The sequence below is a fragment of the Mauremys mutica genome, chromosome 17, assembly GCF_020497125.1.
Source record: "Mauremys mutica isolate MM-2020 ecotype Southern chromosome 17, ASM2049712v1, whole genome shotgun sequence".
Taxonomy (NCBI): Eukaryota; Metazoa; Chordata; order Testudines; family Geoemydidae; genus Mauremys; species Mauremys mutica.
The window spans coordinates 24,180,803-24,251,614 of record NC_059088.1 but is presented as its reverse complement, the minus strand read 5'-3'; the positions used below and the strand labels follow the sequence as shown (position 1 = coordinate 24,251,614).

The 70,812-nt window shown below is 49.9% G+C and overlaps 1 protein-coding gene across 2 annotated transcripts; it reads right to left on the bottom strand.

Moving 5' to 3' along the window:
- Window positions 1-33,005: 33,005 nt before the first annotated feature.
- LOC123352029 (nuclear receptor subfamily 2 group F member 5-like) lies at window positions 33,006-67,145 on the bottom strand. Of its 2 annotated transcripts, none has more exons than XM_044991722.1 (3): window positions 66,704-67,145; window positions 41,286-41,810; window positions 33,006-34,355 (listed from the first exon to the last, which is right to left on the bottom strand). In XM_044991722.1, the coding sequence occupies exons 2-3, from the start codon at window positions 41,791-41,793 to the stop codon at window positions 34,081-34,083; spliced, it is 783 nt and encodes a 260-aa protein (XP_044847657.1). In that variant the 5' UTR covers window positions 41,794-41,810; window positions 66,704-67,145; the 3' UTR covers window positions 33,006-34,080. The 2 variants fall into 2 exon arrangements, with proteins under 2 accessions (XP_044847657.1, XP_044847656.1); XM_044991721.1 differs by lacking the exon at window positions 66,704-67,145 and adding an exon at window positions 64,073-64,519.
- Between the last annotated feature and the right edge of the window lie 3,667 nt (window positions 67,146-70,812).

The window sequence follows — 70,812 nt, the reverse complement described above, 5'->3', positions numbered from 1 at the left end:
TTCTGGCCTCCAGCCATTCTAGGCACTAAGGTCCCTTCTGAAGTTTCTTCCAAGGACCTAAGTTGCAGAATCAGGAAATAGACTAACGCCCAGCCAGGGTTTGATTATCTCAGACAGCGTGGTCTGGTAGGTAGTATGCGCTGCAGAGACTCAGGAGACCTGGGTTCTCTTCCCAGCCCCCTGGGACGAAGCAGGAATGTGCTGTGTTGTTTGTAGGAAACCGATGTGTGCCTCGATTTCCCGCTGTATTGTGGGGGGAAAAAAAAGCCAACCACAGCCACCAGTTTGTCTCCTGCCAAAGTACCCCAGGAGCCATGCAGCATGGGAGTGCCTGGGCAGAATGAAAAGGGTCATTAAAGTGGCTGAAACCAGCCCCAAATCAACAGAGCATCCAGCAAGGCAGAGAGACACCCAGCGACTGAAGCATCCACACGTGACAGTGGAAAACCCCAGGAAGACAGACGAGGGAGAGAGCCAGAGCAGGGATCCATCACAGCTTGGCTGGCTCATCACGGCACTGGCTTGTGGTTTAACTTCTGCCTCTGGGTGCTAAGCTAAGAAGGGTAAGTAACAAACAGCTCCTTGGTTTTGCAAAGGCTCCCGTGTCACCGTAAATATCCCTGAGCGCATGGGGCCCAGGGTGGGAGGCAGGGTGGGTTTGAGGCCAAGGTGTTTGGCTTGGGTGGCCGGAGATGAGGGTTTGATTCCCGGCCTTGCCCTAGACTCGGCATGTGACCATTCCCACGGGGGGAGTGGCTGGATGTGCGGCCTAGCTTAGGCGCACGACAGCTGGGTTCTACTCTCCACTCTGCTGCTGGGTGGGTGTGAGCAAGTCACTGCCCCTCGCTGCCTCGGTTTCCCCAAGTTACGGAGCCTGACCTCCTTTGTAAAGTGCGCTGAGATCTGCTGATGAAAAGAGCTAGTGATTGGCATCATAACACACCCATGTAGTCCTACACAGTTACATGTGTGTAGACACACAAGCGTGCACATGCGTGTGTAGACACACAAGCGTGCACATGCGTGTGTAGACACACAAGCGTGTGCACACAATCACAGCGAGGCCGTCAAACATGCTAATACACAGCTGTGCACCTCAGGACAGCCTGGCTCTGACGAAGAACCTCGGGGGTTCTGGATGACCCACATACAGGTTTTAACCAGGCTCGCTCAGTCACTGATGGCTGCCGTCCATCGGTCTGTGGGGGGAGAAGCAGGAGTGTCTCCCGGTGTCTCTGCCCCCTCGGCCTCTCTCTTGGATCCAGCACAAAGTGAAGGTCAAGGCGAGGTCATCGATCCATCGATCACCATGACTCTATGCCGGGGACTCTTAAGGGAATATGACAGCCCAGAGCTGGCTGTTAACACCTTCCCTGCCGAGGCCTGGCTGAGATGCAGCTGTTGCTCCTCATGGCGCCAGCCAGGGTTGAGGACTCCCTACCTCAGTGCTTCCCCTTGCTGTGCGGGTAAAGGCTCCTTGGTGGGTATCTGGGCTCCATGGTTATGGGGTGAGGGAGGGGCTGGGTGGGACCCGAATGGACGAGTGGGTGGGAACCACAGCCGCTGGTGGGACCGCACCCCACGGCTGCTCCAGGTGAGATGTGTCACTGAGGAGGAGGATGAAGGAGTCGGGTGCTGAAGGAAGACAAGAGACCATCATGGGAGTGGCCCGGCCCACCTGACCCTAACGACCAACCCATCTGGATGCTCCAGAAGAGGGGAACGTGCCCCACGCATCCTTCTTGAGAGAGGCCGGATACTCCGCTTGCCCCTCGAGAGACCCAGGTCTGGGCTCAGCCACAGGCTCTCCGAGTGACCTCGGGCAAATCACTCCCTCGCTCTGTGCCTCAGTTTCCCCAGGTGTAAAACAGAGCTGGTCACCCTTTGTGTATGCAGCCTGGAAACTCTTCAGGGAGGCGACTGTCTATTCCTCTGTGTCTGCACGGCACAATGAGCCCCGCCTGTAACAATGATGTATTTAAATTGCAGTCTCTTTGGGGCGGAGGGCTGCCTTTTTGTTCTGGGATTGAACAGCACCTAGTGCAGGCTGGTGTGTGACAGGGGCTCCAAGGTGCTACCATAATACAAATAATAAATGATCATGATCATTTCTTCCTGACCCTCCTCTCCCAGATCCCCCCAGCTCCCGCCCTGAAGCCTGAGGATGGGTCAACCTCACCTCGGTATTTGTTTGCCTGACCTCACAGGTTATGAAGGGCTCTAATAATTTCCAGCCCTGATGTAAAATCCAGCGGCGGTGCAGCATGTGTGTGTATGTTAGATATTCCTTCTACCTCCCCCTGCGCATTAAAGCCAGCCTTGTCCTGCCTCACTGCCTTGGGAGAGGAGAGGACCCATCTGTTTGTCTAGACGCTGACTCCCATTTGAAGATCTGGACCGATGCCCTTAGCACAGTGGGATCTGATGGGGGCATGGACTTAGCCCCCGGCAGTGGGAGCTGTTTGCTGGGGGCAGGGCAGATGAGGGTTACAACACCCGCCCCCCAGGCCAGCTGGAAGGAGCTGTGTCAGAAGGGGACGGTTTTCGGGCATGATGAAAGCTTCTGAGGGAGAAAACCAGGGACCCACTCTCCTCCCTGAGGCTTGACAAGGTCAAAGTGAGGGCGGAGCAAAGTTCATCCCCTTCCCCGGGCTCAGGGGAACGGGCCTGGTTTCGCCGCGGGCCTGTTGCTTTAAGGGGAGTTTGCAAAGGAAGCAGGTTTGAGTCCCTGCCTTGTTTCATTGCATCCAAAGTGACTCTTAGGGGATGGCAGATTTTCCAGACCAAGAAGCTGCAGCTGGGACTGAATTACTCAGGGCAAGGCAGAGAAGAGAGGAGAGGGGATGGGGGAGGGTGGGGGCGCTCCAGCCTCTCTGATACAGCCAGATCCTGGCCATCCTGACCCCTCCCCAGCGCTTGGGCTGTCCAAGCATTGGTGGATCCTCAGTTAGCCAGACAGCAGATTTGAGGCTGCACGGAGCCACCCACGGCATGCGGCGGGAATCAGCTCTCCCAAGCGGATCGGATCCTCCAGATCCTGCTGGGTTCCCCGCAGCAGCTGTCAGAGATCCAGCCGCCGGGGGCTGTTCGCGGAGCTGCCTTTAGTGACCCAGCTGGACACGTCCTAGAGGGGGCAGCCCCGGCCCTCCCCCCCGCCCCCCGGGTCGCCCAGCTACGGGTGATTTTGCTCAGGCCTGCGGGGGCCTTTTCAGACTCCGCGTAGCAAGGGAGGCTGCCCATTTCTGGGCTGAACATAACCCAGCCAGACGAGAGCAACCCTGCCGATAGCACCAGGTGGGGGTCGGGGATGGATCTTCGCAAGCGTGTAGGTGTGTTTGGGAGGCGGAGGAGTGGGCATGGTGGTCAAATTGTGAATGTGTGAGGGTGGGTGGGTGATTTTCAAGGAGGGGTCTGTGATGGGGCTCCCCTGTCTTCTACAGTCTGGTTGCATGTTCGTGAGCGTGGATGTGAACAGTGACCGCGTGTGCGAGCACTCGGAATCAGAGCAACGTCGGGCTGGATGGGACCTCGAGAGGTCCCATCCAACCACCCTGTGCTCACACAGGAGCAGGTAACCCTAGACCGTCCCCGACAGGCGTTTGTCCAGCCTGTTCTTAAAAACCTCCAGTGACGGGGATTCCACAACCTCCTTTGGACGCCTGCTCCAGAGCTGAACTCCCCTGAGAGTTAGAAAGTTTTTCCTAATATCTCCCCTAAATCTCCCTTGCTGCAGGTTGAGCCCATAACTTGTCCTGCCTTCAGCGGACAAGGAGAACCATTGATCCCCGTCGTCTTCATAACAGCCCTTAACACATTTGAAGACTGTCATCAGGTCCCCTCTCAGTCATCTTTTCTCAAGACTAAACATGTCCAGTTTTTTAAACTCCTCCTCATTGGTCAGGTTCTCTAAACCTTTGATCACTTCTGTTGATCTCCTCTGATTTGGCCTCATCTTTCCTAAAGTGCGGTGCCCAGAGCTGGACACAGGACTCCCTCTGAGACCTCACCAGTGCTTAGTCGAGCGGGACAGTGACCTCCCGGGTCTTACATACGACGCTCTTGTCAATACACCCCCGAATGCTATTCGCCAGTTTGGCAACGGCGTCACCTCATTGACTTTAGTGATTCACTAGAGTCCCCAGGTCCTTTTCGCCCAGCCAGTCATCCCCCCTTTTTGTAGCTGTGCATTTGATTTTTTCCTTCCGAAGTGCAGTAGTATTTTGCACTTAGGAAGGAAAGTCTTGGTTGTGAACACATAGGTGTGAGCGTGGGAGCGAGCACGAATCGGCGTGGGCGCACGAATTCGTAAGCGTGAACATGCAGGCATGAGCGTGTGTCTGTGATTGTGTCAGCGTGTGTGAGTGTGTTTGTGGGGGGGGTATACGTGTCCGTGCCCTGTGTGGTGGCGAGGAATGGGATTCCGACGGGATTCCAGTGGGCTCTGAGTCCTGGAATGCCATCAAGGCAGATGCAACATCCCCCTGCCGTGAGCTTTCACGGGGGGAGTGGAGGGTATGGCCTCGTGATACAGTGGCTCTGCAGCCTGATGGGATTGTGCTGGCTTTGCAGCGTGGCACGACAGCAGTGCAAAACGTCATAGTGCAAAGGCTGCTGACTTAGTGACACCTGCCACGTACAGGCCACTCCCAGGGAAACCCCTTGTGACGAGATCAGTGGTGGCAGCAGTGTGTGTGTGTGTGTGTGTGTGTGTGTGTGTGTACGCACGCACAGGGTTAGACCATGAGCTGCTGCTAACCCTCCAGCCAATCTTCAGCGCTCCTGCAAATTCTGATCCCCGCAGGGCAGTTTAGCAGCATATTAACAGTGTTACCCACAGCTTCCCCCGAGAGAGATGGCAGGGGCGGGTCAGCAGGGCCCCCCTGGAAACCCAAGCAGCTCAGCCATCCAGCCCCATAGCGATTCCACTTAGGGAACCTTTTAGGGATTCAATAGGATTTCCTTGTGGGAAGGCCTGGGGTGAGCCGGGAGCCCAGCTGGGAGCCCGCCACGGCAGGGGCCCGATGCTTCCCTATCCTGTTCTGTTCGGTCTGGGTCTTTAAGATTCTTTGAAACCATTTAAAGAGGCCCCTTAGGGATGGTGAAAGGAGCCTTCGTGTTGCTCACAATGCACAGTATGGAGCTGTACAGCCCTCAGAACAGGGGCAGGGAACGTGGAGTGCTTCCTAGAATACCCTGTGATTTTCACCTGATCCCAGGTACCAGCAGCCCATTTCAGGCCTGCTATTTAATGAACCACAGGAGCTAAAAGTTCCTGCTCAACACCAGCAGCAAGGCCAGCGTCCCACCTTTCCAGGCGGCATCTTCTAGCGCGGATGGTTCATGAGAAGTCAGATACCACGTTATACAGACTACGCTCCCACGCTGCATTTATACCACCACCTAGCGCTTACCTAGTGCTTTGCAAGAGTAGATCTCCACGCACTTTACCAAAGAGGTCTGTAATTATTATTTCCATTGTACATATGGGGAAACTGAGGCACGGGGTCAGGAAGTGACTTGCCCAAGGTCACCTGCCAGCAGAGAAGGGTGTAGGACCCAGGTCTCGTGGGTCCAGGTCTAGTGCTCTGTCCACTAGATCACACTGCTCTGAAGACAAACCAGTCATTCTACAAACTAGAAAAATATAGCTTTGCAGGAAATGTTCACAAGCAGGTGGCTGCACCTCAGTGCTGGGGGAATGATCTCTGTATAAAAAACATCTGCCACATCCCACCCCAGAGGTGGCTGCATTTTAGCCTCAGGGGCATAGGTGCTGGAACTAGGGGTGCTGCAACACCCCCTGGCTTGAAATGGTTTCCATTATATACAGGGTATACAGCTTGGTTCACTGGCTCTCAGCACCTCCACTATAAAAATTGTTCCAGCACCATTGCTCAGGGGAGCAATCCCTGTGTAAATATCTGCCACATTCCACCCCAGAGGTGATTGCATTTCAGCAAAACGTTGGCTGATCCTATATCCCAAGGGTCTCTTTGGGATACAAAGCCCTACAGAAATGGGAGAGGATTTCCAGAATCATGATATTTCTGACCCCTCTTCTGCTCAGTACAAACAAACAAACCCCTCAAACGATTCATCGGCACTCAAGTGCACCTACTTCTGGCCTGGAGCATGGCCTGCTCGTTAAACTCCATCCAACCTAGCTGAAGACTAATTGTCAAGCAGTCCACTCATCCCCTGGGATGCAAATGGAAAACTAGTTTGCAGAGATCTCTGGAGAATGGGGGGTGGGTGGGGGAGAATCAAATTCCTAATCAAGAAGGAAGTAAAGTCAACAAATCAGAGGAAGTGTTTCAAGGGGAACGGAGGTTCCTCTAGTGGGAACAGCCCAGCTGACTGCATCTAGGTGATAGGAAGCAGCTGTGGGGTGGCAAAACCGCAGGGATGCTCCTCTGACATGTGTCTTTGCTCTGGAATAGGACCAAGGAGGCATTTCACGAGGGACAAGGCCCAACATGGACAGTGGTTTTGGTGGGAGGGAATGATGGTCTTTCTGGCTGATGCACTGGAACGGGAGGTGGGATGCCTGGGTCTAGGCCGAGCTCCGGGTGGGAATAGGGTTAGACCAGTAGCCGGGAAGTCAGGAATCTTGGCTGCTAGAGGGAATGTGGGGCTAGTGGTTAGAGCAGGGAGGGCTGGGAGACGAGACACCTGGACGCTGCTCTGGACTTGGTGAGGGAGCGTGGTTTAGTGACTGGAGTTGGACTCAGGGGGTATGTTTACACTGCATGCTAAGCCCAGGCTCTGACTCAGGCTTGAGCCCAAACCCTGTCTCAGTCCACACACAAATCAGTCTGACTTGGGTCAGCAACCACTCAGGACTTGGGTCCTAGCACCCTACTGGGGGGTGGGTTAGAGCCCTAGTCCCACTGTGACTCGGATCCAAGCCTTGTCAGTTTGCAGTGTGGACACGGCTCAAGCCAGAGACCCGAGTCAGAAGGTCTGCGGAGTGTAGTATGGATGCTGGGAGACAAAGGTCCAGCAATTGTAACCCAGGTTTCCAATGCAGTGTAGACATCCCCATAGCGTCTAGGGAAAGCAGTCTACTGATCAAAGAAGGGGCTACGGAATCAGGACTTCTGGGTTCCAATCTCAGCCCTACCACAGATTTGTGTGACTTGGTTTTCCCATCCATAAAATGGGAACAGGAACATGGACCTATCCCACTGCGGGGTGGGGAGGGGGGTGATGAATCCATGCAATTACATGAGCTGGAATTGGACAGGACACCCAGCCCTGACAGGCAAAAAAAAATGCCATGGGATCTTTAGTGACCTGCCAGCGGCTTGTGTTTATGTCTCCGTCCGCAGTGCAGCCCCATAACTTCATTCTAGAGGGAAGAGCGCCCGCCCCCCCACTGAACCACCGTCACCACTCCCCACAGCCACCGAGGGGTTGCAAAACGCGGGTGGGTTGCAGCATATGGCTCCATCCTCTCCCGCTCTCTTTTTTTCATTCCCTCTCCCCACCACCACCCAACCAGCCAACCGTGCGTCACCGTGAGTGCGTCTTCGCTCTGCACCAGCCGTTCTCATGGAAATGATCGCAGGGCCACAACCTCGGGGCGAGGAATTGTGTGCCTGAAAGAGAAACGTAGCAGATGGACTTTGAAGGGGGAACGGTTCCATTTAGCCCTGCATATGTTCAGCAATTAGTCCCAATTGCAGGGGAAATTCAAAAAAACCCCACAAATTATGTTACAAAGAGGCGGCCACCTCTCTTTGCTTTTCTTTCTCTCCTTTCCACAAAGTTATTTCTGTCTTTCGAGCTTTGGATCTGTGCAAAAGTTTCCTCAGCTGCAGGGCTTTCTCTTTCGCCGTCACCAGGTGCTTTTACAACCGGGAAGGATTTAAGCCTTCTAGCTTCTGCGGCGAGGTGGTGGCTGGTGAGTAAATGTTGTTATCCCCATTTTACAGTTAGGCAAACTGAGGCACCGAGACTTGGCCAAGATCAGTGGCAAGGGCGAGGAAGAGAACCCAGGAGTCCTGAGGACTGGCACTTAGATGTTGTTAGAATTATTAGAATTCCTGAGTCCATGATTCCATCTCCTGTGCTAACCCATCAAATCACCACCCCCTCCCAGCTGCAGGAAAAAAACCTAGGGATCTCTGACTCCCACCCTATCCTCTGCTCTAGCCACTGGAGAAGACTTCAGTCCTAGAGTTGGAAATGGAACCCAGGAGTCCTGACTCGCAATTCCCCTGCTCTAACCAGTAGGAAACACTCCCCTCCCAGGGCTAGGCACAGAACCCAGGAAGCTTGGCTCTCAGTCCTCTATTCTAACCCACTAGATCCCCAAAGCTGGAAACAGAACCCGGGTGTCCTGACTCCCAATCCTTTCTTCTAACCACTACATAGTCCTTCTGCCGGGCCTGTTAGTCTTGGTTTTAACCAAGCTCAGTTTAACAGGTTGCTTTCCAGTTTGGTAGGTGGCACTTGGCAAACGCTCCTCCGGTCTTATGCACGAAACGGTTGGACAACAAAGTTAATGGAGAGGTGGGAGAGGTCACTGTCTCTCTGCACAGCGCCCCCCCCCACCTTAATGTAGGACATGACATGGTGTAATTTATAAACTGCATTATGGAGTCACTAATCTGCTAATGGAGAGGAGCCTGCCCCAGCTAATCCTTCGCTCACACATTAAGAGAGCTAATACCATAGCAGGTCATAAATATGGGACCCTCCCCTCCCATCGCTCTCTGCTTTCCTGGTTGCAAATTTTCCATCCAAACATCCATCCAAACATTCCCTCCCCCCACATTGGAAAACGCCATTTTGAGAAAACCCAACGTTTTGTGGGAAGGGGTGAAATTGTATCGATTTTGACAACAATTCCTGGAGGAAAACACGAGTTTTGAAAACATCCCATTTCAACGTTCTCGGAAGGGGGAGCGCGGATTTTTCATTTCCAAACGACTTTTCGTTTCGCAAGCGACTTCCTAGATACGAGGATCAACATCAAAAGGGAATATTGGGAATGGATCCAAAGAGCAATGTTTTGGTTGAACAATTTCAAATTTTTGGCTTGTCGCCTCAGCTTGGGACCAGAAAAACCCCTTCGAAATCTCAATATTTTTTGTGGGGGTGAAAAAGCCATTTTCCAGCCAGCTCTAAGCCAAACCTAAATAGGGCCCATTCCTGTGTTGCCTCTTTATGAAAATGCAGCCCAGAAGATTCAGTCCAGGGGGAGCAGTGGATTCTGAGCAGCAAACAGCCTCCAGTGTAAAATTAGAGCAGCCACGGGGCTGCTCTAACTTTCATCAGCCTCTCTTTGGCTACATAAGGGCCCAGAACAACCCCACACAGTGTGTGGCCCCTTGCACCCCGCAACTCCCCTTCCCACACTGGCATACCCCCCAATGCTAGGGCTATCAAGTGGGGTAGCATCACGCCAGTTATGTTAGCCCAACACTGCTCCTGCACCAGGGGAATTCTCCTGAGGCCCCTTGCAACTCATTTATAACCTTGCGATAGCACAGGAACAGGGGCCAGAAATGGCCCCATGATGGGATGCCCTTAAAGGGCCAGGATCTTTGACTAAATTTGGATCAGCACCTGAGGTTCAGCTGCCTCTCTGCCTCCCCCTCCCCGCCGTGTTCTTGGATCTACCAGAACGAGCTGAGAATCCTGCAGGGCAAGCCTTTCTTCTGAGATTTTCCCCTTCCGGGTCCCAGCAGCTGCAAGGAAGAAAAAATGAGGGTAGAGGGGAAAAAATGTCCCAAGTGACTTCAAACTTTTTCAAACGTCAGGAAAAGTTTTGGGGGCTGGGTGAAGATTTTCCAACTGGTTCTTTATGTGTTTGGCTGCTTTGACCTGGCCGAGTGTTATTTTCAGTGTTGTGGTTGCCTGAAGAGGGCTGAATTGAGATCAACGCCGGGCAGAGCGCTGCACAGACACCTCCGGTATGTCTACACTACAGCGGTGGGAGAAGCTTTTCCATCAGTGTCATGAATCCACCCCTGCATTGACACTGGGGATCAGGTCGAGCTAACTACATTGCACAGGGCAGGTATTAGCAAGAGCGTCGTAAGCAAGATACGAGCAGTAATTTTCTTCTGTTCTACTCAGCACTGATAAGGCTTCACCGGGAGGACTGTGTCTAGTTCTGGCCACCGCACTTCTGGAGAGATGCGGACAAATGGGAGAAAGTCCAGAGAAGAGCATCAAAAAGGATTAAAGGTCTAGAAAACACGAACCTATGAGGACAGATTAAAAAAGAATTGGACTTGTTTAGTGTGGAGCAGAGGAGACTGAGAGGGGGTGTGACAACAGTTGTCAAGTACGTAAAAGATTGTTATAAAGAGGAGAGTAATAAATTGTTCTTCTTAACCTCTGGGGACGGGACAAGAAGCAATGGGCTTAAATGGCAGCAAGGGAGATTTAGGTTGGACATTAGGAAAAACTTCCCAATTGTCAGGGTGGCCTCTGTCATTGGAGGCTTTTAGGAACAGGTTAGACAAACACCGGTCAGCAATGATCTAGATAATACTTAGTCCTGTCTCAGTGCAGGGGACCGGACTAGATGACCTCTCAAGGACTCTTCCAGCCCAGCATTTCAGCCCTGAGTGATGTAGCTAAGCCAGGCCCCACAGAGAGACAGTCCCAGCCCTAAAGAGCTTGCCATCTAAATAGACAAAGTGTGGGGAAGGGAAACTGAGTCACGGAGCGGCAAAGTAAGCTGCTTGACGTCACCCAGAAGATCAGCAGCAAGGGTAGACCCCCGATCTCCTGAAGCTTAGTGCAGTCCGCCACCCACTGGGCCGGGCTGCCTCTGCTAACAGCGCCGAGCAAAACCAATGAGAATAGTCAGAGGCAAAGCTGAACATGAGTGGAACAGACGCAGCGAGAGACACAAAGGATGGGAGAAAAGGCAGACCACCGCCCGCGTCTCAAAGGTGGGCACGGAGGCACAGGCATTTTAAGTATCAGGGGGTAGCCGTGTTAGATCTGTATCCACAAAAACAACGAGGAGTCCGGTGGCACCTTAAAGACTAATAGGTTTATTTGGGCGTGAGCCTTTGTGGGGAAACCCCCCCACTCCATGCATCTGAAGAAGCTCAGCTTTATTCTATATTAAAGCACACCCCAAAGCTGGGATTCCCTCATCCCATGGAACAAGGAAATGAACCAAACAGGCTCACCCGCTTCCACACACACACCCCGACAGCGATGGGCAGCTCGCCTCAAGGTCAGATCTGCCTCTGGAAGGAATCCATTTAGCCTGGGCGTCTCTAAGCACTCGCAGATATCCGCTGTCCCCACTTCCCTAGCAGGGCCGGCTGCTGCTTCCCAGCCCGGCTCTCTGCAGGGACAAGGCCACTCTTAAACCCGACCCCAATTAAAAGCTGGGGTGACGCAGGTTCCGACCTCCAGCCCTGGCCCATTTGGCTAATGGGAGACTCCAGCTCTTCCTTCCCGCCCGGCATTCAGGCAGGGTGGAGCTGACACGGCTGGTCTCCCCGAGCAGCGGATGATAAATTCTAGTGTAATCTATAAGCCGCCTGGCACGCAGTTGCCAGATTTTGTCTGGTTCTTTAATGTCAGGGCTGTAAATTAGCTGCCGGCAAAGAGGCGACCTTGGAGAATCCTCGGCGGGCCGGGTTTCAGTTTAGAAAGAGGAGTCGGCCGTCGTTCCCACTCCCGTGACAGCAAGAGAACGGCATGACTACTGAATACTGGCAGTGTCGCCTGGCGGGGAGCATGCTGGCCTGGCCACCAGGAGAGCTGGATTCCAATCCCAGCTCTGCTATTGGGGGTTGCTGAGCAAATCCACCTCCCCTTTCTGTGCCTCGGTTTCCCCAGCTGTAGCTCAGGGGGCGAGGGGGTGACGCTTGCCTGCTTGGATAATGTGCACTGGATAAGAAGAACTAAGCTGTGTTATTATTGGGCTGGGCAGTAGCTGCCTGGCTCAGGTTTTTCTCTCTGGGGCTATATCCCTCTATGATGCCTGGCAACAAAGATGGCTCATGCCGGACATTGTCACTGTGGACTGAGCAGCAGGACTCAGTTATCTCAGGTACTTGTCTGGGCCCCGGTTACCACAGTAGCTGAGCACCTCAATATCTTAAAGGCATTTTAGGGTGACCAGATGTCCTGATTTTATAGGGACAGTCCCGATTGTTGGGTCTTTGTCTTATATAGACTCCTATTACCCCCCACCCCCTGTCCTGATTTTTCACACTTGCTGTCTGGTCACCCTAATGCAGTTGTCCTCACAACCCCTCCCCCCGCCGGTGGGGCCGAGCAGGGTTATTATCCCCATTGTACAGATGGGGAAACTGAGGCACAGAGCGGCTAAGTGAGTTGACCAAGGTCTGACCCCAGGTCGGTACCTAACCAGTAGGCTATCCTTCCTCAAGGGAGCACCTGCATTCTGCTCCCAAGGAGCGTTCTCTAGTGGTTAGCTCAGTCAGCACTCCTGGGCTGTCTTTCGGTGCCTTGCTTTAGGAAGATTTTCCAAAGCCCCGAAAAAAACATAGAAGCGGGAGCCCCCCGGGTGGCCGGCGGGCCAGATTCTGCAAGCGCTTTTGGGGGATCTCCCCCTGGGGATGAACATGGCAGCTTCAGCCTCCCTGGGCCCCATCTGTAAAGTGGGGGAGTCAATAGCGACCCTCCCCTTGTGGCAGCGCGCTGGGATCAGTGCATCCAAGGTGCTAGAGGTCTTGCTGCTGGCACTGAAAGCAGGCAGGTGCTGCAGGCCTGCACTCTGAAGGCTCCGCCAGACTGTCCCTCTAGCGAGCCAAGCGTCAGAGGAACTGACAAGGATTCAGTGGCTGGCACTGTTAGTTACCACAGATTTAGCTGAGCTGGAATGCACCAGACTGCACCTCTGACTCCTCTGACCTCCGCCGGCAGGGGATTTCCTCACTCCCTGCGGCGGCAGGTAAACATGGCGGCTGGCGCAGGCTTCGGAGTGCAGCAGGGGAAGGATTGCCTGGCTCGGAGCATCGTCCAGACTAATGGGCGAACAGCATGGTCTCAGAGTAAAGTCAGCCAGGTGCATAGTTCTGCACAGAGCGGCAATGCAGGGCTCAGGACCAGCTGCAGTTATTGTGTGGTGGTTGGTATTTTGGAGGAACAGGGATGGTGAGCGGGGAGCCCTGTCTGGGAAGTTCAGATCCAGGTTCTGATCCAGATCAAGGCTTGGATCCAGATCAAGGTTTGTATGTAGGACCCAGGGCTGCCCGAGGGGGGAGCAAGTGGGGCAATTTGCCCCAGGCCCCCTGAATCCTCTGTGCGGCCCTGGCAGGACCAGATCCAGATTGATGCTTTGATCCAGATCCAGCTCAAGACACGGATCCAGGCCCAAAACCAGATCAGGAGTTGGATCCACATGTAGTTTGAGATTTGGATCTACTCAAGGTCCACAGTTCACAGATTCTGGTTCCGTCCACCTTTCGGTGGGTAAAACCAAAGGGTGGTTGGTTTTGTAAAGCCAGAGCGCTGGTGCTGTAGGCTGTTGTGAACGGCTAATGCCTTTTGGCCGAGATTGTCAAAGCTGCCTGCGAGAGGTGAAAATCCGGCCACTTATTTAGGGCCCTAAATGGGATCTGAGCCCTTTGAAAACCTGGCCCTGAAAGAAAAGATCTAGCAAGTGGCTGAGAATAACCTTAACCCTAGATCCTAAAAGATGACGCAAGACAAAGACCGGGTACAAGAGAGATCGCCCTGAAGGCAAGCCCACTTCCTTAGTAGTGCCAGGGAGGGCCAGTAATCTTTTTCACTGGAAATTGCAAATCTGTTGAAGCCGGACCCGTTGGAGGGAAAAGGCCGGGTTTGACAAGTTTTCCAACATGAAAAAATATTGGGAAAAAAAAAAAGGTTTTGGAATCGTAAAAAGGTCCCGTTTTGACATTTTCGAAAGGGAACGTTTCGCTTTTCTGCATCAAACAGACTTTTCATTTGGAAATTGAACTTAGTTGATAGGAAAAGACAGGTTCAGAAAAGAATCCAAAGTGAAACAAAAGATTTCAGCTGACCCAAACTGGACTCTTTTGCTTGGTTGGTGACATTTTTTGAGATTTTGACCTGTGCCCTGATTCAGGATGGGATTTTTTTTTTTTTTTAAATCTCAAAAATTCTCGCAGGACAGAAAAGCCATCCCCCACCCAGCCCTGCTGAGGCCCCAGTAAATATGGGGGTTGGATTCTCCCCCAATTCAAAAGGCAGTCACCACCTTGCAGTTAGTCAAGTCACTAGCACTTTAGATAAGCTGTCCCAGTCATGAATAGAACGCATTTCCCCTTTGTTGCTTCTCTCGGCCCTGGCTCACAAAGAGTTAAGGATCTTAGCTTTGGCTCCCTGGCAGCAGTAGGAACAACCTTTCACATAGCATCTAACTACTGACCGCAAACTTACCCCCAAATTATCGATTGTCCTCCGACACCCCCTGTAGCAACACCCTCACTCACGTTGCAACTGGCTCATTAAGACACAGAATCCCGTTATCCAGCCTGTGCTGACACAAAGGAACCTTTGCATGGAGCTTATTTGACTTGTGTGTTGTGAGTGAGTGTGTTGCATTGTGTTTCTGTGTGTGGTGTCAATGGTAGTGTTGTGCGCATGAGTTTGGAGGGCTGTTGCGGTTGGGGGAGTTGTGTGTCTGTGTGCGTTGTGAGTGGGTGTGTTGTGTGCACTGGGGAAAAGGGGTGTTGTGGGTGGGCATTTTGTGTGTGTGTGTGTGGTGAGTGGATGTATTGTGTGCATGAGTATGGAGGGCTGTTGTAGGCGGGGGTGTTGTGTGTTGTGAGTGGGTGCATTGTGTGCATGAGTATGGAGGGCTGTTGCGGGCGGGAGATGTGAGTCTGTGTGTGTTGTGAATGGGTGTTTTGTGTGCATGAGTGTGGAGGGGCATTGTGGGTGGGAGGGCTGTGTGTATTGTGTCAATGGGGGTGTTGTGTGCATGACTGGAGGGGGTGTTGTGTCAGTAAGCCTGTTGTGTGCCTGAGTGTGGAGGGGTGTTCTGAGTGGGTATATTGTGTGTTTGTGTGAGTGTGGCATGTCAGTGAATATGTTGTGTATATGAGTGGGAGGTTTTGTGTGTGTACATATGGAGTATTCGTCGCCCCTGAGTCTGTGCTGTGTGTCGGTGTGATGGGTATATGGACTGTCCCATGCCAATCCATGCAGTGACACCCTGATCCCTGCTAGGGCCATGCAGTGCAGCTGTCGTATGTGAACATCAGGAGTCCATTGACGATATCCCTGCCAGGACCCTGCATTACACAAGCAGAGCTGACTCGATGCTTGCCTTCTCAGCGCCGAATCGCAGCTGGAGACACAGGGAATTTTATTTTTAAACTCTCTAAAACTTTGTCCAGCCAACACTGGGTCTCTCCTTCTCCTCCCCCAGTGCATCCTTCTCTAAAATGCCGTCATTTCGTTTTCCAGGGGGCAGCTTTCCACTTTTGCAGATGGCACCGTTAATTAGCCGCCCAAGCACGCCAGGACTCCCAAAATAAACCAGGAGGCCAGCATTTAAATGGCTGCATGGGCCAGCGATCCAGGTACTAAAGCGGTGACGAAATCCACCAACAGTGGCCACAGACGGTCAGCTCTGGCTTGTGAAACGAGCGAAACAGACCATCCCCTTGCTGGGTTGACACACCTGGAATCCACCAGGTTGCAAGATGCTTCCTCCTGCTACCCTCCTGGTCAATTTCTCGGGGGAAGAAGTAATGGGACTTGACAGTTCGTTGCTGATATCAGTGTCTTTACTGATTCCCTTTTGAAAATCTGGATGAGGGGGCCGAGAGAGAAGGGAAGATAACAATCTCATTAGGGAATCTTGCCATTTTCTTTTTTTTATATACTGACATATAAATTTATTTTTAACAGATTTTACTGACAGGCAATTTTCACTCCCCTCTTCCCCCCACCCTTAATTCCACTGACAGTAAACTTGCTGACAGATGGAGACTAGTCATCACGGGATGGTATAAATCAGTGAGGACTGGCAAGACGCTGGCTCTGGGCAGAACTATCGAATGGAATCTAATGGTCTGGCTAATCTATCGATCTAGATACTTTTCTGCCCTCCGCCCCATCAGCAAATTTTCGGAGCGACTCTAGAGTATCTAAAATTAGAAGTATCATCAATATGCTTTCCGCATCTCTTTCTTCCTTGCTTGTAGGAGAAAAAGCTCCAGGGTTTATAGGCTGTTTGTTTATGTTTGCATATGAGAGTGGGTGTTTTGTATGTCTGTGTGCGCGTGTGCTTTGTGAGTGGGTGTGTTTTGTGAGTGGGAGTGTTGGGTGTGACTGTGTGTTTTGTGAGTGGGGTTGTTGGGTGTGATTCTGTGTGTGTTTTGTGAGTGGAATTGGTGGGTGTGACTGTGTGTGTGTTTTGTGAGTGGGCGTGTGGGTAGGTGTGGGTATCTGAGTGAGTGGGTTTGGCGAGGGGGGAGCGTTGAGTGTCTGTGTTGAACCTGTTTTGTGAGGAGGAGGTTGCTGTGGGTCTGTGAGTGTTTTGTGAGTGGGCGAGTCTGTGTGTGAGTGGGTGGGATGTGTCTGTGTGAATGTATTTTGTAAGTGGGTGGGCTGTGCCTCTCTCCAGGGGTGTGTGTGTGTGTGTGTAAGCAAAGGGGTGCCGTGTGTAGGAGCCACAGATGGGAAGCTAACTCAGCTGCTTCAGTGGCAGGACCCAGGCAAATGTGACACCTGGTCATAATTCATGTCGTTTGAACCTTGGGATTTTGCCCAAGATCACAGATTCTCCCCGGGGCCACTCACAACTAGAGAAGGTCCCAAACCAACCCCCTGAACCTGACTCCTTGCAACTTCAGGGAGTCAAGTCCAGATCGAAGAGAGATGCTGGGCCAGGGTTGCCTGGGAGAGCAGAGTACTGGACTCCATGACCCAGGCAGTCCTTCCCAGTCCTATGCTCCTACAGAGCTGTGGTTCGGGCTCATGTCTCTGTGCCAAGCTCCTAAATCTCAACTTTGCAGCAAAAGCTGCGCCTAGGTTAATAGTCCCTTCTGGTTTTACAATCTATTAGATCATCTAGTCTGGCCTCCTGGATAACACAGGCCAGAGAACGTCACCTAATTACCCTGGGCCCTGTGAAGAGCCCAATACTTGTGTTTGACTAGAGCAGCTTCCAGAGAGGTGTCCGCTCTGGAATTCATCCGCACTTCTGTCCTTTCTGTGTGCTGGCGCCGGTAACCCCACTGCGTTATAGAAATCATATAAATGTACGCCTGGAAGGGACCTGAAGAGGTCATCTAGTCCAGTCCTCTGCCCTGAGCCCAGGCTAAGTATTATCTAGAGCAGTGGTTCTCAACCAGGGGTCTGGGACCTCCAGGGGGGTCACGAACAGGTTTCAGGGGGGGCCGCCAAGCAGGGCCGACATTAGATTCGCTGGGGACCAGGATAGAAAGCCGAAGCCCCACCACATGGGGCTGAAGCCAAAGCCTGAGCAATGTACCTTCGTGAGGGCCCCTGGCAATTGCCCTGCTTGCTACCCCCTAACGCCGGCCCCGGCTTTTATATGCAGAAAACCAGGTATTGTAGCACAGGCGGGGAGTGGAGTTTTTATAGCATGTTGGGCGGGGGGGGAGGGGCTCAGAAAGAAAAAGGTTGAGAACCCCTGATCAAGACCATCCCTGACATGAGTTTGTCTGTTCTTAAAAACCTCCACAACCTCTTTAGCTAATTTGTTCCAGTGCTTAACTACCCTGACAGTTCGGAAGTTTTTCCTAATGTCCAACCTAAACCGCCCTTGCTGCAATTTAAACCCACTGCTGCTTGTCCTGTCCTCAGTGGTTAAGGAGAACAATTGATCACCCTCTTCTTTATAACGACTTTGGACGTACTTGAAGACTGTTAGCACGTCACCCATCTGTCTTTTCTCCAGACTAAACAAATCCAATTTTTTCAATCTGTCCTAGGAGGCCATGTTTTCTGGACCTCTAATCCTTTTTGTTGCTCTCCTCGGCACTCTCTCCAATTTGTTCATGTCTGCTGAAGTGTGGTGCCCAGAACTGGGCACAGTCCTCCCGTTGAAGCCTTGTCAATGCTGAGCAGAGTGGAAGAGTTACTTCTTGGGTTGTTGTGTCTCAGTTCAATTCCCAGTCCCCATGGCCATGCTATGTCGCATCCAGCAGAAGGCACTAGCAGGCACACACACTAGGCAGGATACTAACCTCAGGTGTAGGTCAAGACTACCTAGCTGGGCTGTATATGCCTGTATGCGGATAGTCTACCATCTTGGATATGGCAGGTGGTGCCTCATGGGCATTGTTGGTCATGGTGCATCATGGGAGATGTAGTTTGGCCCCTTGGGGACACGAGGCAACGGAACTACAATTCCCATGAGGCACTGCAGCCACATTTCCAAATCAAATTATGCAGCTTTTAAGGCATTTGGTGGCTGATGAAAAATCAGAATTTCCTGGAGGAAGCTGACACCTTTCCGTGAACATTTTCATTTGATCAAAAACCCAATTCCCCATCAAAAAGCAGTTTCTGTGGAAAATTTCCAACCAGTCCTAGTCAGCTTTCATTTAAAAAAAAAATAGGAGTACATTTCTAGCCCTTGTGTTTGCAGAGAAAAGCCCGAAAATGGAGCCCCTCGAGGTGACAACACCAGGAGACAGAGAAAAAGATCCCCAAATTACTATTATTATTATTTTTAAAATCTCATGATCTTTAAGCCAATCTCATGATTTTGGCAGCAACACTGAATAAAGGCGACGCCAGCTAATCCCCCTCTTCTGGGGAAGGTTCTGCTGAGGTGTCGCTGGACACTCACAGACCAAACCAAGCGTAAGCTTCATCTACGCCCTGATCCAGAGTTCAAGGAAGTTTGTCGGTCCCAGATCTATTGAGGCTCCAAATTGCCATTCATGCATAATCACCCCTGAGGATCTGATCTGTTGTGACTTGGTTCTCACTGTTTTTTCCACATTCTCTCTCATGCGCTCCTTCTCTGGTTCCTCTCCCTGATCTAAGCTTCCCCCTTCCCTGACTTTCCAGATTTAGAAACTCCCTCTCAATGCCCGCAATATATTCCTGGCCCCACACACACAGAGTGGCTGCTGTTGCTCAAGGGGGACTTCGGCATTTAAATCCATTCAAAGATCTGAGCCTAGGAGCCTTTCTCTTTATATCTAGCTAGCTTTTTAGGATTTGGCTCAGCCCCTTAGGACTTAGAGGAAAGCCCTGATGTCCTTTGCTCAGCCACACTCTGCTGCTCTCTCTCCAGGGACTGCTTCACCTTTAGCTCATCAGAGCAAATACTCTCAGGCCCAGGTGCACCTGGAGGTCTTCCCCCTGCCTCTTTGTCTCTCTCTGCTGAACGCTGGAAATGCAACAGGTGTGAACAGCAGCCAGCGTTGCCTCTCCCCTTGTAGCTGCAGTGTGCAAATGGGATTTCAGCTGGGGATCTAGTGAGCTGGGGTTGTGAAGTTCTGGCTGCCACGGGGCTGGGGGTTTGTTATTGTAGGGTGGCTCGTGTGCTGTGGCACAGCCAGTGCAGTCGTCCCAGGAAGCCCAGCCAGACCAGTGCCCGTTCTCACTGTTGCAGAGGCAGGTCTGGATGACACCCGCTGCTGCAGATGCAGAGGGGCTACGTGTAGCCGGGACAGCACGTGAGCTTGGAGCATCAGCAGGGAGGGAAGCACCAATGGTGACCTGCCCCAGGCAGAGCTGGTAAGTGTGGGGAGGAAAGCCCCATGGCAGGGGGCAGCTGTAAGAGGGGTGGGGGCTGGGAATGGCCACGCAGGGGTGGTTCTGCTTTTACCTCTTGCTCTGGGCCCTGTAAAACTTGACTGCAGACCTGGGTTGCACCTACGGGTTTGTTGTTGTAGCTGGGGCTCCACCCTCTGGATTGTTGTTGTAGGGTTGCTTGCGTGCACTGGGGCACTGCGCTCTGGATTGTTGCTCTGGGCGCTGGGGCTGCATGCGCTGGTTTGCGCTGGTCGAGCCACTCATATCGGTTTGTTGTAGTACAGTTGGCGCGGAGGTGAAGTTTTCCCACCTGGTTTGTTATTGTAGGGTTGCACTGGTTTGTTGTAGCATCGCTCATGAGCCCTGGGGCTGCTTGTGAATTCTGACCTGTTCTGTGGCCCATGGCAAATCTCTTCCTTGCCCTGTGCCTCAGTTTCCCCTTCTACCTTTTATCTATATTACCTGTTTAGACTGTAAGCTCTTTGCGGGGACTCTGTCTCGCTATGTATCTATGCATCAGCTGGCTGTGTGGACCTCTTGGCTTTACAGTGATACAAATACATCTGTAGAGCAATGGGAGAGGGTTCAGCGAAGAGCCAGGAGATTGATTAAAGGATTAGAAAACCTGCCTTAGAATGAGAGACTCGGGGAGCTCAGTCTGTTCAGTTTAGCAAAGAGAAGGTTCAGAGATGGTTTGATCACAGTCTATAAGTATGTCCATGAGGAAGTGAAGGATGATAATAGAGGGCTCTTCAATCTCGCAGACAAAGGTCTAACGAGACCGTATGGAAGGTGAAGCTAGACAAACTCAGACTTGGAAATAAGAGGCGAATTTTTAACAGGGAGGGTAGTTAATGCCTGGGACAACTTACCCAGGACTGTGATTGAGTCTCCATCAGTGGAGTTTTTTAATCAAGACTTGATGCTTTTCTAAGAGATCTTCTGTAGTGGAACCCTAACTATTGGGCTTGAAGCAGGAATTAATTCAAAAGTTGTGTTCTGCAAAAAAATCAGACTAGATTATCATAATGGACCCTCCCGGCCTTAGCCACCTATGAATCTGTGAGGATAAAAATTCCTTGCACCTCCCTGAGCTCCTGTCTTAGTGAGTAACTCAGTCAGGAAACTGATTTCTCCCCCCGATCCGATTTCCTTTTTCCTCTTGAAGGCATCCCGTTAAGGTGTGCGAGCGATCCGGATCCAGAAAAACATTGATGGGAAAACATACAGTGTTAAATAATCTGTGGCAATGTTATAAGAATTAAATGGTCGCTCCCGATTATGATTGAGTTAAAATAAAAGATACATTAATGGATTTAAAGCTGCCTCAAACTGATGTTGGAAATGTTGTCACGTCTGTATTTACTGGATAAAGTGTTGCTTTAAAATCCGCTGAATTCCCGACTTAATGACTAGAATAAAACCTTAAGTAACTTGGAATGTTGGAAGGGCTTTTACGGAATTGTATGTTTTCCCCCCGCTGTAAACAACACGCAGGAGGAACTAGTGACAAAAGGAAGTGAGATGCTCAGACCGCTCACAGAGTGGGGTCGATACGTTTCTAAGGCCTCGTCTACACTTGAAAATTAATTCGGCTGTGAATTTAAAGTGAATTTAGCTATTCCAGAATAACTCGGTGTGTGGACTCTCTGATTCTGCAGTAAAAGTGTCTTGGACATAGTTCGCTTAATCCACTGTCAAAGAATAGCTCCGTGGGTAGATGTTACCCACTGGTGAGCGTGTGTGTCTCCTGTGCCGATCTACAGAAGGTATGAGTTGTTACATCCAGGGCCGGTGCAAGGATGTTTCGCACCCTCGGCGAAACTTCCACCTTGCGCCCTCCCCAACCCCAAGCCCCCGCCCTGAGGCGCCCCCCCAGTGGCAGCTCCCCCCCTCCGCCCTGAGGCACCCCCCCCGCCCCAGCTCACCCCTGCTCCGCCTCCACCCCGAGCACACCGTCGCTGCTTCACTTCTCCTGCCTCTCAGGCTTGCGGCGCCAATCAGCTTAGGCACCGCAAGTCTGGGAGGCGGGAGAAATGAAGCAGCCACGGCGTGCTCGGGGAGGAGGCGGGGCAGGGGTGAGCTGGGGCGGGGAGTTCCCCTGCGTGCCGCCCCCCCCTTACTTACTGCAGGCGGCCTTCCCCGCGCTCCCCTGCCCCAGCAACCTCCGCCTAAATGCCGGCGGCGACCGGGGCGGCCGAAGATCCGGCCGCTGCGGTCACTGCCGAAGAAAATGGCGCCCCCCACATCCTATGCCCTAGGCGACCGCCTAGGTCGCCTAAATGGTTGCACCGGCCCTGGTTACATCCCTTTAGCTACAGAGTTTTGGTTCTTTGTCTCAAGCTATGGCAGCTCATGCTTTGAGCTCTTCAAATACTAGTCCTCCAAGGTACACAGATTTTTTCCATTTTTCTAGTTCTTTGTCTCTGAGGTTGAGCTTTACCTCTTTCTCTTGTCCTCCAATCGCTGTAATTTTTTTGTCTTCTCCGTGCTAATCTTCAATCATAATGTTCTGCTTTCCCGGTCTACCTGGCCAGTTATTCTCAGTACAACCTCACTGAGCTTGAGATTGGCCACAAATCTAAGGTCGTGCACTTCCTGCCACATAACGTGACTCCTCCCATGTCATCTCTCAATGCTGCAGCCATTTTTGCTTCCGGGACCGAGCTGAACCAATCTGGTGACCGCGTGCGTCTTTGTCTCACTCCTGCAGGCGTCCTGAGCCATCTTGTCAGCTTCTTCTCCACTCTCGGGGCACTTATCAACGTGCTGCCGATATTTTCTATCAGCTTGATCAGGTTTTCGGGAATGCCCTACCGTCTCGCAGCTTGCCACAATCCTTTCTGCCGAATGCTATCAAAAGCCTGTGTGACAGGTGTAAAGTGATCGGTTATGTTCTGTGTACTTCTCCGATATCTGTCTTATTAAAAATAAACCTGATCTATTGTCCTTCGTCCTCATCTAGATCTGGCCTGTTCCTCCACAAATCCTGCTTCCACGTATCTCTTCATTCTCCTCTGCCATGTCTTGGGGAATGCTTTCCCCGGCATGCTCAATAAGCTGTGTCCTCTGGAGTTCGTTTCTCATCTCCTTTTTCGTAGATCGATACTATTAGTATTTTCCCCCGATTTGCTCGGCACTTGCTCTTGTTTCTACATCTGGTCAAATCGCTTGCACATCCCCTTGGACATGGGCTCCTCGCCCGCTTGCAGCAGCTCCGCAGTGACATTGTTACTTCCCGGTGCCTTGTTCCTTTTTAAACTTTTGATTGAGATTTTTTACGTCTTCTGCTACAAATCCCGGCATTGCCTCTCCCTCGTTTGTTGCCGGGAAGCTTCCCTGGACCCGTTTCCTCGCCTGTGTTCTGCACAATGTACAGCTCTTCAAAATAGCCTTTCCAGCTCCTAGTCTTTCTTTTTCATCTTCAATCATCTGTGCCACTTAGTTCTATTATCTTGCCAAGGAACCCCTGTGTCGCATTGTTCTGCTTCTTTACATTATTTACTTATCCAGTTATTTCTGTCTCTCTTCACTTTCTGCTTTATCTCTCCGGTCAGCCTATTCCCCAGCTTGTAGACTTACGTCTTCCTTTTTATTCTCTTTCAGCTTCCACACTTGTCATGCAGCTACAGCACTTCATCCGTTATCCACCTTGACATCTTCGCTTTGGCCTTGTCGCCCGCCACTTGTTCAGCCTCTCTCATAATCTCATTTTTTAACACCGTTCCCTGCCTCTTCAACATGCATTTCTTCTTCCACTAGAGACATGGCGTTTTCCCACACGGCTTCTTTGTAGTCTTTGCTGATATCGGGCTCTTTTAGGGTGACCAGATGTCCCGATTTTTATAGGGACAGTCCCGATTTTTGGGTCTTTTTCTTATATAGGCTCCTATTAACCCCCCCACCCCCACCTCCTACCCCTTGTCCTGATTTTTCACATTTGCTGTCTGGTCACCCTGGGCTCTTTCAGTTTGTCATGTCCTAGATATTAGTTCTTGGTACTTTTTCTCAGTTGCTTTCAGGCTCAACATCACTAACTTATGATCTGCACGACAACACCTTTGATTTCCACCTGTGATTCACAAGCATAAAGTCTGTCAGTCTCTTCGTTTGCCTATTAGGTTAAACCCATGTCCACTTCCTCTGCTGAAATAGCGTGTTCGTTATCACCAGGTTGTTGTGTAGGCTACTAAATTTCTGACTTTCTCCTCGTTCGTTTTCTTCATCTGGTCCAAATTTGCTTATTGCTCCAGCCCAGTCCTACTTTTGTATTAAAATCTTCCATCACTCAATAGCACGTCTTGCCATGAAACATCTCATTTTGTTCTCTATAGAGAGTTATAAAATTAATCCATTTCTTCCTTGGGCGCTACTGACATATGCTGTTGTAACGCCACTGGATTTGAGTCAGGCTCAGACCCACTCTCCAGGCAGATCCTATGATCCAGATCCTGTGTGCTTCCAGAAATGAGTTGGAAAGGTTTGTACATGTACGGGGGGTGGAGGGGGGGTGAAGGGGGTTGAATTCAAACCTGAATCCGAGCCTGGATTTACAATGCAGTGTAAATATTCCCCCACTGGCCTGCTGGGTCACCATGGGCAAGTCACGTCCCTGCTCTGTGCCTCAGTTTCCCCATCTGTAAAAAGGGTATGGTGATACCGACCTTCATTGTAAAGTACTTTGAGGTTGACTCATTAAAAATCTCTATATAAGAGCTAGGGATTATTACTCGTATTGCAGTATCACCTAGAGATCGCAACTGAAATCAGGGCCCAGTGCACTGGGCACTAGATATAGGGTGACCAGATGTCCTGATTGTTATCAGGACCATCACGATATTAGGGGCTTTGCTTTATATATGCAACTGTATCCCCCACCCCAGGAAAAAGGTGTCCTGATCTTTCACACTTGCTATCTGGTCAACCTAAGTGGATAGACCCATATAAGGCCTGGTCTTATATTCAAAGTTGCATTGGTTTAACTTTTATTGTTGCTATCATTACTATTATTAATTATTTATTTATTCGTTTGTACTGCGGTACCACCTAGAAACCCTAGTCAGGGCCCAGCATCCATTGTGTTAGGGGCTGTACAGACAAAGCACAACAAAAAATGCTCCCTGCCTGAAAAAAATTTACAATCCAAGTATCCGCTTCAAAACTGACTTAGCTAAATGAGTGCAAAGCTCTGGGTAGACCAGTGGGTCCCAAACGTGTTCCACCGCTTGTGTAGGGAAAGCCCCTGGCAGGCCGGGCCGATTTGTTTACCTGCCGCGTCCACAGGTTCGGCCGATCGTGGCTCCCACTGGCCGCGGTTCGCTGCTCCAGGCCAATGGGAGCTGCTGGAAGCAGCGATCAGTACGTCCCGCAGCCGGCAGCCTTTTTGGCACCCTAGACGGCGGAAGGTCCCACCCCCGAAATACCGCCGACGACTGCGGCGGCCGGATGTTCGGCCGCCGCGGTCGCCACCCCCCAAATGTCAGCGCCGTAGGTGACCGCCTAGGTCACCAAATGGGTTGCTCCGGCCCTGGTCCCTCGGCCCGTGCCGCTTTCAGCAGCCCCCATTGGCCTGGAGCAGCGAATCACAGCCACTGGGAGCCGCGATCGGCCGAACCTGCAGACGCGGCAGGTAAACAAACCAGCCCGGCCCGCCAGGGGCTTTCCCTGCACAAGCGGCGGAACACGTTTGGAAACCACTGGTGTAGACACTTTGAATTCAATTTAAAATCAGCTGACATCAATTTATCTGAACTTGATATCGATAGACGTTAACTGGATCCTTTTTGTCCAAGGGCCCCACTTTGGGGCCTGATCCCACCCCCTAATTCTTGACGGGGGTAGGCCACTACTGAAGAGATTCCCCCTCGTAAATCACACCACCTTGTGCCTGAGTGAGCTGGATAATGCAGCTTTAACACACACTTATTTGTCACCTAAGCAACTGGGGAAATCAAATCAAGGCTTTTTAAGCTCCTTCAAATTGCACCCGTTTATTATTGTCTCTCTCTCTCCCCGCTTCCCTTCTCTTCCTTTCTGATGTCCTGAAGATGTGCTAATTACGAGCTCAGGTTCGTCTATTATCGTTTGGCGCTGTGAGCCGGCTCTGTAAAAGCATGACAGCGAACATTAGAACTAAGGGATGCAAAGTTTTGCTTGAGCTGACAACACCACGGGGAGAGTTTCGTTGCTTTTAGACGAGGCACCAGGGAGCTGACAATTCAAAATAGCCCCAGGTGGATAGCGAAAGACGGCAATTTTACACTTTTTCTGGACATATTATCGACTATTAAGAAAAAAAAAAGGATGTATTTTTATGTGCACTAAAGGGGCGGGGGAAAGGGACCTGTATTTTACTAATAGGCACTTGAATATTTAAAAGTAGCATTCTTTTGATTTATTTTTAATTCCTTTTCTATTTGGTTCCTCATTTTGTTTTGAAGGCCATCTCTCCGCTCCACTCTTTGACATTGATTGACAGCTGTACTGATCATTTGAAATGATGCACTCGTTGAAGTAACTTTTTTTTTTATTTAATATATAGAATAATTATTTTAAAGACTCTTTTATGCACAGCCACCCCTTGATGGAAAGAAAGTTCTGATTTTAAATGGCAGGCACAGATAAATGCAGGAATAGGTAAATACGAAAACAGAAAACTCAGTAATAATGGGGAGTTTCAGCTATCCCCAAAGTGACAGGGAACACGTCACCTCTGCACAGGATGCAGAGATGAAATTTTTAGACACCATTAACGACTTCTTGGAGCAGCTAGTCCTGGAACCCTCATGGGAAGCGACAATTCTTGATTCAGTCCTAAGTGGAGCACAGAATCTGGTCCAAGAGGTGAATATAGCTGAACCACTTGGTAACAGTGACCATAACATAGCACATTGAAGCATCCTTGTAAGGGGCCAAAATGCCAAAGAAACCCACCACGGTAGCATAAAATTTTGGAAAGAGGAATGATACAAAGATGGCTAATTAAATGGAAATGGCAAAAAACAGTCACAAGCGTGAAATGCCTGCAAACTGCATGGAAACTTTTTAAAAATACTATAATAGAGGCTGAAACTATATGTATATCTCAAATAATAAATAAAAACAGTAAGAAGACCAAAAAAAATATATGCCACCGTGGCTAAACAGAGTAGGCCGCCAGGGACCAAAAGACTTTTTAAAATTGGAAGGAAAATCCTACCGAGGAAAATCGAATGGAACATAAGCTCTGGCAAGTCAAATATAAAAGTCTAATTCGACAGGCCAAAAAAGAATTTGAAAAACAAATAGCAAAAGGCAGAGCAAAAATGTTTAGAGGCACCAGAAGCAGGAAGCCTGTCAAACAGTCAGTGGGGCCACTGGACGATCGAGTGGTGCTAAAGGAAGATAAGGCCACTGCAGAGAAGTTAAATGGATTCTTTGCATTGGACTTCACTGCCGAGGATGTGAGGGAGATTCCCACACCTGAGCCATTCTTTTTCGTGACAAATCTGAGGAGCTGTCCCAGGCTGAGGTCAATAGGGGAGGTTTGGGAACAAATTGGTAAATTCAATGGTAATAAGACGCCAGGGCCAGATGGAATTCACCCAAGAGTTCTGAAGGAACTCAAATGTGAAATTGCAGAACTAACTAACTGTGGTATGTAACCTATCGTTGAAATCAGGCTCTGTACCAGATGACTGGAGGATTGCTAATGTAACACTGATCCTTGCAGTTTCAGACCAGTAAGCCTAACGTCAGTACCAGGCAAATTGGTTAAAACGATAGTAAAGAACACAGCGATCAGACACGCAGATGAACATGATATGTTGGGGAAGAGTCAACACGGCTGTCGTAAAGGGAACTCATGCCTCACCAATCTATTAGAATTCTTTGGGGATGTCCGCAAACATGTGGACAAGGCAGGGCCGCCCAGAGGGGGGGCAAAGGGGGCAATTTGCCCCGGGCTCCGCAGGGGCCCCCAAGAGAACAGCGGAGGCTCCTGCCTCCGCCCCTCTCCTGGAGCCTCAGCGCTGGATGTCTCCGGCGGAGCCCCTGAGCCCCGCCCCGCTCAGAGCCGCGTGGTCAGGGGGCGGGGCTGGGAGCTCTGGGCTGAGCTCAGCTGCCTCCGCTCGGCGTGGAGCTCCCAGCCCTGCCCCCTCCCCACGCGGCTCTGAGCGGGGCGGGGCTCAGGCCCCGCCGGCCACACGCTGCCGCTGTTCCGGCGAGGCGCTGAGACTCCGGGCGAGGAGGGAACCGGGGGTAAGAGGCTGGGGCCGGGGGGAAGCGGGACCCACCGCCGAAGCGCAGCCTGGTCTTCGGCGGCGGGGGGCCCTTCCGTTCCAGGACCCGCCGCCGAAGTGCCCCGAAGACCTGCGGTGGGGACCCCCCCCCCGCCGCACTTCGGCGGCAGGTCCCGCTTCGGCGGTAATTCGGCGGCGGGGGGCTCCCGCCGCGGGTCTTCGGGTCCCGGAATGGAAGGGCCCCCCGCCGCCGAAGACCCCGGGCCCCCGGAATCCTCTGGGCGGCCCTGGGACAAGGGTGATGTAGTGGACATAGTGTACTTGATCTTTCAGAAAGCCTTTGACGAGGTCCCTCACCAAAGGCTCTTAAGCAAAGTAAGCAGTCATGGGATAAGAGGGAGGGTTCTCTCATGGATCAGTAACTGGTTAAAAGATAGGAAACAAAGGGTAGGAATAAATGGTCAGTTTTCACAGTGGAGAAAGATAAATAGCAGGGATCTGTACTGGGACCAGTGCTGTTCAACATGTTCATAAATGATCTGGGAAAAGGGGTAAATAGTGGAGTGGCAAAGTTTACAGATGATAGAAAATTACTCACGGTAGTAAAGTCCAAAGCAGACTGTGAAGAGTTACAAAGGGAATCTCACAAAACCATGTGACGGGGTGACAAAATGGCAGATGAAATTCAGTCTTGGTAAATGCAAAGTAAGGCACATGGGGAAAATATAATCCCAACTCTCCATACAAAATGATGGGGTCTAATTAGCACTCAGGAAAGAGTCGCTGTGGATAGTTCTCTGCAAACATCTGCTCAGTGTGCAGCAGCAGTCAGGAAAGCGAACAGGATGTCGGGAACCATTAGGAAAGGGATAGGTAGATAATAAGACATAAAATACCAGAATGCCTCTATGTAAAGCCACGGTACACCCACACCTTGAATACTGCAGGCAGTTCTGGTCATGCCAGCTCAAAAATATGTATTAGAATTTGAAAAAACACAGAAAAGGGCAACAAAAATTAATAGGGGTGTGGAACAGCTTCCATACAAGGAGAGAGTAAAAAGACGGGGGCTGGTCAGCTTAGAAAAGAAACAACTAAGGGGAGAGATGACCGAGATCTATCAAATCATGAATGGTGTGGGGAAAGTGACTAGGGAAATGTTATTTTCCCCTGTGCATAACACAAGAACTATGGATCACCCAATGAGATTAATAGGCAGCAGGCTGAAAGCAAACAGAAGGAAGTACTTCTTCACACAACACAGTCAACTTGTGGACCGAGGCGGATTAAGCTTTTGTGGGGCCCTGAGCCAGAGCAAGTGGGGACCACTCCCCACCCCTTCTGCCTGCAGTCCCCCCGCCCCGCCACCATGCTCCTGTTGGGGAAATGGGGTCAGGGTGTGGGGGCTTCCCCTGCCCACCCAGCGATCCTGCCAGGGACCCCCAACCCTGCTCCCCGGCAGGAGTGCTGGGCGGGTGGAGCAGGTCGGGCCATGGGGGTGCCCATTTTTCTAGGGGCCCCTGGGCACAGGCTCTGTTGGCCCAGTGGCTAATCCACCCCTGCTTGTGGAACTCATTGCCAGGGGATGTTGTGAAGGCCAAAAGTATAACTGGGTTTAAAAAAAGAATTAAATAAGTTCATTGAGGAAGATCCATCAACGGCTATTAACCAAGATAGCCAGGGACACAACCCCTTGCTCTGGGTGTTTCTAAACCTCTGACTGCCAGAAGCTGGGACTGGGCGACAGGGGATGGATCACTGGATAAATTGCCCCGGTCTGTTCATTCCCTCTGAAGCACCTGGCACTGGCCACTCTTAGAAGACAGGATGCTGGGCTAGACGGACCATTGGTCTGACCCAGTATGGCCGTTCTTATGGCTTATGTTCTTGGAACTAGATAGAAACTTTCTAGCTCTTGATTCTTTGGGTCTGTTGCTCATTTACACTAAGAACTCCTCTGCACGGCTCTGGTGGCATGAAGGGGCCTTTGAGTGGGCGTACATAGCCAGAGAGGTGTAAGATCCTGAGCGTGAAGCCTTTATCTGTAATGCAGACAGGTTTGATTATTGAGTATCGTCTCCCCCAGTGATAACTTTTCACAGTGGCCTTTCCAGATTGTCCTTGAATTCATTCCAGAGGACGCCCTCCTGTTGATGCGTGTAACGTGTGTAATTCACCCTCTCGAATGTTTGTTTAAAATATTTCCCCTAGACGTTATTTATAGAAGGGTCAAGCAAAGCCGCGCCAATGTCCTTTGGTTTGAAAAGGCCATTTTTGACTTTTCTCTAATGGGCTTTTAAAAACCTGTAATAAACCATCGCCGCCTTCTGTGTGGCGATTCCCCCCCCCGCTCCTCCCAGCCTTTGATTTCTAAGACGGCTGTGGGTCCTTTCTGCTCGAAACATAGTCTGGGCAGAGATGCTGCAGAGGGGAAGGATGGTCCAGTGGTTATCGCCTATTGGAGACAGTGAGAGCTTAAGCTAAGCCAAAGCTATTTATACTTGTAACGCAGGGAGTGCCAGACTGGCTCAGAACCAGGGTCCATTTGACACTGTGTCCCATCCCCACCATCTGCTTCAGAGAATGGTACATTAGCCTTTGCAGTGATGGGATAATCAGCACCCAGGGGATGTTTTCCTCCTGACCCCATCAATTCAAGGTTGTTTTTGTGCCCTGAAGCATGAGGGTTTACAGCCTTTGGGGCCTTTTTAAATCCCTATTATCTTACCCTTGGATATTCTTGTGTGTCCTATCACTGTCCCATCACTCTGGAGTTCAGGCTGCTTGGCATCTTGCTAAATTAGGTCCTAACAGAACAGCCCAAGGCCTATATTGGCCGATAATTGTTCTTTGGTGGTGCGTGTGTGTTATCATTTCTGTGGCTCACAGTCCAGCCAGTACCTAGTAGCACAGTAGGGCTGAATTACTGCCAGAGAAGACACCAGTGACGCATCGTCCAAGTCTGTGGAACTGGCCGCGAGAGCATTGGCTGAGTACAAGGGTTGCAGTTGATTGCACGGACAAAGCAATCTGTTGGTGTTATGGAATGCAAATAGTCCTGCATCTGCTGACTTGCATCCTCCGCTTGGCAAAGGTTTTGCACTGAATCCAACCACTACACTGTTCTCTCTTCTCTTCTCTCTGGGTTCTTGTACCTCCCCTCACCACCATCCTATCTCAGCCCCTTCCAGTCGCGCATTAAACAACAGGTCTAAGTAACATTGGTCTTGGGTCGTTCATTCTCTCATCCTCACACCAGCGGGAGAGTTTTGCGTGCGTGGTGGGGTGATTTATTTTGGTAGGGTCTCCTTTTTTTGGAATGCACTGCTGTGTGTTTATATTAGAAAAGGCAGGTCAGAGACGCGCACTGTGCGCTTAGATCAGCCCTCATCCCATGACTTGCGGTTCTTAGAGAGATGCAGGGTGACCCTGGGCAGGTACAGGACAGGCCACTGGGTGATCCCAGGCCTGGTCTCGTGCACAGCAGACAAGATCCTTGAATCTCCCTTGGCTAAAGCGGCTTCTCTGTTACGGTGCATCTCCCCTGCCTCTCACCCAGACAGCCCCAGGCTTACTGGCTCCGGACACCTGTGTTCCGGCTGCCCCACCGGCCGGTGCCCGAATCGTGCTCTGGGGAGGTTTTTTAAGCCGCCTTCAAGCGATCAGGAGACGGAGAATAACAGATAAACAAACAATTAGGCTATTGTGGCTCCCGGCTGACAACAGGCACGAGGGGTGGAAGATTGCTGCGTTCAGCTTGATTGTTCCCAGTGGAGCCTGCCCCTGGCAGCAGTTGCTGAACAGATGGATAATAAGATGATGAGTTCCTAATGGGATACGCTCGGTACAGAGAGAAGTGTTTGCAAACCCCACATTGTTCCCCTATTAGGAACCCAAAATGGAGGCCCTGGGCTGTCAGTTTTGCAGCCCCTAGAGGCGATGGATTCAGCCTGGGATGCACCGCTGCAGCATCGTTGGGAGGGGCAGCGTGGCCTTGTGGTTACAGCACTAGACGGGGACCTGTCCCATAGCTCTTGATTTTGATTAGTGGAGTGAAATGTGCAGGGAAGACAGCATGGTTTAGTAGGTAGGAGACTCAGGACATCTGGGTTCTATTCCTGACCTGCGCGGTGACCTTGGGCAAAGCACAGCCCTCCTCCGTGCCTCAGTTTCCCCGCCCACCTTTTGTCTACTTAGCTTGTAAGCTTTTCAGGGCAGGATCTGTCTCTCGCTCTCTGGCTGGGCAGAGCCTAGCACAATGGGCCCTGATCTCGGCAGGACTTTCTAGATGCTATAATAATATTTCTTGTTTTTTAGTTTCTGTATCACTGTCCCACTCCATGGGGCTGGCTAATCGGGGTCTGTCGTCTGCGTAATGGGACACCTGGCCCAGGAGTTGACGACACCACTCATTGTTATATGCTCAGCATTGAACCCTGTAACCAAGGCATTGAATGAAAGGTCCCCAAATCAGAGCCACAAAACAGCCAGATCTGGGGTTCCGGTTCGTGCCTCTCTACAGAAAAGATCCAGTGATGCAGTTGAGACCCAAACCTCCCCAGGGGTCAGTGGCGTTTGGAGCTACGGATTTAGTCTGAGTACATCTCGGGGTGAGATCTTGCCCCCGACTAGGGTGACCAGACAGCAAATGTGAAAAATCGGGATGGGGTGGGAAGGGGGGTACTAGGAGCCTATATAAGCAAAAGACCCAAAAAACAGGACTGGCCATATACAATTGGGACATCTGGTCACCCTAGCCCTCGCTACGGTCCAGATTCAGTAAAGCATCCGCATGCAGGATTCGGGAATGACACTTCCACGCCGGCTTAAAGTTAAGTGCCCCTGGAATAAGTCTCCCCCCCCGAACCTGCATCACCGGCCCTGCCTCCTTTACATTCTTTCCACCAAGGTAACATGTAACAGTGGCGGCTGGGCTAGATTTTCCCCGAGACACGTGCCCCATCCCACTAGGTGGGACCATCTGTCTCCGCCGCCGGTGGCTGGCGAACAGACAGCTCGGCTTCCCAAATGCGCAGAGCCCCAGGGCACTCCAGCAAGAAGAAGAAAACCTGGAATGAATTCAGCAATCATCAGTTTTAATTATAACGCCAGCTCCACCAAAAAAAAAAAAAAAAAGAAGAAGAAGAAGTGGTGGTGGGTTTTTTTTTGTTTTGTTTTGTTTTGTTTGTTTCCAAAGAGAAATCCACAATCCACAGCAAAATATCTTTACAAAGGAGAAGGGAGGAATTAAAAAACAAAAGGAGATGGGGTGGGGGAGAATATACACTTTCATGTTCAAGGGATGAAATTCAGGATATAATATAGGTTTATTTTATTTATAAATAGTCCATGCCTCAGGCCTCTTTTATTCCAAGGGAATTGGTAAACTTCACCCCTCCCCATCCCACCACACACACACGCGCGCACACACACACGGGCAATGAGATTGCAGGCTTGGCTTTGTGTGTGTCTTACCAAGCCGGGACACCCCTCGACACCCCCACCCCCTTTTTTTTTTGACAACCCTCCTGCCCCCACCAAAAAGGGAGAGAGCAATTCGTCGCAGGATCAAGGCCACTCCGGTAATGAGTCCTCAGTTCTCAGCTGCCGGACACCAAATATAGTCAAAAGCCAGAGACAGGCTCGCGTGGGCTCAGCTGCCCAGCTGCCGGGCAGCGGCAAACCGTTGGGTGCTTGGAAGTCCCACGGATGGGGTGCAGCTTGGCCCTGGTTTGCGGAGTCCCCTCGCAGGCCGGGGTAGGAGGAAGGTACAGATTTTTCCGTGCGTACAGGTCAAACAGAAGCAAACGGGTGCAGGTAGCTGCATGATTAAATGTGGTTATGTCCGTGTCACGCTGGTAGATTAGATCGAGGCTGGGGGGTGGGGGGCAAGTGGGAATTCCTGCCCCATTGGAAATGGAACAGGAAGGGCCTTTTGAGAATCGATCCCCTCAAGAATCAGTTCCACTCCCCTTTGTTCTCTGGAGTCCAGACGCTGGGCCCCATGCCCCAGCACCGGGGACCGTCAACCCCCGCCCTCCAACATGCCGGCCGTGAGTCCTGCCCATTCCTCCAAAGCAGGGAGGGGTCACGACGATCCTTCCTGCTCCGGACGGAATCCAGGAGCGCGTCTCCGCTGCCCCGCAAACCCCAGCTCCTCCTGCCGCCCTCCTCACTGTATGGGGATGTAGGGCCAGTTGAAGCTAGATCCCGACAGCAGCATGTCCCGGATTAAGGTCTCGATGGGCGTCTTGCCCACCAGGCGGACGAAGAAGAGCTGCTCGATGACGGGCGCGGAGACGATGCGCAGGGAGGGCATGCGGAGCAGCAGCCGGCCGAAGCGGCTGGGCTGGTTGGGGTACTGATTCCGGACGTACTCCTCCAGGGCGCACTGCGACTTCTCCTGGATGCTCTCCACGGGGCCCAGATCCGAGAGGCCCACTGCGTCTGCAAGGAGAGCAAGGGAGGAGGCGGGTGAGGGAACACGGCTCTCGGTAGCAGCCTGTACAGGGCAGGGCATGGTCAGGGTTAATCTGTGGAACTCCCTGCTGCAGGTCACAGTTGGGGCTAACATGTAGGACTCCTTGGCACAGTAAAGGTTAACCTGTGGGTCTGCCTGGCACAGCCAATTAACCTGCAGGGCTCCCTGGCAATGGGGATCAAATCAATGACCTCGTTAGGCACATTACAGGCTGACCAAACAGACACGGTGCTTGTCTCCAAGCAGTTCCCAACCCAGTTATGTATGTGATGCAACAAGTGAGTAACAAACAACAGAGAGGGACTGGATGTGGAGAGACAAGAGAACCTGGGAAACTGAGGCACTGATAAGTCAATTGACTGTCACAAGATCGCAAGTGGAAATAGAACCCAGAGAGGCCTGAATTTCAGTGACCCTTGTTCTAGCCTCTTGATTGTCCTCTCTTCCAGGAGCCCTGGCTCCCACTCCCCAATGCACCCTTGTTTTGGTACATGAGCGGGTTTTACAGTTTGTATAATTCCTGCACCAAACCACTAGCCACCTGGGCTCGTTAGAGTTCTGAGACCTTCGGCCAAGGAAGGGAGCTTGCGTCAGAGTCCTGTTTAAACTGCAATATGCTACATAAGACCCTGCCAAAAGCTCCCCCCCCAAACATCAGCGGATACCAGCGCTAAATGAAAGGTTCTAAATGAAAACTCTTTGGAGGCATAAAAATGGCCGTTTTTGCAATAACGGAAAATCCCTGGCTAGAGACTCTCAGCTTTTCTTTCTCTGTGGCACGTTTTTACCAAAATCATTCTCAAAAGCCGGATTTTTTCATAAAGGAAAATCTTCAATCGTGATTTCAATTGTTAATCAATCCTGGGAAAAATCATTTTCCGGGTGAGAAATGGGTCTGTTTCAACCCCGGCCCAAAGGACAGAACTGGCACTTCGGTTTGAAGTTTTCAACCCGCTGTGCTGCATACGCTAGTTTTCCCTTCCGGCCCTAAAATGTGCGCAGCGTTTTTGTGCACTGTTCCAAAGCTGCCGCGTCCCACCCCAGCAGTGGCTGCATCGTAGCAGCGGCTGCCGCAATTTCCCCCGGGGCTTTTCGAGACCCTTTGGGATGGAAGGTGCCGATAAACATCTCCGTGATCAAAGAGAAGTGAGCGTTCCATTCCTCGCCCTTCCAAACCCCTTCGCCCAGTGCAGCCTCGTCCCCAGTCCCCAAACGCCTCCCTGCCGTGCCCTCTACGTCTCCCAGCGGCCTATTCTCTCTAGAGCATCGCTCACCCCCGGGCTCCTTCCAGACACATCTCCCCAACCCCAGCCATTCATCCTCGAAGCGGGAGCGGTTCCCCTAGGGCCCGGCGTGCGAGGAGCTGGGTGAAGGTCGGTGTTTCCCAGCCTGCAATAAAGGACACCCCCGGCCCAGCCGAGTTTGCTCAATTCACGGCCTGAATTGAGGCAAAGGAGAAGGGGCTCCTTTCACAGCCCTGAATGAGCTCTCGCCATTCAGTCGGGGGCCGTGACCACCATTGACAGCTCTGAAAGGGGGCTCGGCGCGAACCCATTCACACCCGCAGCCTTTCAGACGCGGCCCCGCTATTACACAGACCGTTAGCCCGGGCTGAAAGAACGGCTCCAACGCCGCCGACAATAGCTGGCTCCTAAAAACTCTCATCGTGCCACCCTTCCTCCAAAGGCCACCAAGAGGCCTGGCGGATGGGGTGCCCCTGGGAGGTGCAGTGGGGGGGAGGGAACGGGCTGTTTGTGCCTCACGCCCTTAGGTGCCCTAGGGGTGTCTTGCAAAAATCTCCCCAGTGTTGCGGCTTCGTTGTTGTTATGGCAGGTCCTAGAGATCCCAGCTGAGATCAGGGCCCTGCGGGGCCGGGTGCTGCACATCCAGCCTCTGCTCTGCAGAGCTTAGTCTCAATAGACAAGACCGACCAAGCATGGGAGTGGAAGCAGAGGCACAGAGACCCTTCCCCCAGCTGAGATCGTGGCCCCATCGTGCCAGGTGCTGTACATACACGTAGCAAGAGACAGACCCTACCCCCAAGAACTTGTCATCGAAATGGACCAGACAGACAAAGAGTGGTTGGGGAAACTGAGGCAGAAAGGGGCAAAGTGACTTACCCAAGATCACACAGCAGGTCAGTGGCAGAGCCAGGATTAAAAGCTAGGTCTCGTGAGAGCCTCGCCAGACCTTAGCCACTAGTCCACGCTGCCTCCCTCTTACTGGGGCGAGCAGCCGGGTTACTCATGCCGTTTGGCTCTGCCGATGCACCTTAGTCCCGTTCCGCGTCCCGCCCTGCTTCCCCGCAAAGCTCTGCTGATGGCCCTTAGTGCTCCTGCTATTCCAGCATTTTTTGATTTCCCTTCCACTGGGAGTCACATTTTCAAGCTTTTCTGTGCTCCCACAAGGGCCAGAAACTTTGTGGTTTTGGTAACGGAAAGCTGAGATTTACACATGGTCACATGACTCCAGGAGCAGGGGCTTTAAAAAAACCAGATGACATAGCAGGAGACTCGCGATAAAGCCAGAAGAGCTAGCAGCACGGGGGGAGACCTCACTGTGTGTGTGTCGGGGAAGGGGGTGTCCCAGAAAATGAATTCCACACTAGGAATTGCTTGACCGTGAAAATGTATTTGGGGGGAAAGTGGGGAAGCCTGGGAAATTTCCCTTCTAAAAACCTGTCCACTTTCAGGCTCTAAATGGTCAGGGGAATTAACTTGAGTTGAGTAAGAGAGGCTGGCTCAGGGGATGGAGAAAAGGGTACATGCAGCTTGGCCTAGATGGAGTCGAGACCAAATGTCACTGGTCGGTGGCCTGGAAACGGAGCTCTCTTCTCGGCTCGTCTGCCGGTCAGGGCTGGCAGCGTGCTGGGGCCGAGGGCAGTGTCCAGCCGCTGCGGTAGCTTGCCCTGCTGCACACATGGCCTTGACCGGAAAAAGGGGGTGCTTCTCCGCGGGCCCCGCGTGGTGCTGTCCTAAGGCTGGCACTTGGCGCTGGCGCGAGTGGCTGGGGCACATGACAAGTCGGATCAGGCTGCGTACAGAAGACACGGGAGATGGGATCTGTGAAGTGGCGCACAGACGGACCACCGAGAGTTGCCTGGGGCAGCAAAACGCATGGTCACTCAGGCTGAGAGGCAGAGGCCAGTAAAGGCAGTGTGGTCTAGTGGTGAGGGAGGTGGTCTAGGAGACCTGGGTTCTATTACTGGTTTCGCTGGGTGGCCTTGGGCAAATCATTTCCCCACCCCCTCCGGTGAGGTTATAAGCTCTTTGGGGCAGGACCTTTTGCTAGGCATGGTACAACACCTAGCGCCATGGAGCCAGCCGCAAGGTCAGCTGGGGCCTCTGGGTGCTACTGTAATAACTGGCCCCGGGATGCCGGCATGAAAGGCTGACAGGGCCCCCTATGAAGCAAACCTGCCCATATTCCACACTGAGATCAGCCTGATCGATGCCGTTTGATGCCAAAGTCTGAGCCCCTCTCTAGCTGCCTTCCCGGGCAATCACCATGGGGGGCCGTGTGGTCAGGCACGGTGGGATCCCTCGCGTAAGGGGCACACGCATGGCTATTCCCGGATGGAGGGGAAACCCTGCCAGGCCTGAGCTGGAGCTCTCATCACGGCGTCGCCAGGCCTCTCGCGACAGCAGCTGGTTTTCCTTAAAGTGCCAGCTCCCAGCATCAGGGGATGATGGGAGAATCTCAGCTTTCCTTCTTCCTTCTGCTTGTTAATTATTTTTTTAAAAGTTCCTTTCTCGCCCCGCCGGTTGCAGCTAGAAGCTGGAAAACGTGAAGCCCACATTTGCTATTGAAAAAGAAATCGCCTCCCGGGAAAGAAAAGCGGGGAGAGGTGAGGGGGGAAATGTTCATTTCTGTTTTTTCTTTGCCGGGTTTTTGACTTCCCTGATTCAGTGAACCTCCTTAGTGACACGGTCTGTTTTTAATCAGCTTCCCTTTCTCCTGAACTCGCAAAATGCTGACAATCTGTCAGGTCTCCAGCACTGCAAGAGAATTGTATAAAAACCCTTGTGGTTTTTGAGCCAATCTTGTGATTTAGGCAGAGGGGCTGGACTCAGGATTTTCAGTGACTCCGACCTGTCAGTAATAGAACAGGCCTACAGGTCACTAATCCACCCAGGCATTCCCTGGCCAGTAAAATATCATCCCTTCCTGACTAGGATCAGATCGGGGATTTTAACCTTAATTGAGAAGGGCTGATTCTTCACCGGTTTTCTGCTCTAAAACCCCATCCGTCGGTGATCAGGGGTCAATCTATCCGCCGACTGGAATGCCGCAGCAGCAAAACAGCCGACTTTTGGAAATACAGGCCTGAACTGAGGGCAAATGTCTAGACTTTTTTAAGGACATCTGCTCTCAGATTCATTTCCCTGTGTGGCTGGGAATACCAGACTTGCCAGGAGATGAACAGACTATTGATCCATTGATCCTGCTTTTTGCCAGACCGGAACAAATGTCTAAGCTATCCAGTCTGTGGGTCACCTGCCTACCGTGTCCTCAGAGACTTATGATCCTGCTGGAATAGACCAATAACCCATTCATATTTCTCCACCTACAACCAATGCTGGATGACCCAACCTAAGTATATGCCTCGCTGTGCGCTTCAGCACAAAGGGAGTGTATGCTAGATTCCACCCAGACCCCAGCTAGCACATCCATGTGGATTTTCCCACACCAGAGTGAGTGTGGAAAATCAGAACAAGGAAACACCCCCACCCATCGCTGCCCTCTTGTGCTGCTGTGGGTAGTGGCTTTTTCTAACGACTGCTCCTCTTTGCACCCCAGCTCCCGGTTCTCCTGTGCAGCGTTGCGGTGAAGTCAGACCCCCCCAGTGCTTGTGATATCAGAACCTACTGCACCGGCAACGGCTGATGTCACCCCAAGGGGCAAACCACCGATTTCAAGGAGAGCCGCTTAGCAAAGAGGAAACCAGAGCTAAGCCCCAGATTCCTGTGTGGACCGAGGCCCCAGAGAAACAGTCAGCAGTGCAAAGCGAGCGTAAGATGCTCCCAGATCAGAACGGTAGTGCGCTGCATTCACTGTGCATCAGCCTAAATAACTGAGCAAGATGCAGGACAAATAGAGAATGCACAAAGTCTCCATGCAAGCCACGGTATGATCTGTAATGGATCCTCTTCTCACAGCTGGGCCACAAAGAGTTTTCCTGATCCATGAAATTTTTTGAGTTATTATCAAAAAATTTCCCACCCTGAATCAGGATGTAAAATCAAAATCTCAAAAATTTTTGCAAATCAAAAATATGGGGGGTGGAAATTGGGTCAGGTCGATTTGAAACATTTTGCTTTGATCATTTTAAAATGCTTTATTTCAATGTCAACCTTTTGATTAAAACACCCCATTTTTTTTAGCCTAAATTTACCAACATTTCAAAACAAACAATTGTTTCGTCTCAGGAAACGGACTCTTTTTGGTTTTGCAAATGTCAGAAATGAAACATTTTGACAATCTCATAACTTTCTTTCCCCAGTAATGGTTCGAGTTGGGAGGTTCTTCAAAACTGACCCCGTTTTGAGAACAATTTGGGTTTGGGTGAATTTTCAGCAAAAAAAATTGCCTGTCAAAATTCCACCTGATGAATGTTAATTAAGCCAGAAACTACCAAGAGGCAGATTTTCAAACAGACTCAACAACCAGCAGCGCCTATTGAAAATTATAATCCAGTAATTTCCATAGAGAACAATGCAAGCGACTGGGTGCTCAGCGCAGTCTTGGAAATCTGGCCCCTTTGTTGGTGTTTAGGTGCCTAAATGAGAGCTGCTGGATGTTAAATTCTTCTGAAAATCTGGAGGAAGGATTGAGAGAAATGAACTAAATCTGATTTCACTGCTGGATGCAGCTCATGGCCTGATCCATGGAGACGGGACTCTGAACACACAAATCAGGATTTAACTTTTTTCTTTAACTTTTTTTTGCTTTGAAGTTCACCTTCAGAAAGACCTTTAGAACCTCCTGTGTTCAAGAACCACGAGTCAGATCCCGCCCCCCATCATGCAATTGGCTTAAAAATGATAAAAAAAATTTAAAGCGAATTCATTTGGGTTTCTTTGCATTCACCGTCTGTCCTTTTGTTTTTGTATTTGGGGGCTTTTTACCCTTTAGGGGTCATGGTTTCCAAGCTTTTTTTCTGCTATGACAAAAGAAAAGCTGAGAAAGAATAAAGTTAAGAATCTCACGTAGTCACATGAGTCCAGGAGCTGGGGCTTTAAGAAAACTAGCAAACATCGTGAGACTCACGATAAAATCAGTGAGTGCTGGCAGGCAACACTGCGCTGTCAGTTTAGCCCCGACCTCCCCAAATTAGGGTTTTGTTTTAAAAAGGAGGCGTTTTAACAAAACCCGATATTAACGGAAACATTTCATGACTTTTTTTAATGCAATTCTCTTGTGATGTTGAAAACCCTAAAGAGCACCAGCATTTTGCTCTAGCAGGCGAAAGTGAAACTGACCAAAAAAAAAGTGAAACAAACATAAAATCCTGACACTGAAAACAGAAATGAACATTTTTTCCATCTCCCCTGCCGCCCACCCCCTTCTCTCCCCGGAGGTGAAGGGACAGAGGAGACACCCCTCAAAACCAAAAGGCTTTAGATCCCATTAAGAAAATGTCAAACGAGGTGGAAAATTTGGGCCGAAAGCCACAATGAAACATTTGTAACCAGCCCTAAGGATGGGGAGGAGGCAGCTACAAACAGGAGACAGACCTGCCCCATCCCCCAGCACAGCTCAGCTGGCCTGCACAAGGCAACCGCCCCTGCCCCTTGCTGCAACTCACCTGGTGCAAACAAGGGGAGGGGCTTGAGACAGGAAGCACCAGTGGGGAGGAGAGATCTGCCCCAGCCCCGTCCCTGAGCGCCACTCACCTGGCGTGAACAGAGCGATGGCCTTGAGGCAGGAGTACTCCGCCGAGTCGACGTGCAGGGCCTTGAGCTTCTCCACCTGCTCCTGGAAGACCCGGATGTGGTCCATGAAGGCCACCACCCGGTCGGCCGGCATGGGCGAGGCGTGGAGGCCGGCGGCCGCCAGCAGCGGGGCCACGTGCAGCGGCATGGAGCACTGGGCGGCGTTGAGCACGAAGAGCTCGCTCCAGGTCATGCGCAGCAGGGACACCTGGTCGGAGAGCTGGAAGTCGGGGAAGAAGGGGATGTTCTTGGCCCACTCGATGGCGCTGAAGAGCAGGCGGGCGGCCAGCTCGCAGATGTTCTCGATGCCCATGATGTTGGACTGCAGGCACTGGGCCCCGTAGCGGGAGGTTGGATAGGGCTCCGCCCGCAGCAGCAGGGAGATGAAGCCGGTCAGGTAGGAGTGGCCGTTGTACGGGTCTCCGTTGTTCAGCAGGTACTGGCCCGGGCTGGTCTGCGTGTGGGCCATGCGTCCCCGTTGCACGGCTGCGGTGAGCGGGAGAGAAGAGGAGAGACGGGATCACCACAGGAACAGCTGCGGGGAAAGCCGGGGGCTAGCAGAGGTGCTCTGGCTCTGTCGGTGACCGCCTGGCCTGAGGCTGGGGTAACTTGGTTCTAATCCCAGTCCTGCCCTGGATCTGAGCCAGATCATCTTCCCTTCTCCGGGGACTTGCAAGACACCCAGGCTGCAATGACGCCCCATCAAAGCCTGAGATTAGAATGGGGCCTTGGGACGGTCCTGGCCCAGGCAAATTGCTTCTCCGCTCTGTGCCTCTGTTTCCCTCACCCACCCTTTGAGCACCTGATCTGGATCGGAAGCTCTTTGGGGGCAGAAGCGTCTAGCTGGGATTCTGAGCTTAGCCGGGGCCTCTACTCTAATACCAAGAAAGAAAGAAAGAATCACAGGGTTGCAGGGGAATTAAATGGGCTTGAACGAACAGCGACTGGGGGAGGGGGCCGCGATGCAGATGACACTTCGGGCAGGGCTGGCTGGAAAGCCAGGCCGGGAACTCAGGCCTTGCTCTCCCACATCTCCGATGAGCTCCCTCCCCGCCTGGCTACCTGGGGTGGGTCACACTCATGGAATTTTCCGTTTTTATTCCCCCACCTCAAAAAATAATAATCAGAACAGCAAGGGAAAGGACTGGGCTGCGAGGGGGAGGGGGCCGGGAGAGGGAAGGCCAGTGACATCTTGGTTTCCATTTACGGGGGATCAACCAAAGCTTCCTAAAAAATCCGACTAAATCTTCTCCGCTTTGTCCGAGGTCGCAGCATGTTCCCCGCTTTTTAGCTGCGGGGTCGGCCGAGTCTAGGGATAGAGTGGGCTTTTCCTCCCTCGGCATTTCCCGATGAGAATCGTTTGGTCGGGAAGTTCCCAACCAGCTCTGGTTGAGGATTCAGGTCTGAGGCTGAACTGGGAGTTGGGTTCAGTGGGGAAGCTTGTGAGATTTGGGCCCAAGCTGCCAAGGGCAGGTAATAATGAGGTGGCTGAAACCCTGTGTAATCAGAGGCCTGTTCCTACAACCTTCGCAATGTCTCAGGCGTACGTGTCGTGAGATTTCAGCGACCTCTGAATCCTCTGTGCCCTGAGGGGTGAGATTTAATCACCCTGGCACAGGTACGACACGTCTTTCTGAAACAGGCCAGGCCTCCGATCAAAAGAGAACGGAGTCAGGGAGGAATCAACCCATTAAAAGCAACTAATCAATCATATGAGTCTAGAGGGAGAAAAGAAAAGAAGGTCACAAAGATGGTAAGAACCACGGTGGGGGAAAAAAATCTGATTGCTGAGGTGGGTAGATTTATAGCTGGTTTAGATGGTGTTAAATTTATAAAGGCTATAAACTCTCCTGCTTCAGGGCGTGAGCTAGCCACTCCCTGAGGAGGTCAGGAAGGAACTTCCTCCAGGAGTAGGTTATTCCACCGGTGTCCACTAGGAGGTGTCCTCTGAGGCATCTAGCCCCAGACGCTTTCGGAGACAGGTTACCAGACCAGAGGGACTCTGGATTCCTGTGTTTAAGGCCTGAGTTTTTTCAAGAGTGCTGAGCACGCACAGTCCCTGACGTGGCCGTTGATCTTTATTGCCCACGCTCTGAGTTCAGGGCGCCACCACAGTCTAGCATTCCCTGCTGCCGCCCCTAGGAAAATGAGAAAGGCTGAGTCTGGTCACAGCAGTCTACCTCTGTGGGCTTCCACGGAGTCGCTCCAGATTGACACCGGCCTGGCGGGAGAGCCGGGTCCAGACGGGGGCGTTAATTAGAAAAGCAAAAAGCAAATCTTGTCTGATTAGGAACACCGGCATTGCCAGACTGCATCAGACCCGAGGTCCAGCTAGCCCAGTGGCCTGTCTCCCGCAGCGCCCAGCACCAGCTGCTTTAGAGGAAGGTGTAGAACCCGGTAGAAGGCAGAAGTGGGAAAATCTGCCCCCATGAAAGTCCCATCCTGATTCTTAATAGTTAGAGCTTTGTTTGAACCCTGAAGCCCGGGGTTTAATCGTTATTATTATTATCATTCCTAGCTGTTATACAGCACTTTTCATCCATAGGTCTCAAAGCGCTTCACAAAGGAGGGTCAATATCATTACTCCCATTTTACAGATGGGGAAACTGAGGCACCAAGCGAGGCCGTGACTTGCCCACCGTCACCCACCCAGGCCAGTTTCAGAGCTAGGAACAGAACCCAGTACTGCTGAGGACCCCGTCCTCCATATACTCAGCCACACTGCCGCCTAGATGGTTTGCTAGCAATAAACATTTAAAACTCGGCTTCTCCACTGCCCTGCGCCTTGTGCTGCCATTGCCGCTGGTGCAAAGTGCTACCACAGCAGAATGGCAGAGTTTCACACCAGCGTAAATGACTGCACAAGGTGTGGGGCAAATGGAGAACCAGGCTCCTTTTACAGGAGAAAAAAAAAACCTTTTGTTGACTAAGCCCTGAGATGATTCAGACTGAAAGAACTTTTAAAATTAAATTTACTTTTCGCCATTGATCCTGTTTTATTTGCTGGCATTTCTCCCAGCTCTCACAGGAACATTATAGCATGAGGGGAGGGTGGGGGGCGGGGAAATCTGGCTATGGAACAAACTCCCTGGGGAGATCAGTCAAATCCAGAGGCTGACTGTCTTAGCGCTTCCTCGTCACACTTGCAACACTGACACCCCCTCTACCCTTGAACCCCAACACAGACTTCCCATCTACCCCCTAATACTGCCACCCCGTCCGTGCCTCACTCCCAATGCAGACATTGCATCTACCCCTGAACCAACACTGGCACCCTGTCTGCACCCAAACACCTACAACCCCCCGCCCCAAAAGGAAATTAATAAAATCTAAAAAAACCCCAACCCCTAAAAGCACCCTGCCCCAAGCAGAGTTTTGACCCCCTAAAAGAGAAAAGTGCCAGAGCTGCCATGAAATCCACTAGGGATTTTGCTCGTGCTCTAGATTTTAAACGGAATGTGCCCAGCTATTGCGATGGTGAGTGGCCGTGTAAAACCCTGAGCTAGATAGAGTGACACTGGTCAATTTAACTTGTTTGTTACTAGTCGGTTTCACTCTCAAACGCCCCCGCAGGAGCCCAAGGATCTTGGCTTTGAGATTCCAGCTAGAACTGTGTATAACAGGTCTTTTGGTTTGCTGGCAGGTCTGAAAAGTTGGGGGGAGAGGAATTGTTTTCGGTGGACACGCAAATGAAATTTTTCAGCATTTTCAGCAAATCGAAACAAAATATTTTCAGGTTGAACAAAATGTTTCACTTGACCCGACCCAAAACGTTTCCTTTCGGCTTCCACCTTTTTAAAAACGGTTTTGCTGTTTTAAGTAAAAATCTGAAAGAATGGAAACAGTTCGTTACCAAAATGTCAAAAAATGAAACATTTTTGACTTGTTCACAATTTTGTTTTAACTGAAACAATTCAACGAAATCGACCCAGACCCGTGAATCGGTCGACCAAAATCTACCCTGTGCAGTCAGAAAATGTTTCAGAGGCATAGTCTCTCTCACCCAACTCTTTTTCCAGTGTGCAAGGGAAGGGTCTGAATTAAAAACCTGTTTGGGCTGAAATGAAAACACAGCCAGTGCTCTGAGGGTGTAAGCCGATCAAGTTTTGTAAATCTTTCCCCCTCGTCTCCTATATGCTGGGTCTGATTCCCTGTTCAGAGCCGCTTCTGAATCACAGTCTTGGTGGGGAAACGGAGGGGGGTGGAGGCACGGTTAAGAAATGGAAGAGACACAGGAACCCAAGGGCAGACCGGTGACGTTAAGTGTATTGTGTTCCATGGAGCTGCAAAATTTGGATTTGGGCCTAATGCAGGATTCAGCTCGTTTGGGGGGGCTTCTGTTATTTGCTTTGCGATATTAAACCCCGCAATCAGCGGTTGTTGGCTAGGACCAGAGTCGGGAAGTCCTGATTCTCCAGTGCCCTGCACCCTGTGCAGACGTTCACGTCAGTGCATGCAAAGTGGGATAAAAATCTACTGTTCTGATGCTGACCACACGGGACACAGGGCTAAGGAGAACCAGGTTCAAGAGATTCTGTGCTTGGTATTGATAAAGAATCCAGGAGGCTCCCACAGGTGGCAAACCCAGGTTCAGCGCCACTTCCGGAGCCGGACTCCGATCTCAGTAACGCCAGGGTAAATGGGGAGTGATTCCACTGAAGTCAGTGGTGTCTCTGCTTTGTAAAACTGGTGTAAACAAGATCAGAGTCAGGCCCTTTTTGTTCCCCTTGAATTCGGACTCTAAAATGGGACCTTCTCTCCCAGACAAAGACGAAACCGACTAAAATAAGATGACCTGCCAGTCGGGATGGGGTGTAAGGTTCTGCAATGAGGCTGATCCTGGGAACACTTACTCTTGGAGTGGGGGCTTTGCAGGATCAGGTTCTGAGTCCCCGTTTCCCTTGCAGCCCAAAGGCGCTTCCCATTGGTGGAATGAGTTTGCCGGGTCTCAGGCAGACTCAGCAGGGAGGCCAAGGGCTGCCTGGGCGCTGAACTCCTCTCTCACCCCAGAGGCAGGGTCAAGGCCTTGTACGCGGGAAGCTCACCCTGCCGCTTCCCCAGCCGTGCAGAGAGAGGACTTGGGGCTCCCGGGGCTTGTCAACTGGGGCTAGTATTGGCCGTCATCTCAGGGCCAATCGCCCCGAGGACGCATCCGGGTGGGCGGGGGGAGAGCAGGGGTCTCCCCTGCTGTGAGAGGATGAACATCGATCACAGCTGGGCAGCTCGGAGGCATCTGAGCGCCCCACCCAACGCAGTCCGTGGGGACACCATGAGGCAGAACTTGGCATATGGAGAGTATTTAACTAGAGGCGTTAGCCACTGTGCTCCTAGCTGGATGGCGCAGTTCTAAAGCCAGGGGTCCTCTGCCTTACTTCCCCACATCCCTGTAACTCAGTGGAAGGCGTGAGGTGGGCTGGGGGTGCTCGAAAGTGAGCCCTTGGGCATCTCGCATTGTTTCACTGAAAGAGACTAAAAGGACCAGGCTGAGGGGGAGGAAGAAAATGGGCCCAATGTCCTTCTCATTTACTCTGGCACAAATCAGGAGTGACTCTGCTGAAATGAGCACAGGAGGTGGCGCTGGTGCAAGCGCAAAGGGAGACGCAAACCCAAGGCGATTTACGCGTGTGCCGGGCTGGGTGTGACAAAGAGAGTGAGAGATGGAATACGAGTGAAATGAAACGAGGTGCGGAAGAGACAGGCCTGGTGGATGTGGCTTTGAAATCCCACGTGGCACTTAGCAATTAAGAGAATCTGTCTGTGCCTCTTAATGGGGCGAGGTTGCTAGGATTGAAAGAATCTAGTGGCCGGAGAGCTGCAGCGTCCCCCATGGTCGGATGGTACCATGGTGCAGTGCTTTAAGGGCGGCAGTGTAGCACAGCAGGTAAGGTACCGGTGTGGGGCTCAGAAGTAGGTTCTAGTCGTGCTGGCTGCGTACCCTGGCTGAGCCACTTCTGATTCTCCTTCCACCTTGTGTCTAGCTCACTGGTTCTCCACCCGCGGCTTCCGGGCCGCTTGCGGCCCTGTCAGCACAGAGCCGTGGCCCATGTGACATCCTCAGGGCCATACAGGTAGTAATGGATGCGGCCCATGATGGTAAATAGGTTGAGAACCACTGGAGTTAGATCGTGAGCCCTTTGGGGGAGGGGCTGGCTCTCCCCGTGTCTGCGCAGCACCTGGCATGACGGGGGCCCTGATCTCAGGGCCTGTAGGAGCTACTTCAGCGATGCTGGCCACCCCTGCAGCAGTGTGACCATTTACAGCACTAAATGGGGTGGGTGGGGGGTGGGTGATGTCGTGACATTGAGTGGGGCAGATCATTTCCCTAGGAGAGGCGCAAATGCCCCCTCCCGCCCATTCTGGGGTTTGGTTTTAACGGCGTCAGGCTCCACCCATGAGTCAAGTGCAGCTGGTTGAGGGGTGGGTGGGGTAACCCGGGCAAAGGGGTTTGTGAATGGAAAAGGTTTCTCCTGAGTAAGTAGTTCCCTGGCAATAGGAAGGTGAAAATATTTGACACTGTGATAACACTTGGAATTTCTATCACTGCTGCCCTCTAAGGGTCTGAGACCACTGACGTCAGTGGGTTTGGGACCCAGCCATAAACAATGTCCTAGTATTCATCCGTACGCTGTCATGGTGATGCATTACAGACAGGGAAACTAAGGCACGGCGGCGGCATGTTCTAATCACACACATTAGGGACAGCGGGAGGAAGCCCTGCCTCCTATCGGCTTTTACCACCTTCCTTTCCAGAAGCAGAGCTAGAACCCAAGTGTCCTAGCTCCCACTCTGCTCCCTAGACAACAACCTGGCCTCTCTGTTTGCTAGGAAAAAAATTCTCCCCTGCCATCTCGAAGCTCTGCAAATCACTGATGATGCTTTCGCTAAGCCGCTGAATCTCTCTTTAGAGACCATATGGGCACAGGTCACAAACCTGCAGGTGAAGCCCATTGGTGCAGGAGCCGTTTGCTCCACAGCTGACAAGCTTTTTATAAATGCACATGCATCCGACGAAGTGGGTATTTACCCACGAAAGCTCATGCTGCAGGACGTCTGTTAGTCTATAAGGTGCCACAGGACTCTTTGCTGCTTTTACAGATCCAGACTAACACAGCTACCCCTCTGATACTTTTTATAAAGGGTTGCTCTCACCAGGCATTGTTGTTATTGTTATTAGCCTTTCTGTAGTTAAGGTTACAAGGAGAGCTGGGTGGGAAATAAAAACATAAGAACGGCCAGACTGGGTCAGATCAAAGGTCCATCTAGCCCAGTATCCTGTCTTCCGACAGTGGCCAATGCCAGGTGCTTCAGAGGGAATGAACAGAACAGGGAATTATCAAGTGATCGATCCCCTGTCGCTCATTCCCAGCTTCTGGCAAACGATTTTCCCATCCTGGGAAAATTTCTGAGATTTTGGAATTTTTTCCCATCCTGAATCCGGAGGAAAAGTTGAAATTCCAAAAAATAAAAATAAATACATAAAATTGCTGACTGAAAAAAAAATCTTTCGTTTGGGTCAGTAGAAACATTTTGGTTTGATAATTTTGACGTTTCATTTTGATTTCAACCATCTTTCATTGTTTTTAATTGTGCTATCGTTAGTTTGAATTGGAAAACAAAAAGTCATTTCAAACTAGGAAAAAAATGAAATTTTTCCTTTGGAAAATGTGAAAGGAAAATGTCCCATTTTGACGAAAAAATTTCAAGTCAAAAACCTTGGTCTAAACCCATCTTTTGCTGCTAAAAGTTTCAGCTTTTCCCAACAAAAAAAATGTCCTTGAAAAATTCCCTACCAGCTCTAATGCCTTTTGTGCTTAATTCCTACCCCTTTCCTCTGATAAAACACTCCCTCTCCGTTGGCCAGGAACTTGGCTCGCGCAGTCCTGGAGTGATTTAATTTAGCTAGACAATGTGGGTGAGGCGCTCTCTCTTATCGGACCAACTTCTGTTGGTAAGAGAGACGAGCTTTCAAGCTTACATGGAGCTCTTCTCCAGGTCTGGGAATGGTACTCCAGCTCCATACAAGGTGGAACAGCTTGTTAAGCGTAAGGAGTTAACACGTGCTGCGAGAGACCATTAATTTAGCTAGTCAGAAGCAAAGCAGCCGAGCCATTTCCGACATGAGGTGGGGAGGGGGCAGATTTTCAAAAGCTCTCATCACCTGAGAACGCCATTGCTTTCAGAGAAAGCTCTTGGAAATCTTATCTGGCCACTTTATGTAGGTGCCTATGGGGAGTTAAGATGTTAGCCAGATTACCAGATATTAGTCACCTCCCTTAGTCCACAGCTTGGGGGCTGGGGGGCAGGATTAGCACCCATAGCGAATGGATGGAGCTCTTTCAAAAAATCAGTCCCCGGTTGTTGTTGAACCATTGGAATTCTGGCCCGATGGCCCTTGCGGGAAAAGAGATTTGATATAGTTTGAACGAGTCTCCTCTACCCTGTTTTTTAAGAGACGGATCTAATGAAAGCCACACAGCCCTGATCTCTCTTGCTCTGCAGGCAGTCACAGAGAGATTTTCTCTGCCTCTTACTCAAATAAGTTCCCCCCGCTGCCCCACTATGAAATCCGGGTTCAAACGAACTCCGAATCTCCCAGCAACAACCCAGCATCAGCTGGTTTGGTGTCTGAGTCACAGGACATTTGCACGTCTCCCATGGGCCAAAGCAAACGCTGTAGATCAGCCCAGAGGCAGCTGGGCCTGGGCTCTGGAGAGGAAGGGTGGACCAGTGCTAGCCAGGTAAGCTGCCTTTGGGGTTCCTGCTCCGCTACAGCTTTCCTGTGAGACCTTGGGAAAGTCACTTAGTCTCTCTAGCGGGATAATAGCACTTCCCTGCCTCACAGAGGGGTTGTGAGGGCAACTGCAGTGTGACATGCTCAGATACAATGGAGATGGGGGCCAGGTACATACCACAGACAGGCTTAAAACAGAAGGAGAATGAACTCTTTGCCCAGCGCCTCTGATGAGGATTGGGGCTCCATTGTGTTGGGTGCTGTACAGACAAAGATCCACAGGGAGGGAGGCCAGAAGGGACCACTGTGATCATCTAGTCTGGCTTTCTGCACAGTAGTGGCCATAGGACTCCCCTGAATTAATTCCTGCTTCCAGCCCAATGGCTGTGCCTGAAATAGAGCAGGTCTTTTAGGAAAGCACAGATAATAACAACCACCCCTCCTGGCTCTATCATCAGTAGATCTCACAGCGCTTTATAAAGGAGGTCAGGAGCATTGTCCCCATTTTACTGATGGGGAAACTGAGGCACAGAGCGGGGATGTGATTTGCCCATGGCCATCCGCTAGGCCAAGAGCAGAGCTCAGTTGGGTCCCCTGCATCCTAGTCCAGTGCACTATCCGCCAAGCCTCCTTTCCTGTCTAAAAGACACAGAGCAGGTGGAGCCGAGGGGCTGTGGCACGTAACACGCACGAATTGGCCTCGCTTTGTCAGTGATGCACTTTTTCGTTTGGTTGAGTAATTGGAGGGAGGGTGGGGAACAGCCCCACTGGAGGGGCTGCCGCCTCTCGCGATGGGACTGCAAGTCTCATGAGCTTTGTTGTTATTCGCCGGGTCCCAGCTCCCGGAATCATGGGAGAATCTCAGCTTTCATTATAAACAAGCAAAACCACCAAATGGTCTGGCCCTTGTGGCTGCGGAGGAAGGCTGGAAACCTGACCCCTGAAGGCGCAATAAAACCAGAGGGCAAACAAAAAGAACCTCACGGCTGATTGGCTTAAAAGTCATGACATTTTATAAAATAATCTCCTCATTTTGACTCCTGATTTCTGAACCCGTTGGGTCAGCGACACGGAATTAGTGAGAGTGGTTTGTTCGGCCCCTTGTACAGTTCAAGACAGGGGCTCCTAGATGCTACCATAATACATCTAATAGCAACAAAAATCTACAGCCCATAGCACAATGAGGTCCTGGCCCATGACTTGGGGCATCTACTGTACTGTAATACACCTAATAGCAATAAAAATATATATGCCACCTAGCACAATGGGTTTCTGGGTCCATGCCTAGGGCTCCTAGGTATTACCAGGAGACAATGACATCAGAATCATAGCAGAGCAATGACGCAAGCCATAGATTTTTTGGCTCCAGACCCAAAGCTGAAGGGTGTTTTGGATCTGGGGATGCTCTGTGCTTTGTGGTTTCTCTTGCCATAGAGATCCAAGCAGACGGCGCCCCGTGAGTCCAGCTGCAGCACGGGGGCTGAAACAGCCTGCGCCGGCAAACACAGCAGCCTTGTCTGCTGCATGCCGCATTGAATTCTGCTGCCCTGCAGCTAGCGGGGTGGATCTGAGAGTCATAGATTCCAAGGACTGTTGTGATCAGCTAGCCTGACGCAGGCCAGAGAGCTTCCCCACAATAATCCCGGAGCAGAGCTTTTCGAAAACCAGCCGATTTTGATGTCAAAATTGTCAGCGATGGAGAATCCCCCGCGATCCTTGAGAAGTTGGCCCAGTGGTTAATGACTCTCGCTGTTAAAAATTTACACCTTAGTTCTAGTCGGAATTAATCTAGTTTCAACATCCAGCCGTTGGATCACGACATACCTTTCTCTGCTAGATGGAAGGGCCCATTATTAAATATTTGCCCTCCTCGTACGTACAGACAGACAGTAATCAGCTCACCTCTCAACCTGCTCTTTGTTAAGCAAAATGGATTGAGCCCCCTGAGTCCGTCACTCTAAGGCGGGTTTTCTAATGGCTCCTCTTGGCGCCCTCTCCAGCTGATCAACCCCCTCCTCAAACGACGCGCACCACAACCGGACACAGGACTCCAGCCACTGTAGCACTCGTGGGTCTTGCGATAGCTTGATGTGCTCAGTTTAATTTGATGGGGCAGCTTCACGGGCTGCAGCTGACCTCACTCAAAAGGCAGGAAACTGCCTCTCGCCTGGCTATGGTTGTCATCGCCCGGACAAGCATTCAACGGTGGAGGAGACATGCATGGACCGATCTGGAGCGCGACCCAAACAGCTGTTTGTGCCCTCAGGATCAGGCCATTTGGTCTTAAACGCTCCCATTGCAGGGTGCAAATGTGGGCCTTGTTGTACAGGTAGAACCCTATCCCCCATCTCGTTCAGAGCAGCAGGTTGCCGGAGGGCTAAATACGATGCCCGGATGCAGCTACTGGGCCTATTTAGCAAAGCAGGGAAGAGATTTAGCAAAGGCCGGCAGTGGACTAAGACAGTATGTGTGTAGCCCACTAGGGAGCATATGTGACAGGCAATGGAGTGTTTGGTTTGGTAGCCAAACCAAAAAATCCAGAAAAAAATTAGTTTCAGGTCAATCGGAAACAAAAATTTTCATTTTTTTTTCCTCACCAAAATTTTGTTTCATTCACTGCTCCTGAACTCACAGGGAGCCGTCCACTTGGATCACCGGGCAAAGAGAAACCACAAGACACGGGATACCCCTGGATCCAAAACACCCTTCAGCTTTGGATCGGCAGCCAAAATTCGTAGCTTGTCATTTCCTGGCTAACTATTTGTTACTATTTATCATTTTATTTGACCAAAAAAAGAAAAATTTGCATTTTGTTTTCTGGGGTTTTTTTTAAATCCTTGTTTGTTTGTTTTTTTAAAATAAATCTAGCTAAATTTCCAAATGAAATGTCATTTTGAAATGAAAAGTCCATTGAAAATGGACATTTTCTGTTTAGTTTTTCCTGGCTGGAACTATTTGCTGAATTCGACCCAGATTTGCAATAGTTTCATGTAAATCAATAGGTCTATAAAATCATGAGTGATGTGGAGAAAGTGAATAAGGAAAAGTTATTTACTTGCTCCCATAATATAAGAACTAGGGGCCACCAAATGAAACGAACGGGCAGCAGGTTTAAAACAAATACAGCGCACAGTCAACCTGTGGAACTCCTTGCCTGAGGAGGTTGTGAAGGTTAGGACTATAACAAGGTTTAAAAGAGAACTGGATAAATTCATGGCGGTTAAGTCCATTAACGGCTATTAGCCAGGATGGGTAAGGAAGGGTGTCCCTAGCCTCTGTTTGTCAGAGGGTGGAGCTGGACGGCAGGAGAGAGATCACTTGATCATTACCTGTTACGTTCACTCCCTCTGGGGCACCTGGCATTGGCCACTGTCGGTAGACAGGATACTGGGCTGGATGGACCTTTGGTCTGACCCAGTACGGCCGTTCTTATGTTCTTATGTTCATTGACCTGAAACTGCATTTTGCAGTGAATAAAGAATTTTGCCCAGCTCCTGATCTACTGAGGATCTGAGTTCTCCCCCCTTGCCATGGATTTTAGCTCAAGCTGCAGCAGCTCCTGCTTTTAGCTGTGGAGGAGCTCCCCAGTCTGATCCCCAGCGCATTGGCCAAGAGGGCAGCCATCCCCCATGTTTGATGTCCCTAGCGCAATGGGTAGCAGGGCAGGCAGCTCCAACAGTGCATGCATGGCTGTTTTGTGCATCTGCCCTTCTTATTAGCACGTAGGAGCAGAGAAAAAAAAATCCACATACCAGCCCAGGCACAAGATCTGCTCATCCACCTTCCCACCAGTGATGGAAAAATTGGTGAGACTTTGCTAACTTGTCAAAAAACGAGCTCCCGACCCACCCGCCTAGGTGAGTAGGCGCAGAGACTGTTTTGCAAAGCTGGGTTAGCTAATCTATCCTGCTGGAAAGGAGCGACTGAAAGAGGTTCCCGGGAAGCTGAGAACCAAAACGGCTGGGATTTGGAAATTCCACCTTCCCCCCCCCCAAATAACCAGTATCTATTGCCTGCCGTAAGGTTTAATCCCCACTCTAGCGCCGTACAGTCACTCTCTAGAACAATCTCTGCTAGCGCCTTTCCTCCGACGCGCCCAAAGCGTCCCCTAAATACAGATGCTGCCTTCCTACACCATTCCACAAGGCAGAGAGCTGCCTTCCCATTGCACAGGCTGGTAAACTGAAGCAGAGAGAGAGAGGAAATAACTTGCCGCTGGTTGCGTAGCAAATCTGGGGTAGCACTCGGAATAGAACCCAGGAATCCTGACTCTAATCTCTAGGCCCCACTCTGCTCCCAGAGCTGGGAACAGAAGCCACGTGTCCTGACCCCCCACTCCCTGCTGTAGCAATTAGCTCAAACATCTTCACTAAGGTACACGTGTCACTCCGTTTTTCTTGACTGCTGTTTGGGCCAGATTTTCCAAAGAATACAACATTTGCAGTGCTGGGCTCTCTGGATTATTTTGGTGGCTAAATGGGAGCTAAGCTCTTATGAAGAGCTGGTCCTTAGGTAGCACCTGGTTACGACAGAGCCCCCATGCAAGAACCGCAAACATGACATCCTGCCATAACGAGCAGGGTTGCTGCGACGTGGACGCTCCAATCCGGGTTGTTTCTTTGGCCAAAACAATTGTTGTGTTTGTTCCACTGTTCACACGTTTTGTCCCAATCGCACCGGCCAGGGATGCCCGGACATGTTGCACCTTTGAGAATAGGCGGAGGGTTTCCCTCCCTGACTTATCCACACGCCAGGCCTCTCACAAAACAAATGTTTGTCCTTCTTCATCTGAGCATCAAATAGCCCCAGTCTGGTGGACGAGGGCCAGATCCTCAGCTGGCATAAATCAGCATAGCTCAAAGGAGCTCCATTAAACTAGATGAGACTCTGACCCAGATTTTTTTTTTGCCTCTGGTCCTGGACCAAATTGATTAATTTCGCTCACGTCTTGTTTGGAGTGGTGTCTAAAAGCCAAGACCTGCCTTGATCTGCCAGGATAAAACCTAGGTGTTTTAAACTCTCCATTGCTAGGCATATTGGAAAGGTGGGTTCAATAGACCCTTCCATTTTCCGGGGTATTAATTAGAGCTGTGAGAATAATTGAGTTTTTGGTTCACTGGCCATTCTCAAAGGAAATTTTTGGCGAATCGAAAAAGTGTGTGTGTGGGGGGGGAATAATTCGGGGTTGAATGGCACTTTTTTTTTTACCCTTTTGATTTTTTTAAAAATAAGACCACGGTAAATTTCAAAACAAAAAGTCGTTTCAAATCGAAACGTTTCATTTCAAAAGCATCAAAATAAAACGTTTTGATTTTTTTTCTTTGTTTTTTGGCCAAAACAATTGAACAAACGTGAGATCAATCCACACAACGTTTTGGTCAACCTGCATCTGCATTTTGGAGGGGTGGGGGAAGGTTCCAGCCAGCCCTGGATTTAATTGGAAAAGACAGAACCCAGGATTTGAATCACGGAAAACTTCCGAGGCCACAGTCAGCTGACGCTGGTTGATTCTCATGCCCACTTTGCTTTGGGGTGTACAGCTGCAGAAGATGCAGGAGAATCTGGACTCGGTGGGTCTGGGAGCTGGAGTGGGGGTAGTAATTTATTTGTGAAATCCCTAGAGGGAGGTGTTTATGTATGTGTGAAAAGGGCGGGGGAGGGAATATGGGACAAAGCCCTTGATGCTGCTGACCGAGGAACACATGAGATTGAGATGTATTTAGCAAATGATCATGCAAACCCTCGGAAAAATGGGGGTGGAGGGGAAGGGAATTTGCTTCTGTGACTTGGGAGAGACGGAGTTTAGAACTAGGGAGGAGTTTAGCATCCGGAGTTTGGATTTCTGCATTCAAAAGAAATCGATTTGGCTGTGCAGCTCTATGGACAAGTGGAGGAGATGGGGGATTTTTCTTCTTCTAGGCCAGCCTACTCGGCATCCCAGCAACAAACATGAAAAACCAGTAAGGGCCTGAAAAGCTGACAGCTGTTTTTATACTGGTGGAAAACACCAAAAAAGGAGGTGCTTGCTTTTCCACTGGGCCCCTGCTCCTGGTGCTATCATTACACCCGTGGATAGAAAAAGCAACCGAGGCAGAATGGGTGGACCTAGCTTTCACTTACTCCAAAGCCTTGTCTACATGGGATAGTTTTTTTCAGTATAACCTAAGGCCAGGTCAGGTCTAGGCTGCAGACTTCTTCCGGCATAGCTCTGTCGGTCAGAGAGCTGTAAGCCCTGACCAACAGACCCGACCTGGCACAAGCGCCTGGGGTAGGCACCGGGGCGCCAGCAATGCTGAGTTTTTACCAGTATCGCTTGTTTCGCTCAGACTAAGAGATAGTCTTTTGCTGGTGCTTGCCCGTCTAGTATACTCCATAAGGGATGGGGCACAGACCACACTGGTACAAGGCACCTTGATACTGGTCTCCACTAGGGATTGCACTGGGACAACTGTGCTGGTAAAAACTCGCCCCCTAAGCGGCTTAGCCCGAGAATGCCCACACGGAGGGCGTGCCAGCAATGAAAGACGCAGCCTCGCAGGCCCGATCTGGCCAGGTCTCCCCAGGCAACCCATCGGCACTATGCCCTCCCTAAGGAGGGCAGGATCAGACCCTCGCATTGTCCAGTGGATTGTGACTCAGCGAGGTCTCGGTAAGGGCTCTCATCACAGTTCTAGCACCAACGTATTGCATGCTGCAAGGCAAGTAGTCCCGTCCCGTCTCTGTGCCTCAGTTTCCCCTCCAAGCCTTTGTCTGTCTGGTTTACTTAGACTGTAAATCCTTTGGAGCAAGGATTCTCTTCAACGACACCCAGTGCCATGGAGCCCTGATCTTATGTAAAGCCTGTAGGTGCTACCATAACACACGTAATAACGACTCTTCTCCCAGTGACCATCTCAAAGCCCTTTACAAACACTAGCCCCCGTGGGGTTGGGGTGGGGAAAACCGAGGCCTGGAAAGGGGAATGAACCCATCCACGTTCACAAAGCCAGGAAGCAAAACCCTTCCCCATGCTCAATCCTCAGGATTGTGAGTGAACGGACTAACTTGCCCGATTCTGTATTTGACTCCTTTTCGGGTCAAAGCCTAAAGCTCCTTTCAGTGAACTACAGCACAGGCTGTGGTTCCAGCTAGTTGTTGCGCATAATACTGTGAAGTTAGGTGGAAAAAATAGAAAGGATTTGTTCTTTTTTTATGTACAAAAAATTATGTATACACGTCCGAAAACTCTTCTGTAGCAGAGAACAACTACAGTTCGTTAGCTACTAAGCACTGAGTATCTTAAAAATTGGGGAGAATACAGGTTTCACTGGATAGACAAGAGACAGAACTGGAGAGAGAGAGAGACAAGATGGAATTGGAATTGACTAAAAACAACCAGCGTCTTTCCTTCCGCTGCACTGTAAATGGGCTTTTGCTCTAACCATGTGCAATACCGTCGGGTTGTACCAGGCATGCTTCCCCATAAAGCCATGAGAGTAATGCAGGAGGGGGCAGGAGAGGGGCTTTGTTTAATGAAAACGTGAGTGGTTTCTCTACCGCCGCTGCCTCAGAAACAAGGGACCCGATCTCCCTTACTTCCACGAGTAGTCCCATGCAAATCAGTGACGTTGCTCAAGTGAGTGCATTTCAGGGGCACGAGGCCTTTGGTCAATAGCTGTCTTTGCTGTGTGAAAGGATTCCTAGGGCCGGGTTTTCCCAACCAGCTACCAGGCGACAAGGGACGTTTAGGCACTCGGGGGCCCGATGGTCAGTCGGTGTAAATTGTCAACACGTAACATCAGAAAGGGAGGCTGACTGCTGCCGGCATTGAAGTCAATGGAGCGATGACAATATACACCCGCTGAAAATCCGCCCCTCAGTTTAGAAGGCTGCTTCCCCTTGCCAAAGTCTCACTGTCTGAGGATTTCACAGAATAATAATAATCACGCATACGCTGTTATACTATGGAGCAGATCTGCCGCTGGTGTCAGTTGTGATAGCTCGATGGAGCAATGACAACTTAGCCCAGCTGAAGAGATGCCTAAATCTACTGTAAGACCTTGCATCTAAAAGGACCTCACAGACATTAGCAAATTAAGCCTAACAACATTCCTGGGAGGTAGGGGACATGCTGTGCATGCAATACCAGGGTACATCAGAGTTCTGTTGCCGGTATATTAACCGTTTACCTTCCACAAGTACCAAAGAGTCTCATAATTGATTTGTTTGCAGCTATGGTAGGAACACGTTAAAAATCCACCCATGTCTCAGCAGTTAGGGTGAGCCCAGTTAGCAACACACTGGCTGAGAAAATACATGTCCCATGGAGAGCAATTTTTTGTGGACAGCTTCTTCCACACAAAAAAACAAAAACAAAAACAAGGCAGATTCTGATCCAAATGGCACCGGCCTAAATCAGGAGTAACTCTGTTGAGTTCAGCAGTGGATTTACACCAGTAGTGCAACTCAGATCAGAATCTAGGCAGAATCTCTACATAAGTAGATGGCGAGTGGGGGAGTTAGCTTAGAAAACAAAACATGGCTCTGTGTCTATTGATCAGAAACTCTTCCGAACAAGGAAGGCACCTTTCTCTTTGTCGTGAAATACAATGTAAATTTAGGGGGAATACAGCAATTAGTAATAGCAATAACACAAAGAAGAGATATCTAAGAACTAAAACAGACAAGTGATTTCTCTGCCGTGTATTTCCTAGGCCCTGAGGGAATTGTTTCTAATCTTTGGTGATTGCTAGCAAAATACTGGTTACCACCCAAAAAATTGCTGACTTTTTTATGCCTAAAATAATTCCTTTATTATTTAAAAAAAAAATGAAATGGCTTTGAAAAAAATCAAAGGGCTACATAGATAGACACTCAAATTTAAAAAAATCAAACTTATTTTTAAAATAAATGCCCCTTCTCTCTCTTCCCTAATATTACTATGCTTTACAGACCAACTTTTCAAAAGAGCTCAGTTGCCATTTAGGCACCTACCTAAACCATCCAGATTTCCACCAGTGCTTCTCAATAGATGCCCGGCACTTTTTAAAAATCTACTGCCTCCATCATGTGTAAAACCAGAGAGAATTGTGACATTCAGATTTACTTTTGGGGGGGGGAAGTGACCTGCCAGTGTCACTTGTTTCTAGTCAATTTCACTTTCAGGCCCTGATGCACAATGCTGCAAAGGGGAAGCCAGCGAGCCAAGGAAATGGTTGCTTGGTTAAAAAGGAAAAAAAAAATCCTATTCTCTCTAGAATTAAACAAACAAATAAATAAATAATGGAAACGTTTCCACTGGTCTTAGGTTTTGTAAAAAGCTTCTTCCTGCGACTCCCTGTCTTATCTGTGCAAAGCCTAAATTCTGGACCAAACCTAGCAGATTATCGCCGTGGTAGATTAGCGCATAAATGCAACATACCTAGTGAGTATGTAAAATCAGCCAGATACTGTGAGCGCAGATGCTTTAGAAATGCACTTAACAATAACACCGCAGACTGAGGCCAACCCTTCGTTATGACCCCAGTAGCAAATCCTTTAAACTTGGCGGTTGAACTTCAGTGAGCTGGCTAGTAGATTGCTAGCCGTTTGGCCACCAAAAGTGACAACGGTGTTTAAATGGCGAAAGGGGATTTCTCCTAATCGTTATAATAATTAACAAAAGACCTCATCTGCGGGGAACGCAACATGACCCATTTCCAATGCCAAGTGCGAGGGGCAGACAAGCAAAAATTCAGACTATTCGATTGCTGGAAAATGGGCTGGGGAATAGAGCTATTGAAAGCTGACTCAGTGTCACTATACTCGGAGTGAATTCACCCCAATAAAATAATATTGATGAAACTAAAAAAAATGAAACATTGTAACATTCTGCAAATCAGCGCCTATATTGGGCCATTCCCCATGCCCTGGTTCAATCTATTTGTTTCCATGTGTCCCTTTTTAAAGTTAAATGACTTTCGAGACCAAGTCATCACTCACGACCAAACCTTTGTGCAAGTCTATTTGTCATTAAATTTCCCTTAAATATTCTTGATCTGAGGAAAAGGGCTGCAATAAGAAACACCCCTTGTAAGATACAATTTGAATTCTATGTTTGTAATTCATTAATACACTCTAGAATTTTTCCATAGAGCCCAGTTTTTGTAAATTGCATTTGAGGATTTGTATGGAAATTTGATTTTTTTTTTGAGTGGGGTTTTGTGGGGTTTCTCCAGCTATCATTCCCAGCCTACGATCACTGGCAAAGAATTAAAATATAATTTCTGAACCTACGCTCAATAATTTCAATTGAGTGTGTGTCTTCTGCACAGAAGCAAGGGAATCATTCAAACAACGCTTGAAATCCTTTGAATCAAAAAATTATCCCAAATTTAAACTGGCATGGAACAAATTATATAATGTATCATTACATAATCAGAAAAAAGATAAGTAGATGTATCTTTGTTTATTTTCAGCTAATAGTTGAAGCTTACTTGCCAATGTAAATATTTACCTGGAATAAAATTCCAAGTAAGGTGGATGTTAAAAAATCAAAAGGAATACAAAAAATAGAGTTGTTTACAAATGCTTTTGAATCTCTCCGCATAGATGTTTCAATTGTTGAGTAACCACTAAAAAAACGTAGTGTCCACTCAACCAGAATTGTAGTGATCTGAGCACACCTTGGGCTATAAAGACACGTTTGTTAATGAACATAGGCCAACAATTTTCTTATTATGCTCCCTAATGCTGTGTGGGGTTATGACAGACATCATGTTTAGCTCAGCAGTTCAATAAGGTACATATGTGGGTTTTCTGACCCGGCTTCTCTCTCTATTTACAAAAAAAAAAGACTTTGTCAAATCCTCAGCTCATGTTGATTTCAGCTGAGCTGTACCACTCTACACCAAATGAGAATCTGGCCACTGTGTGATGCATGTCTTTGGACTGCAAGGCTCTTTTTGCATTGACCACAGCTCGAACATCAATTTTATTTTAAAGAGTTGGCTTCTAAGGCAGAGGTTTCCGGGTGTGAATATGGCTCCAGATTGCAAGAACTTTTGCCCTATGAAACTCTCTAACCTAGCGCTTTGCCGGATGCCGTCACCGTGTCACCCAAATGCGTTACAGGGGCCGCAGTAAAAGGAATAATAGAGGTAAAACCGTCCCCTTTCTAACTTCCTTTTCTCAAAGCCATGCCCGTGATCTGAGAAGACATAATCACCAGGTTTGACAGAGGGCTTAATAATGAAATTAACACACGTAACTGAAAAGAAAATAAGAGGAGAAGGAAATCGATTGAGCTATCCCAGCTCCTGTTTGGATCAGGGATAAACCACAAGGATTTTATGCTGATGATTTGAATGGTCATTTGTGTAGAATAAACTTATTAGAAACTTTCTTGTATATCTATAAGTATATATAAATAAACGAGAGTAGCAAGAGTTGCTAAGATCTGCTACTAGTACCCATTGGGATTTGCAGTAATCATCTCACCAAAAGAAGATTAAATGCCATGAATGCATTATTGCAGCCAAATTACTGGGCACGTTCATAGAACGGGAGGGGGCAAAGTTTTCAAAGACAAATCTTTACCCTGGGGAGTGGGGAGGAAAGGGATTTGCCTTGATGTTTTTCTTAAATATGTCCCATCGTGGGAGAGAAACTTTGCCACTTTTTCCAACCCACTCCTTAACTGAGAAAATTAAATGTACAAGAGAAGTTTTTAATAGTATGGTTGAAATGCTGGTCGTCTGTGAAAAGGTTAAAAAAGAATGTGATTCCTATTTAAGTCATATGGATTCTTGATTGTTACTAGTTAAAGAAGGTATTTTGCATTATGAATGAAGTACCATAGATACGGAGTATTATTATTATATGCATACATCATCATTATATGTGTATCTTATACTGAGAGATACCCATGCTGTCGCACGCTTTTTGCAATCCTACATTTGCTCAAGTGTAACTTGATAAAAACATTTCTCCAGGGCTTTGAGATCTGATGAAAGATGCTATCTGAAGGCCAGGTATGTTGTTCTTTCCACTCAATATATTCATGTGAGGAATAGTTTAATTCTAAATCCTGAGAATGGTTACTATAAGGGTGGTGAATTCAGTGTAGTCAGCTTTGGCCTTTTTTTGTATTCCTATCACAGACATACAGATGCATTTTTAAAAAAAAACAATATTTCTATTCCCACTGTCTTCACTGCCTACCTTGTTCTAAATAAAATGCATATAGGCACAGTGAAAATTCCTACCTCTGCGGAGCAACTCGCTCTAAATCAAGCCCTATTTAAAAACCCAAGAGAAACGAAAGGTTCACTCGTTCAAAGGATTAATTGCGCTGATCAGATAGTCAAGTGAAATATGAATTAGGGTTATTTCCCATGATCCTTTTGTTGTAATCGACAAGTACAGGGACTTGGGGAAATTTAGCCTTTTAAGAATTCTGCTTTTCTCTTGCTAAAAAACAATCAACAAATATCCAGGCTTTACTGTCTCAGGCCCAAATGGGGAAGTACAGTAGACAACATTGGGGAATGGGGATGCAGGGATGTTAAGGGGGAGCGCTGATGAATTTGGGATTTGCAAAAAGGCCAAACCATCTGATTTTGTGTAGATCCGAAATTTCAGCCAAGGGCTGGTGCAATGGTTAATTCAGTGGAATGAAAGTTCCCTGATATTTGCCCTGCATCAGATACCATGAAGTTTACCCTTCATTTAAAAAACAAAATAGCTACATGGAACAGGAAAGGAAAACCAGTTCAAGCAGCAAATAAAACGGAGATGGGTTGAGACCACGACAAAAGCAATTCTGACGCATTTCTAGCCTGTGGGTTTCCACTTTACCCTGATCCCCTGTTAAGACCTGGGATTCTCTTGGCGCTGGGGAATATATGGGGATGGGATGGGAATGATATTAAGAATATACTGAGTCCCTAAGACAGCAGTGTAAGAACAGTAAACTCCCAGCTAGAGAGGGAAAGCCCTGGCTAGGGCTTTGGGGATAGATAGCAGGGAGGCAAGTAGGGAAGGAAGAGAATACACAGGGAACCACAGGGCGCTTGCAAGGAGAACTGTCAAGTGGAAGGATGATGCCTGGTACACATGAGCCTGTTGCCTTCCGTAAGGGGGAAGCTGAGGAGTTCTGCAGAGGTGGGCATCCTGTCTCGAGAGCAGAGAAAGGGTGGGAAAGGAGAGAGTGAGAAAACAGACGGGGAAAGAAAGAGAGGAGGAGGGAACGGGAAGGGAAGAAAGATTTAGAGACGGAAAAGTAGTGAGACGAGAGAAAGTGGATGAATGAGAAAATGGTAGAGATGTAGAAAAAAAGGCAGGAAGAAATTCAAGAGAGAGAAAAGAAAAAGAATAAAAAGATTTTCTTTCTCTTTTTCATTTCTTGTTTTTGGAATGAGAGAGAGGAATGACCAAAGGAAGAAAACCTTTCCTTCTTCCTCCCCTTTCACATTCTCTTCTCTCTCACTCCTCTTTCTTCCGGAGAAAGAGGAAACAGAGAGAGAGAGAGAGAGAGAGAGAGAGAGAGAGAGAGAGGAAAGACTAGAGAAGGAACATCAAAAGAAACCAGAGATAAGAAAGCAAGATAACAGAGAGAGAAACGAAAAAGAAACGCAGAAGGGATGTAAAAACGAGAGAACACAGAAAGAAAAAGGAAGAAAGACGGAGAAAGGGAGAGCAGAGAGAGGGAAGGGAGCCCAGGGAGAGACAGAGAGAAGAGGACGCAGACAGAAAGAGAGGGAAGAACAGAAAGAAAGAGAAGACAGACAGGGAGGTCAGAGAGAGGGAGCCCAGGGAGAGACAGAGAGAAGAGGACGCAGACAGAAAGAGAGGGAAGAACAGAAAGAAAGAGAAGACAGACCGGGAGGTCAGAGAGAGGGACCCCAGAGAGAGACAGAGAGAAGGGGACACAGACCCCAGAGGAAAGACCCGGCAGCCAGGCGAGGCTGGAAAGCGAAGGAGCGGTGGGGCCGGGCCGGGCCGAGCCGAGCCGGGCCAGGCCGGGGGTGGGGGCGGCGGGGGGACGAGGGGGGCTCACCTTCCCGGCGCATGCCGACCTTGAGGCACTTCTTGAGGCGGCAGTACTGGCACTGGTTGCGGTGGTGCTGGTCGATGGGGCACTCCCGGTTGCTGCGGCAGGTGTAGCTCAGGTTGCGGCGCACCGAGCGCTTGAAGAAGCTCTTGCAGCCCTCGCAGGTGAACTGCCCGTAGTGCTTCCCGCTGGACTTGTCCCCGCACACCATGCAGTCCACGCTCGGCGGGGCGCCCCCCTTCTCCCCCGCCTCCGGCGGGCCCGGGGCCGCCGCGCCCTTCGCGGGGCCCGGCGGCGGAGGGGCCACCCCCGGCTCCGGAGCGCACGGCAGGCCCGGAGGGGGCTGGGCGCCTGGCGGGCCCCCGGGGATCTCCTCCTGCCAAGGGTTCACGACCATGGCCATACTAGCGCGGGGAGGGGCAGGGGCAGGAGGAGAGGAGTCAGGATGGGGGGAAGGGGGGAGGAGAGAACTCGGGATGGAGGGAAGGAGGAAGGAGCGGTAGAGGAGAAGACTCGGGATGGGAGGAAGGAGGAAGGAGCGGTGGAAGAGAGGACTCGGGATGGAGGGAAGGAGGAAGGAGCGGTGGAAGAGAGGACTCGGGATGGGAGGAAGGAGGAAGGAGCGGTAGAGGAGAAGACTCGGGATGGGAGGAAGGAGGAAGGAGCGGTGGGAGAGAGGACTCGGGATGGGAAGAAGGAGGAAGGAGCGGTGGAAGAGAGGACTCGGGATGGAGGGAAGGAGGAAGGAGCGGTAGAGGAGAAGACTCAGGATGGGAGGAAGGAGGAAGGAGCGGTGGAAGAGAGGACTCGGGATGGGAGGAAGGAGCGGTGGAAGAGAGGACTCGGGATGGAGGGAAGGAGGAAGGAGCGGTGGAAGAGAGGACTCGGGATGGAGGGAAGGAGGAAGGAGCGGTGGAAGAGAGGACTCGGGATGGAGGGAAGGAGGAAGGAGCGGTAGAGGAGAAGACTCGGGATGGGAGGAAGGAGGAAGGAGCGGTGGAAGAGAGGACTCGGGATGGGAGGAAGGAGGAAGGAGCGGTGGAAGAGAGGACTCGGGATGGGAGGAAGGAGCGGTGGAAGAGAGGACTCGGGATGGAGGCGAGGGCAGGAAGAAGGGAAGGGGGAGCAGATAGGTGGATAGAGGAGGAGAGAGAAAGTTAATCCACCCAGCAAGGAAAGGAATCAATGAAACGGGGGTGGTATTTTGAAGTCTCTCCTCTGTGATCGAAATGGAATTCGGTCCGTTTCTTCGTGGCTCCCAAACCCTCCAGCAACCGAAAGAGAGAGAGAGAGAAAACAACAACCTCCTTTTTTAAAATACCCCCTCTGTCCTGGCGCGGGGGGAGCGGGAGAAACAAGGTTTTGTTTAGATTAAATTCTCTCTCCCTGCTGGGTGTGTAGCTATAATAACAAATAATTAATATTTGCAACGTCGATTTGGTCTTTGCAAGGAGCAGAATTATAATCAGAGGGAAAGGGGCGGGGAGGGGTGGGGGGAGTGAGAAAAGAGCTAAAATGACGAAGCCAGATTCCTGGAGGGTTTTATTGTCATTTCAGCCACACCAAAAATCCATCGCTCTCGTCTTCCCCACCCCATTCAAACAACCCCAACCCAACTTTGCAGGACGCAGAAACTCTCAAGGGGCTTCCAATTCCTTACGGATCTGGGACGGGGCGGGGGGGAGACAGAGAAAGGGAGAAAAGGGGGGAGAGAGAAGGAAAAAAACCCCATCAAAAGGCTACCAAGCGTTAAGTATTTCACAATAAACTCTCAGCCAATTTTGGACCGTGGTTTCTCTTCCAAACCCAGCAGAATAAAATACCAGAAGCCGAACACACACCGCGCAGGTTGGCAACAGATCTTTAAAAAAAAAAAAGAAAGAAAAAAAGATTCTCCCCCTGTCTCCCTCACGTGCAGCCACATTTAAAAGCGATTAATTCCTAATCAACCCCAGAGAAGCCTAATTACAAACACAACCGGTCGCCAAGATCAAAAATAAAACCACCCGCCCTCCCCACGCACCGAGGGATCCCGCATACACGGGGAGCGCGGAGGATTCCTCGCTTATCCTCAGTCAATGCAAATGGGAACCCAGAGATCCCACCAAATTCGCTTTTGGATGCAGAGACTAGGCTCGGATCCGCGCTCGGTTTCTTTCGTCAATTTCACTGCCTCTGATCAGGCGGACAAGTTGGGCGGAAAAGGGTAAGGGGAAAAATAGAAATAACATACAAAATAAGGCAGCGTTTAAATCCTCCAGGGCTTTGCGGAGTTTATCCGTCTCCGATTCTTCCTTCCCTGTATGGAAGGAACTATTCCCGCGTCTCTTTCACACACGCGATTATCTGCCAATACTTCGGTGCGTGTTTTGTTTAGTCTGAATCGGAATATTTCCCGTCGTTTTCTCTCCTTCCTTCGATTTCTAGCCGGCAAGCAGACGGGCTTCTTTCTACTTGGCACCACCCTGACCATTTTGTTTAAAGTGACTTTATTTTGGGGGGGGGGGGGGAGTCAGGCTGTACCAAACTATGCCCATTGGAAAAGAAACGCGTCCAGAAGAGGCAAAAGTTGGGATGGGGAGGAAACAATGGGAGCAGAGCTAAACAGAGAGATCATTGAAAAGAAATGTACTGTACCTTGTGAAAGGCAATTTCGTTTCTCTTCTGTCTCAGCCTTGGGGAAGGATGGTCTAGAGTGTAGCTGCTGTTTTGTGTCTTTTAAAAGCTAGATTATTAATCACACGCACATTTCACAAGATTTTTCTCTCCCCCCCCTCCTCTTTGTGTGTGTGTGTGTGTCTGCGTGTGACTTGCAAGCTCATAAAAGTCAAGATCTGAAATGAGATGGAGACAGATTCCACCTTTTGGATTTTCCTCCGTCTCCTGTTCCCCCTCCTTGGAGAGAAGCAAGGGGTGTTTTTTGGGGGGTGGGGGTGGGGAGGCTGCGGAGGAACCGCAACACACACACAAACTTTTAAAGTGAAAGAAGGGCCCTTGTGCTTGTCAATTCCCCCCCGGTCTCCTCCCCCTCGAAGATGGTCCCGGGGAGGATCACGTGGAGAGCGGCTGAACTCTGACAGTGGAATTCATTGACAATGTGGCCATGGAGACACTTTCCTTATAAGGCCCAACATTCCAAGTAGGGGAGGGGGCTGGGGGGTGGAACCCGCCCGCGCAACGCGGCGGAGCCCTGCCTCAATCAACGGTGCGGAGGGCCCTGATTGGTGCAAGCCCTCGGGAGGCGGCGGGTGGGCGTGGCTCGCCCTGGTCAGTGGGTGCAAAGTCGGCGAGGGGAGCGATTTAAAAGGGGTGGAGACGCCGCGGGTGAGGGCCACTCCTCCTGCTGTCACTTGGTCCCGCTTGCCAGGGCGCTGGGAGGTCTGGCACATGGAGGGGAGAGAAAGTGACACAGGGAAATCTGCCTGTTGCTGTGGCTTAAGAAACGCCCCTGGAACTCAGTGCCACCTTGGCTTGCTCACGTCTCGTAAGGTTGCATAATTCGAAATGAGTCAACACCGGGCTGGCTTTGCTCCCTGTTAAAGGCAGAAAGCTCTGATTCAACCCGGAGAGTGGGATCGGAGACGTTAGAGAGGCAGAGGAATGTCCCCCTGCCTGCAAATGCGAGATCTGTAGCATGCCAGTTAGGGTGACCAGATGTCCCGATTTTATAGGGACAGTCCTGATTTTTGGGTCTTTTTTCTTATATAGGCTCCTATTAGCCCCACCCCCTGTCCCAGTTTTTCACTTTTGCTGTCTGGTCACCCTAATGCCAGTAGATCAGTTATTCCACTGACCGATTAGTGAACGTTTGAAGAGGTAAAGCACTGGATGTTGTGATGATGCTTCCATAGATACCAGGGTGCTATAGATGACCTCCTGAGGTCCCTTCCAACCCTGAGATTCTATGATTCTATGTATATACTTCTTGCATCTGAAGAAGTGAGGTTTTTTTAACTATGAAAGCTTATGCCCAAATAAATCTGTTAGTCTTTAAGGTGCCACCGGACTCCTTGTTGTTTTTTCAGGGTGCTATAGATAGTCCTGAAAATAGCTAGCTTAGTTCAGGTATTATCAAGTCATTATTATTATTTTGTATATTATGCACATTCAGCGCCGCAATGGTGCTACACTTTTTTTACAGCCAAATAAAATATATGCAAACTCTTCACTGAGTCTAGCACAGTAGTTTTCAACCTTTTTTTCATTTGCTGGCTGCCTAAAAAATTTCAAATGGAGGTGCAGATCCCTTTGGAAATCGTAGACAGAGTCTGCAGACTGCAGGTTGAAAAGCCTCTGTTCTGAGGTAAGGACAACCTTTTGCGGAATCCTTAGACACAGTCTGTGGACCCCCAGGGGTCCATGGATAAGAGGTTGAAATCCACTGGTCTAGCACAATGCTGTTACTATACAAATAATACTAGTTTAGCCTTAGCTAGAGCAGGGTTGTTTCAAATTTTTAAAAGCTAAAACTCCTGATGCGTTTACTTACATTAATATTTCTAGCCTGCACTTATCTATGTTTGTAAAGAGCAGCCTAAATATAGAGCCTAATAGAAATGATTTTAATTGTTTTTAAATAGATTACAAAAATAGTTTAGATAGGGTAGTCATATAACTCCCACTGTTGCAGAATTGGTTGATGATATAATATAATTATAATTAATTATAATTAATATAAATTTCAATTACTTAACCCTTATATTTTTGTTTATATTTTTAGATTTTTGACAAATTAAATTAAAAGAGAGAACTGAAAAGGACCAAAAAATTAATGTAAGGATGAGATTAAAAAAGCAAACCTCCTGGTGGGAAAACACATTTTCACAATAATACTTATAGGAGATAATACTATATTACTTGAACCATTTGTTACTTTGATTTAAAACACAGATTTAACACTCAAAACAGAAAGAATAACTGGCAAGATTAAATAGCCGAATGAAAAACAGCTAAGGTTTGCACCACATTTTGAAAAGGTAAAGCACTATCTAAGTGCTAAATATTTTTAAATAAGGAAATGAACTCATGTGAATTAATCATAAAGTTCCGAAAAAGACTGACCACATGCCTAAAAAAATAATAATAATAAGGTGACCTATTGTTAAGCTGATGGGAATACATCTGCACAGAGCTGTCAAGATGTGACAATTTGAATGAGTGGAAAAAAAAATCCAAGTGAGATTTTTAAGTGTCTAATTGAAGCTACACATTACATGCGGGCACACACATCCTTCCTTCTTGAACGAGCCTTAAAAATGTGCTTTAAAACACATCCAGAGGTCTGGGGGGGGGGGTCTCCCTTCCCAGATGAGCTATCAGGAGGAAAAATAGGAGTTTCTTGCCCAGGAAGAAATGTTACTTTAACAGAGTTGTCCCAGGTACCACCTCCAAAATCACATGCTCTCACTACCTAACCTGGCCTACCCGTTACCCAGAAAATGAGTGGGGCAGGGGGATCATTATTTTAAAATAAAGATTCCCGGGAGAATGATTGTAAGTCGACCAAGTGCTAGTCTCATCAGCATGCAGCTCCAGCGCTGTGCCGTGAAAGGTAGAACTGAGTGGGGGGAGAGGAGGTTGCGAAATTAAAACTCCACAGAAACAGGAGACTAAAAGGAGAGAGTGAAAGAAACCGACAGCTTCTCAACCAAACCGGGGAAGATGGCGGCGGCATGGCGGCGACATAAACCCGCTCGGCTCTTTGTCTGCCAGAGCTGAGAACCTCCTTCCTACAAACTCTGTCTGCCATGGTGCCTCTCCTTAAATAGAGTCCCTACATTCCAGATCACCCTGTGGCAAAGGAATGAATGAGCAGGGTCACATCCTGATCCCTTTGCCATGGGTGCTGAATTTGTGCCATTCTCTGTGCTCTGTGTGGCCCACCGTCTTGCTTTCAATGGATTTCCCTTCCCTCCCGTAAGAAAAGAGACTGCCATGAATGCTGAATTTAACAGGGGCACATATAGGTAGTTGTGCCCTCTTGAGGGTGTCTACGCACTGGTTATAGGATATAGCATTGATCATACTCATCTTTTTTCCTTGTGCCCCCTTCGTTGGAGCTGCTTGTTGTCTCTTGCTTTGTACTGTTATGGCAGGCGTCACCAGGTGGTGCTGTTACGAAGAGTCTTTGTCTTAGCATGCGAGCGACATACAGTCTTACAAGAAATGCTGCGTTGTTGTTAGTGTTGCAATGGTGTTATTGGCAGGGGAGCTTTGGCAAGCAACAAGAGAGTTTGCTCTTTGTCTCTCTTTCTCTCTCTCCCCTAATGTATTTAACCAGGGTTAATTCTTGAGGCAGAATTGCTGCCTGGGAGCCTGGAGCTGCTAGTTGGACTGAGATTCCTATAAGGGGCTTGCTTGCATGCTGTTTGTGACCACCTCTGTTCCAGGACTGGTGTAAATAAAACAAATCACACTAAGAAAATATCCAGACTTTGTATCACTAATTTCTCCTCCAGTAAGAAACCAACCTGCCAGGCCCCAACATCTGCTTCCCTTTGATAGAAGGGGGACAATATTTTAGATCAGAGCAGGGATGGCAAAACTCCCATTGACTTCCCTGGGGCAGGATTTTGCCCATAGATTTTTAAGGGCAGAAGGGATCATCTAGCCCAGTGATACTCAGACCTCAGTGGTTCAGGAACCAAATTAGCGATCAACAGTGCCCAACAGGAGTGTGAATTCATTGTTTCATTTACTATCGTACTATATATTCATATTTAGTTTATATGTATATATTATTCTCA

Coding starts and splice junctions, on each gene's coding strand:
- LOC123352029 (XM_044991721.1), bottom strand. CDS start 64,469: ATGGCCATGGTCGTGAACCCTTGGCAGGAGGAGATCCCCGGGGGCCCG. Junction 41,811..64,072: donor GGTCGGCATGCGCCGGGAAG/GTGAGCCCCCCT, acceptor CGCTCACCGCAG/CCGTGCAACGGGGACGCATG. Junction 34,356..41,285: donor CATCGCTCTGTTCACGCCAG/GTGAGTGGCGCT, acceptor CTCTCCTTGCAG/ACGCAGTGGGCCTCTCGGAT.